Source organism: Lactuca saligna, chromosome 5, assembly GCF_052625555.1.
Source record: "Lactuca saligna cultivar CGN05327 chromosome 5, ASM5262555v1, whole genome shotgun sequence".
NCBI lineage: Eukaryota > Viridiplantae > Streptophyta > Magnoliopsida > Asterales > Asteraceae > Lactuca > Lactuca saligna.
The window spans coordinates 270,523,815-270,595,903 of NC_136421.1; the positions used below are offsets into that span (position 1 = coordinate 270,523,815).

At 33.8% G+C, this 72,089-nt stretch overlaps 4 protein-coding genes, 2 long non-coding RNA genes and 1 pseudogene across 21 annotated transcripts; 4 read left to right on the plus strand and 3 right to left on the minus strand.

The window, feature by feature from the left end:
* Positions 1-2,504: 2,504 nt before the first annotated feature.
* LOC144998946 (umecyanin pseudogene) lies at positions 2,505-3,077 on the minus strand (annotated as a pseudogene).
* An 11,997-nt stretch (positions 3,078-15,074) lies between these two features.
* On the plus strand, positions 15,075-21,203 carry LOC145047796 (uncharacterized). 7 transcript variants are annotated; one of them, XM_078996161.1, is made up of 15 exons: positions 15,077-15,654; positions 15,811-16,020; positions 16,115-16,483; positions 16,574-16,805; positions 16,884-17,734; positions 17,825-17,872; positions 17,997-18,183; positions 18,589-18,683; positions 19,026-19,103; positions 19,192-19,245; positions 19,490-19,571; positions 19,700-19,807; positions 20,178-20,309; positions 20,391-20,448; positions 21,052-21,203. In XM_078996161.1, exons 6-9 carry the CDS (start codon positions 17,867-17,869, stop codon positions 19,038-19,040), a joined length of 303 nt encoding a protein of 100 aa, XP_078852287.1. In that variant the 5' UTR covers positions 15,077-15,654; positions 15,811-16,020; positions 16,115-16,483; positions 16,574-16,805; positions 16,884-17,734; positions 17,825-17,866; the 3' UTR covers positions 19,041-19,103; positions 19,192-19,245; positions 19,490-19,571; positions 19,700-19,807; positions 20,178-20,309; positions 20,391-20,448; positions 21,052-21,203. The 7 variants fall into 7 exon arrangements, with proteins under 7 accessions (XP_078852288.1, XP_078852287.1, XP_078852283.1 ...); XM_078996157.1 differs by lacking the exon at positions 21,052-21,203 and having other exon boundaries at positions 16,884-17,316; positions 17,397-17,734; positions 20,391-20,614; XM_078996159.1 differs by lacking the exon at positions 21,052-21,203 and having other exon boundaries at positions 16,884-17,316; positions 17,413-17,734; positions 20,391-20,614.
* A 5,137-nt stretch (positions 21,204-26,340) lies between these two features.
* Positions 26,341-29,467, plus strand: LOC145047797 (putative ABC1 protein At2g40090). Its single transcript, XM_078996163.1, has 9 exons — positions 26,341-26,711; positions 27,182-27,336; positions 27,452-27,577; positions 27,682-27,915; positions 28,008-28,226; positions 28,319-28,430; positions 28,503-28,594; positions 28,674-28,967; positions 29,057-29,467. Exons 1-9 carry the CDS (start codon positions 26,525-26,527, stop codon positions 29,255-29,257), a joined length of 1,620 nt encoding a protein of 539 aa, XP_078852289.1. The 5' UTR covers positions 26,341-26,524; the 3' UTR covers positions 29,258-29,467.
* Positions 29,468-31,385: 1,918 nt separating this feature from the next.
* On the minus strand, positions 31,386-34,173 carry LOC145047798 (uncharacterized). 4 transcript variants are annotated; one of them, XR_013682439.1, is made up of 7 exons: positions 33,764-34,173; positions 33,489-33,623; positions 32,688-32,763; positions 32,504-32,593; positions 32,339-32,395; positions 31,661-31,795; positions 31,386-31,575 (listed from the first exon to the last, which is right to left on the minus strand). It is a non-coding gene; the product is annotated as an uncharacterized LOC145047798 (long non-coding RNA). The 4 variants fall into 4 exon arrangements; XR_013682440.1 differs by lacking the exon at positions 31,386-31,575 and having other exon boundaries at positions 31,591-31,795; positions 33,489-33,626; positions 33,790-34,173; XR_013682437.1 differs by lacking the exon at positions 31,386-31,575 and having other exon boundaries at positions 31,591-31,795; positions 33,764-34,171.
* Positions 34,174-35,988: 1,815 nt separating this feature from the next.
* LOC145047799 (putative histone H2B.1) lies at positions 35,989-36,684 on the plus strand. The gene has a single exon (XM_078996164.1). The coding sequence runs from the start codon at positions 36,068-36,070 to the stop codon at positions 36,512-36,514; it is 447 nt and encodes a 148-aa protein (XP_078852290.1). The 5' UTR covers positions 35,989-36,067; the 3' UTR covers positions 36,515-36,684.
* A 3,054-nt stretch (positions 36,685-39,738) lies between these two features.
* Positions 39,739-44,449, plus strand: LOC145047801 (uncharacterized). 7 transcript variants are annotated; one of them, XR_013682446.1, is made up of 4 exons: positions 39,752-40,285; positions 42,244-42,346; positions 42,479-42,505; positions 44,172-44,449. It is a non-coding gene; the product is annotated as an uncharacterized LOC145047801 (long non-coding RNA). The 7 variants fall into 7 exon arrangements; XR_013682442.1 differs by having other exon boundaries at positions 39,749-40,285; positions 42,244-42,505; XR_013682444.1 differs by lacking the exon at positions 44,172-44,449 and having other exon boundaries at positions 39,753-40,285; positions 42,462-42,659.
* Positions 44,450-46,710: 2,261 nt separating this feature from the next.
* Positions 46,711-47,725, minus strand: LOC145047802 (protein LURP-one-related 8-like). The gene is made up of 2 exons (XM_078996166.1): positions 47,397-47,725; positions 46,711-47,287 (listed from the first exon to the last, which is right to left on the minus strand). The coding sequence occupies exons 1-2, from the start codon at positions 47,643-47,645 to the stop codon at positions 46,931-46,933; spliced, it is 606 nt and encodes a 201-aa protein (XP_078852292.1). The 5' UTR covers positions 47,646-47,725; the 3' UTR covers positions 46,711-46,930.
* Positions 47,726-72,089: the final 24,364 nt, after the last annotated feature.

Below are 72,089 nucleotides of genomic sequence, written 5' to 3' on the forward strand. Positions count from 1 at the left end.
GATGATGGTTGAGACGAAGAAAGGTTGGAGACGATGCATCAGGTGATGGGAGAAGGTGATCGTAGGGGAAAATAAAGGGGTATTTTTGTCCTTATAATCTTGTACCATCTTGTTCCATCCATTTGGGTGGGATTAAAAATAAGATATATAGTCCCATTTGATCTAGTTCCATAAATGCCAAACACCACTTCAAATGCATATTAGACTATCTCCAACCCACCTCCATTTTTTCCCAAAAAAATAGAGTAAAAAATAAGGTAAATAGTGTTTCATCTTCAACCCTATTCCATTTTTTCTCCCATTTTAACCCCCAAAAAATATATTATTAGTATATTTCATTATTCCAACTTACATTGATTGTTAAACACACCTCTTTACTAATTTAGTTTTAACAAATATATAATCTATATTTTTTTTCATTACATTAATATTAAATACAAACGATTATATTTATAATAAACTTATAACTAAATATTATACATGCATTTATAAAAATATTACACATACGCACTTTTAAATAAATAAATAATAGTATTGTCACTTGTTGGTTTTTATTAGATTATTATTGTAATATATAGATTAACTACAAGTTTAATAGCATATTTTACCGTGTTTGTAATATATATTTTAATTATAAGATTTTATAAAATACATTATCGTTTTTTAAAATTTTAATGTTTATTTAAATTTTTATATGAATTTGATGAACAAAAACCAAACTTTATATTTATAATTGATTAATATAATTTAATATATAATAAAATATTATAATTATTAAATATTATATTTAAATTATAATTAGTAGGTAAAAATGAACTAGAAATGTAAAAATATATAACAGAATGACTAAAACTGACAACACAGTGTTCACCTCTATTTTGAGAGAAATGAATAGTATAACACCATATTTTGTGTAATACTATTCATATCCCCCAAAATAAAGGAATAAAAAAGAGAGAGTTTGAGAAGAATGGGGAAAAAAATGAAAAATGAGAGTGGGCTGTAGATGCTCTTATTAGAAGAGAAATATATATAGAAGGGAAGCAAAAATATTAGAAGGAACCGAAAATTAAAATGAAACTCTTAGAGGGAAGTGAAACTTTTATTAATGCGGTTTCCTGTCTTTTTTGACGTGGTTTTAATTTTTATAAATGTGTTTAATAGTGTGGTTTTGAAAAAGATAATGATTTTTTAATATTTTGACTGCGAATACAAGAAAACTGCACCGATAAATTTTTTAAATGGTACAGTTATTTGGTTTATTAATGTGTAACCGTTTTAATGGTGTGGTTTTAGGCTTCAATCCCACCAAAAAAATAATCACTATTAAATACTTAATATATTATGTACTAGTTAAGGTCTTTATATATAGTAGCCCAAATAGAGTAGATAACGGATCCCAACGGAGGAGTAGCCCAGTCCATTGGACCACCGACCACATGTCCACATGGGTACTCTAAGCCACCGTGCATGGGTATGAAACCGCATGTTACATGTATGCCACCATGAAATAACCACCACTTGATTCAGCTCAAAAGCTGCCATATACGTTTGATCGATCCCTTAAATTGAGAGGAATTTGTATTTATGATGGGAACAAGAAAGAAGTTTTAATCCAAATTTGAATGACAAGAAAAGCAGATGATTTAGTTATTTGTTCTGTAGGTGTTTTAGGATTTCTACCATAGCAAGAGACTTCAGAGACAATATATCAGCCCTTTATTGCATAAAAATTACATCACTCCTCAAGGATCTTTACGTAAAGATGAGCTTGGTTTAGTCTTTCATATAATCACCATATCTTTAAACACAATAAAAAAGTCGAGCACCCCTTTTCTAAAATTTATCAGAATTGTCGCATATTCAATTATAATTAGGGAAAATGACTTAAAAGCCCAACCAAGTTTTCAAACCGTTCAAAAAACCCCAATCATGTTTTGTCTGTTCAAAAAAACCCAACAAACTTAACATTTTGTCTAAAAAGCCCAACGAAGTTACACTTTCCTGAAAGTCAAATAAGAGAAACAGATGACGTGGCTTATTACCGTATCGGAAAAGTGACATGTTAGGCCAACGAAGTTTCCAAAACGTTTAAAAAACTCCAATCATGTTTTGACTGTTTAAAAAAAAACCCAACGAACTAAAACAAAACAAAATTGGGATTTTTTGTACGGTTTGGAACTTTGTTGGATTTTTTAGACAAAAGGTTAAGTTCGTTAGTTTTTTCTGAACAACCAAAACATAATTGTGATTTTTTGAATGATTTGGAAACTTTGTTGGGCTTTTAAGTAATATTGATTCCATAGTGGTGTAGTCCATGTTTCTTTTAAAAAAAAGCCGAGTATAATGGAAATACTCATATAAACAGTATAAAGCAATATCAATCTCTATAAAGCAATATCAATCTCTATAAGTTCATGCAACCAAAAATCAAAAAGAGAAAATTCTAATCAAAACGAATTACGTACACAAATCTCAGCATAATTACTAAACATGCACCGGACCTAATAAAAGAAAGCTAAAGCGATCCCCAATAAACTGATGGGTACCACGGCGGTGAAAGATGAACCAAAACTGGGTGATGGCGGTTGTAGAATGGTGCCATCCGTGGGTGGAGAAAAAAGTGTCGGTGGAGAAAAAAGGGTGGGTGGAACAAGTGTAGGTGGAGAAACAAATGCGGGAGTAGCGGATGATGGTGGTGGTAGATCTGGGGTGGCAGACGTGTCGGAGACGTTGATGGTTAGTTTTTGACCAACTTGGCAATGAGTTCCAACGGTGCGGATGTAATAGTGTGTGCCAGGTGTGTTTAAAGTGACTCTAGCGGGGCCGTTGGCGACGATGGAGATGGGGTTGGCGGTGGTGCATGGGCAGTAAGCCGCCTCGGAAACTTCAGCAACGTTATGGAATCCAGTGATGAAGTTAAAGAGAAGAACATCGCCAACTTTGAATGTGCGAGTTGATGCCCAGGTGTTGTAAGCAGAAGGTCCATTGGGTGGAATATTCCAGCCCAAGGCGTCGCCGACCACATGTGTAGTCTGAGCCACCATGCCGTTAAACTGCATGCATGCAAACACGAGCACCATAATCACCGACAAATTGAACTTTAAACCTGCCATCCTTGTGTTCGATGATTATTTGAAATCTAGAAGGATTTTGAAGGTTAATGCCTTAATGGTGTTTTGAGAAATAGTTGTGTTAGGATTTATATTTATAGGGAATGGTTGTAGGGACGCGTAAACAACCGTGAAAAGGAAAGTCGTATTTAAAATCTAGAAGGATTCTGAAGATTAACATTTAAAAAGTCGCTATTATAATAAAAAGAGTCCATTCATCTTCGTAAACTACCAAATATACATTTCCTTGAAAATCCGTATCAGAATGGTTAATTTCAAATCCCTCAAAATCAGCAACTTAATGGATTAACAGTTTGTCAAATATTTTGGTGATCCTGAATGGAATTCGTATTGAAACCAGCAAGAAATCAGAAATCGGCAAGGAAATCTCAAAAAATGGGGAAGCAAAATAATCTCCAAATTTGAATCGGGCTTAATATGTTCACCTTATATAAAGCCGCTTTCACCTAGCTTCCTCCTTTTTTATTGATCAACTATTAGTTTAAATATTCATGTTGTAGCCTTTGTTCTTAGGGTGTTTTTGATGTTTGCTATTCTGACCAAGAAAGTAAATCCTTTTGTTTACACAATCAAGAGGGTAAAACTTGATTCAACCTCCACCTGTTAGTACGACCTATTATTAGTTTGTATTTTCAGTTGCTTTGCTTGATGTAAAATTTATTTTGTTGTTTGACTTGACGTTCACATATTGTTTTATTTTTGTATTTATTGTTTTTTTTTTTTTTTTTTGTAATGTTAATTGTTGTATTTGAGTGTCTAATGATCATTGTTTTGTTAGTTGAGTGTCTCATCTTAAGTTGCGTTGTCCAGTCCAAAAACATATTGTAACACCCCATTTAATCAATAAACAAATAAATTAATTAATAAATGTAATTCCCAGACTGAATTGTGAAGAAATTTGATAGTGGGAGTTGTTTAGTAAGTTACGGAGTTGTTTTGAGAAGAATTATAGAAGCAAGGGTATGTTTGGTAATTTATGGGACTTGATTTGAAAAGGATTTTCGAGGTCAGGGTTAAATGGGTAAATTATGGACTCATTTTGAGATAACAGAGGGAAGGAGGGGCCGATCCTAGTATTATGGAAAAGAATTAGAGAGGCATCGGGTATATATTCTTACCGGAACCCTAACCCTAAAGAAAAGGTTGCAGCCACCAATCCCTAAGCACTGGTCGCCATTTCCCTTCCCATTCTTCGACTTGCAGTGCCGCCACCACTCTCCTTCTCCATTCTCCGGCGCTGGCACCCCGTCACCGCCGCTCTATTGCCATATCCCGATCGCCATGCACGTTTTTTGGTCAGTTGTGGCCGCCATGTGAGCCCCTGCTGCCTTGCTGCTGTCACCGCTTCCATTTCCGACGTGTAGTGAGGCCGAGAACCGGAGTCGGACGTTGTGTATTTTGTCGTCAACTTAAGTCGCCAAGAAGGCTTATATGCCACCGTGGAGGGTGGCTAAGCTCATGGAACCACAGGGGGGCGTGTCGTATGACTGTGGTTGGAAGGAAATGCCGGCGTGAGTATCTTCTTGTGAGGAGTCGGAACCATCGTTACGGCTACCGGAAGCACCGCAGCTGCCGTCGTTTTGTGGTTGATGTTCGTTTGCTCGGCTGAGGGACAAGAAAGACCACCGCCACCACCATTGGGTGGCAGCTAGCATCGCAACCGACGTTGCTGCTGCTGCTTTTCTAGCGCTGTTGCCGCCTCCCCGGAGGTTTCGTCGCCGCCAACACCACCGGTGGGTGGCTGTGCTTCCATTTCAGGCAAAGATTTCAGTGTATGTGGCTGTGTTATTTTGTTTGACTGTCTTTCCGTCGAAAAAAGATCAAGATCAACGATCGCCACCAGCGTGAGGTGGTGGCTGCCGCCTTGTACCACCGTCGGCCACCACTAGGGTGGTTGTGTGTGTGTTAGTTAGTTAGTTAGTGTGTGTGTGTGTGTATAAAGCATTGTAATTGTAATTTCCAAAAGATTAATGAAAAGAAATGGAAAACCACCACCTTAGGGTGGTGACCGCCGCCGTGAGCCGCCATTGACCACCACTACCCGAGGCGGTAGTGGGTGGTGTCCCGCTAGCAAACCCTAATAGGCTTAGAGATTGGTTTTGGGTCTATTGGGCCATGTTTGGGTGGAAAACCCTAATTATGAGTATTTGGGCCTTGGACTTATTTGGACCCACTTTTGGGTCATTGGGATTAGATTGTGAATTAAGCCCAAACTATTTCATGTCATTTATCTAGTTGAATAAAGGATTTAATGGACTAACTCCTTAATGGGCTAATTGAGAAAATACTAATATCTGAGAAATTATCAGGACACACACGTGAATTATTTAATAAGTGAAATATTAAATAATAATCATTGACATAAATTAATCTAACCAATAATGGACTTAATGGATTAAGTCCTTAGTGGATTAAGTCCTTAGTGGGTTAAGCCCTGAATGGGTTAAGTGAGAAACACTTAACCCTAATTATTATTTTATGAGAAACCCAAATTTCACTTGGGCTTTGAGTTGGGCCATCCAAGAGTAATTAAATGGACTAGAGTAATTAGTTGGGCTCTAGGGTAAGCCCCATGTGAAGGATTGGGCCCAATTTTGAAAATTGGGCCATAGATGGGCCATAGCCTGGGCCTAGATGGTTGTACAATATTGGGCCCTTAGAATGAGACATGTTGGACCGGACTGAGCAATTGGGTCTTAAGGGAAGTCCATGTGGAGGTTTGGGCCCAATTTGGAAAATTCGGCCATATGTTGGGCTTTGATCCCTAGTTGACTTTGGGCCTATGGATTGGACCTTGGGCCTGGATAAGCCAAGCTTGGGGTAATATAGTAATTACCCAAAGAATATATTTATAGTTATGTGTTAGAACACAATTATTAATTGGGTGTTATTTTGGTGTTGACAGTTCGGGAATCTGTCATCCAGCAGCTAAGGTTGAGTCTGCAGGACTTCAGCAATGTGGGATTGTGTCTACGGGACTTCAACAATGTGAGGTGAGTTTCCTTCCAATAGGAATAGGTCTAAGGCCACAATGCAAACCCGATTAATTAGTAGTAGTTTTTGGACCTCGGTCTGATGCAATAGTTAGAATGTTTGATGCCTTCATGGCTCAGGCGGTGTTTATGTGTTATGTGTTCCGGGCTACAACCCGATGTAGTATGCAGTTTATGTGTTCATGCTAGTTGATATGTTTATGCTATGCTATGTTATGCTCGGTTAGTTTCCGAACTTCGGTCTGATGCAGTTAGTTCCGGACTTCGGTCCGATGCAGGGGACAAGGTCCCAGTCAGTTCCGGACTTTGGTCCGATGTAGTTAGTTTCGGACTTCGGTCTGATGCAGGGGACAAGGTCCCAGTCAGTTCCGGACTTCGGTATGTTGCAGTGGGCAAGGCCCAATATGTGTTTATATGTTATTGTATGGTATGTGGTAGTTTGGGGGGGCTCACAAAGCTTCTTGCTTACAGTTTCAGTTTTGGTTTCAGGTACTTAGTTTTCAAAAGAGGAGCTTGGGATGATTTCAGTGCACACACCATTTGTTCAACCTGGGATGTTTATACTCTGATATATTTGACAGTTATTATAATATTTTGAGATACATTGTTTATGATTTCTATGTGAGGTTTATTGACTATGGTTTTATCATTAAATTAAACGAAACTTTCAGACTGTGTTTTTGGGATGTTACAAGTTGGTATCAGAGCCTTGGTTTGAGGGATTCGGGTGCACTCCCGAGTGTGTCTGAACTCAAACTAAGGAAGTGGTAAAAAGTTTTTAAAAAAGAAAAGAGTTTTAGAAAAGCAAAAAGAATTTTTAGAAAGAAAAGAACTTTGGAAAGAGAAAAAGGATATGGTGCATGCAATCAGTTGAGCTCAAGTAAGTACTCCGAAATTACCCATACAAGTTTATGTTATGAATACCAGTTTCAGTTTCAGTAGAACAACATGCTAGAATAGGGATAAGGATCTAGGAAGGATGCCTTATGTGCCTATTATATGTGTATTAGCTTTCTGAGAATTGGATGCTAGTTAGGGCTAAGGATCTAAGGAGGATGTCTTATGTGCCTGTTATATGTGTACCAGCTTATTGAGAGATGCATGCTAGTACAGAGTACCCAGTATGATAGCCAGAGTAGTATATGCTTTAGTATGTGTACTTAACGCCCGAATGTTGCTTGCTTTGTGCTCCTAGGAGTTCTATTTGTCTTTCACTAACTAGTAAACGAATATGATAAGTTACATATTGCAAGGACTAAATAATTTCAAAATAAATAATTTCAGAAGGTTAGGTCTAGCCCTATTTCGTAGCTCTTGTATGAGTCCAACCATTGTAGGGTAGGGTCTCTCATTCGAAGAATTATCTAGTCTAAGTAATATGTAATAGTATTCGCGAGCTAGTTAAGGGAAGAAAGCAGGAACTTCTTATGCAGCTGATGGTGGGAGTGAGTTGGTGGAGTTAGAGATTTACTTATGGAAAGCCTAGGATGAGAGTAGCAGAGATCAGCAGTAGTGGAAGTGACTTGGTGGAGTCGAGGCAGTACTTGAGGAAAGTACGGATAGATGTGGAAGGTAGTATGGGCCCGTACTACTGAAAGCAGAGGATCCGTACTCGAATCATGGAAGGCTAAGATGAATCCACGGAACTTGTAGTGTGTGAGATCCCTCAAGTTTGGATGAGTATTGTGATGTTAGTGATGGCATGTTGTCGAGTATAGTGACGCTACGTGGTAGACCAGATGGTAGTTCGGGTGTCGACAGGGGATCAGGCTCGGACTCTGGATCCGGGCAGATTGATGATCAGATGAGGGAGTTCATTTCATCTAAGAACTTCGTGTAGTATCATTGACCATACTCCTGTGATCCTCAGTGTGATCAAGGAGGGCATTATAGAGATTTGTGATGAGAGGACGAGCGCATTCTGCACTGAGATAGCAGTCATGATAGAGACCCGTACGTTGATGTTTCGAGAATTCAGAGTTTGTGAGGCTTCAGATTGTCATGGGGGTTAGGGACCCCCATTGTTAGCAGTGATGGTTGGCGGATGTCACCAACGCTTTTCGTACCAGACATTGTCTCGAAAGGAGACAAGATCTGACTTACTTCCTATCTCCTTAGGGATAGAACACGAGATTGATAGGAAGAGGTTGGTAGTGAGTTGAGTGTTGACGTGGTTGATGCTATGTCATGGGATGACTTCCATACCAGATTTTGGGCAGAGTGTGCCCAGGCAATTGAGGCACAGTAGTCGGTGCAAGAGTTGTTAGATCTCCACCAGAAGACTGAGACTGTGGTAGAGATCACTGCCAAGTCTCGGGAAAGAGCTTATATGGTACCACAATATACAACAGATAAGGAAATAAAGAAGGTAAGTTATCAGAACATACTGTAGAATGATAACATGGAGATTGTGAGTATCTCGGGGTGCAAGATCCTGAATGATATGACTTCTAGAGCTCGAGGGCGGGATATGGACTTGGAACACATTGGTAAGAGGGAACCAAATCAGTTGCTTATTGTGAGGGGTCTCAGGAGGAGACCGTAGATTTCAGATTAGCTTTCGAAAGACCAGCAGGACCAGATTCGGTGCAGCACTTGCGGGAAACTGCACAAGGGAGCCTTTCGTTCCAGAGGTTTGAGTAAGTGTAACCCTGAGTTATCCTCAGTTTGTGTCTGAATTGTATTTTTAAGATATGTCATATGCCAATTGCATAACGAGAAGCATTAGTGAATAGTGATAGACCAATTCCCCAGATTGCGGGATTGGGATAGTACAACGTCATCTTGATTTATTCCAAGACTGAGGAGCAGAATGAAGATCACCTGTGGGAGATGCTAGAGACTTTGAGGAAGGAGATAATTTTCGCAAGGTTCTCCAATTATGAGTTTTGGTTGCGTAGGGTGTAATTTCTTGGGCACCTTGTCAATCAGAAGGATGTTCTAGTCGATCCGGCCAAGATAGAGACCGTGATGCAGTGGGAGATTCCGAGGTCTCCAACTGAGATTCGAAGCTTCATGGGCTTAGCAGGTTATTACCGGAGATTTATTCGAATTTTTAGAAGTTGTGTGATCTTTTGGATTAGCTGGTGTTGAAAACACTTGCAATGGTAAGTGTGGTTTCTAGCAGATTGGTCATGGGTGGTGAGAAGGATTGGGAATTCTTCCAGTTTTGTATGTTGTAAGGCATTAGCTGAATCAAAGTGGGGGAGAATCGCCCAAGGATTCAGATAGCGGTGAGCATAATAACCGAAAAACCGAACCATAACCAAATTAACCGATATAACTGAACCATAATAACCGAACCGTTTTAAAAACCGTTGGTTCGGTTTCTAATTTTTGTTAACTGATAACAAACAGTTCGGTTATGGTTTTATAGGTTAACTGAATCATTATTAACCGAACCGCTAACTTTATATTTTAATGCATAAAAATTATGGATTATATATACAATAATATAGTCAAACTTATTTAAGACCCATTAAATATTCAAAATATAATTCATTAATCCTCACTTATCAGGAAATGAACATGCAATCAAACCATAAAAGGATGATCATGTAGATTATGCAGACAGACAATTTTCCAATCATGCATTTAGTTACATTATTGATTAATATTGTAATTCCTAATCGGCTAATTCTATAATTTGTAAACATTATTCACAATTAGTTTAATCATCACATTCATAATCCTAATTGAAGGCTTCTCACATCGTTAATCTTAATCGAAGATTGTTTTAACTTTATAGTTCTACTTGAAGAATTTTTTTAATTTATAATCAAAACTTCTAGGTAAGTTAAGTTTTTAGTTTTTCTACACTTTATGATATATTAAGAATGTATTTTTTCTAAAAAAATTACTCTTTTATTTTTTGTTTTTACTTTTTTATTTATTGTTTTTACTTAATCATATTGAATGTATATGAGTGATTGTTTTTTTTATCCATATAACACGTAATATAAATGTTTAGCTATTTTATTTTATACTTTTTGATTTAATCGCATTAAACATGTATGAATGTTTGACTTTATTTTAATGTTAATATCAATTATCAATATACGAAGTTATTAATGTCAATTTTTTTAATTTTTTATACATTTTATTGAATGTTTTTTATTTTGAATGTGATTATGCGTTATCTCACTCTAAGTATCAAATGTACACATTTTATTCTATTACTATAAGCTAGGTTACAAACATTGGTGCCGAGGACTTTTTGTATTCTCTTTTCATTTTTTATGTCACTATACTTTCGCCATTTATATTATTTTGAACATTATGGTTAACCAATATTAACCATCAACCAAAACTGTTAACCGACAAAAACCATTAACCATAACCAATATTAACCATACCCAATGGCTACCAAAATGCATTAACCAATCATAATGATTATGGTTCGGTTTTGACCAATAACCGAACCAACCTGCCCCATACACACCCCTAGATTCAGAAGCGGAAGTAGTTTTGAGACTAGGATAAATTTTACATCCTTGTCTTGTCTGAAAGGAAGACAGCCCATGTGGTTGTATGGTTCGAGGAGAGTGTGATATGGAAGTTCAGAAAAACTTACCAATGATGAGATCGTGTTCTCGAAATGTTTGATAGCAAGCCTTAGGGAATTCGGTTGGGGATTCCATTCAGGACATGAGTTCAACTGAGTGCGGGTCAAGCGCGTGTTCGACCCAATATAGATAGTATTAGAGTGTTGTAAGTCTGCGGGTGTAGCCGTAGCATTCACTAGTAGCCAGATAGAGTTAGAGTGTTGAAAGTCTGCGGGTGTAGCCGTAGCATTCACTAGTAGCCAGATAGAGTTAGAGTGCCGAAAGTCTGCGGGTGTAGCCGTAGCATTCACTAGCAGCCAGATAGTGTTAGAGTGTTGTAAGTCTGCGAGAGTAGTCGTAGCATTCACTAGCAGCAGATAGTGATAAAGTGTTGTAAGTCTACGGTGTAGCCGTAGCATTCACTAGGTTATTAGATAGCGTGAGTGCATCGTTAGGATGCGGGAAGGACAGTAGTACCCACCAGTTTGGGTATAACAGTGAGGATATGGAAATCCACAGATTGGATTTCGGAGTTTCCCAGACGGATTAGACTTGCTTAAGCCAATGATAAGACGGTAGAAGCGCCACTACAGAGAAGAGAGCAAATAAGCAGTGGACTGCTTAAGGTCATTTATGGCATAAGGCTACCTGTGGTCATGTAGCAATCACTTTTAGCCTTGGGTTTGGTGACATCAGGACTCGACGTATGGACTCAATCAGTTAGATCAACAAGTTATTAGAGCCTCAGTGGCATAGTAACTAGTGGCAACTAGTTCTAGAGAAGGAATTTGTTCAGAAGTCGCGTGAGGCGACTAAGTAGGGAGCCCTTTGGCTCTGCAGTCGGGTTGAACCCGATATTTCTGATGATTGGCGAATCAGTTGAGATCAGGAAGGCCTAGATATAGATTTGGGGAAGTAGCCATGTGGCAACATACTGCTTTGGGCAGTTCAGTGTTCGTACAGTTTCAGTGTTTGGGCGGTGTTAGTAATTGTGTTTAGGTTGCAAGTGCGGATAGAATAGCTGGTTAAAATGGATAGTGATAAGTCACTCACAGTGGAAATAGTTGAGCATTGGCCAAGTATAAGTGAATCACAGGGATAATGGAGTGGTGAGTCTGTTTTTCTAGTGGGAGCCTTGAGCTATCAGGATATGGGTAGGCAGCTGAGAGACAAGAGTACCGGATTCGGCAATAATGGCCTAGTATGAGTGGTCTGTCAGGGATTCATAGCATCTCGGTACATCAGGGTCCAGAGAAAGTAGATGTGAACTTGTTGCGAGGGATTAGTCCGCCTGCAGATGTTAGGGCTTTGCGATGTTTGGTCAAAGCTACCCGAAGAAGGCTAGGGTGTACCCAAGATTATGGCCATGTTGCGTGAGTAGTAAGCGTGGAAGGAATTGTAAGGGATGATTTCGAGGACGAAATCTAATTTAAGTGGGGGAGAGTTGTAACACCCTATTTAGTCAATAAACAAGTAAATAAATTAATAAATGTAATTCCCGGACTGAATTGCGAAGAATTTGATACTGGGAGTTGTTTAGTAAGTTACGAAGTTGTTTTGAGAAGAATTATAGAAGCGAGCGTATGTTTGGTAATTTATGGGACTTGATTTGAAAAGGATTTTCGAGGTCAGGGTTAAATGGGTAAATTATGGACTCATTTTGAGATAACAGAGGGAAGGAGGGGCCGATCTTAGTATTATGGAAAAGAATTAGAGAGGCACCGAGTATATATTCTTACGGGAACCCTAACCCTAAAGAAAAGGTTGCAGCCGCCAACACCTAAGCACTGGTTGCCATTCCCCTTCCCATTCTTCGACTTGCAGCGTCGCCACCACTCTCCTTCTCCATTCTCCGGCACTGGCACCCCGTCACTGCCGCCCTATCGCCATATCCCGACCACCATGCACGTTTTCTGGTAAGTTGTGGCCGCCATGTGAGCCCCAGATGCCTTGCTGATGTCACCGCTTCCATTTCTGACGTGTGGTGAGGCCGAGAATCGGAGCCGAACGTCGTGTATTTTGTCGTCAACTTAAGTCGCCAAGAAGGATTATCTGCCACCGTGGAGGGTGGCTGAGCTCATGGAACCACAGGGGGACGCGTCGTATGACTGTGGTTGGAAGGAAATGCCGGTGTGAGTATCTTCTTGTGAGGAGTCGGAACTGCCGTTACGGCTACCGGAAGCACCGCAGTTGCCGCCGTTTTGTGGTTGCTATTCATTTGCTCGGCTGAGGGACAAGAAAGACCACCGCCACCACCATTGGGTGATGGCTAGCATCACAACCGCCGTTGCTGCTGCTTTTCTAGCATTGTTGCCGCCTCCCCGGAGTTTTCGTCGCCGCCAACACCACCGGTGGGTGGCTGTGCTTCCATTCCGGGCAAATATTTCAGTGTATGTGGCTGTGTTATTTTGTTTGAGTGTCTTTCCGCTGGAAAAAGATCAAGATCAACCACTGCCACCACCGTGAGTTGGTGGCTGCCGCCTTGTACCACCACCGGCCACCACTAGGGTCTTTGTGTGTGTGTGTTAGTTAGTTAATGTGTGTGTATAAAGCATTATAATTGTAATTTCCAAAAGATTAATGAAAAGAAATGGAAAACCACCACCTTAGGGTGGTGGCCGCCGCCGTGAGCCACCATTGACCACCACTACCCGAGGCGGTAGTGGGTGGTGTCCCGCTAGCAAACCCTAATGGGCTTAGAGATTGGTTTTGGGCCTATTGGGCCATGTTTGGGTGGAAAATCCTAATCATGAGTATTTGGGCCTTGGACTTATTTGGACCCACTTTTGGGCCTTTGGGATTAGATTGTGAATTAAGCCCAAACTATTTCATGTCATTTATTTAGTAGAATAAAGGACTTAATAGACTAAGTCCTTAATGGGCTAATTGAGAAAATATTAATATTTGAGAAATTATCAGGACACACACACGGGAATTATTTAATAAGTGAAATATTAAATAATAATCATTGGTATAAATTAATCTAAGCAATAATGGGCTTAATGGATTAAGTCCTTGGTGGATTAAGTCCTTAGTGGGTTAAGCCCTTAATGGGTTAAGTGAGAAACACTTAACCCTAATTATTATTTTATGAGAAACCCTAATTTCACTTGGGCTTTGAGTTGGGCCATCCAAGAATAATTAAATGGACTAGAGTAATTATGTGGGCTCTAAGGTAAGGCCCATGTGAAGGATTGGGCCTAATTTTGAAAATTGGGCCATAGGCTGGGCCTAGATGGTTGTACAATATTGGGCCCTTAGAATGAGACATGTTGGACCGGACTGAGCAATTGGGCCTTAAGGGATGTCCATGTGGAGGTTTGGGCCCAATTTGGAAAATTAGGCCATATGTTGGGATTTGATCCCTAGTTGACTTTGGGCCTATGGATTGGACCTTGGGCTTGGATAAGCCAAGCTTGGGGTAATGTAGTAATTACCCAAAGAATGTATTTATAATTATGTGTTAGAACCCAATTATTAATTGGGTGTTATTTTGGTGTTGACAGTTCGAGAATCTATCATCCAGCAGCTAAGGTTGAGTCTGTGGGACTTCAACAATGTGGGATTGTGTCTACAGGATTTCAGCAGTGTGAGGTGAGTTTCCTTCCAGTGGGAATGGGTCTACGACCACAATGCCAACCCGTTTAATTAGTAGTAGTTTCCGGACCTCGGTCCGATGCAGTGGTGAGAATGTTTGATGCCTTCGTGGCTCAGGCGGTGTTTATGTGTTATGTGTTATGGGCCACGACCCGATGCAATATGCAGTTTATGTGTTCATACTAGTTGATATGTTTATGCTATGCTATGTTATGCTCGGTTAGTTTCCGGACTTTGGTTTGATATAGTTAGTTCCGGACTTCGTTCCGATGCATGTGACAAGGTCCCAGTCAGTTTCGGACTTTGGTCTGATGCAGTTAGTTCCGGACTTCAATCCGATGCAAGGGACAAGGTCCCAGTCAGTTTCGGACTTCGGTCCGATTAAGTTTCTGGACTTCGGTCTGATGCAGTGGGCAAGGCCTAATATGTGTTTATATGTTATTGTATGGTATGTGGTAGTTTGGGTGACCTCACTAAGCTTCGTGCACTACAAGAAAAAGACCCTTTTACGACGCGCAAACCACGACACTCGGTGATTTATGTTACGTAAAGGAGAGTGGCATTAAAAGAGTGTCATCTATTCAAAAAATTTAAGGATTTAGGTCACCCATTATTGCGTGCCCTTAAATTAGTGTCTCATGTAAAAAAGTTAAAAACACGGAGGGCACTCGTGCGTCCTCTGTGAATGTCGTTTTATATTTTTTTTTTAAGAAACGCGCATCTCTAAGAGGGAAAATGAAATCCCCAAATTTTTAAAACCCCCGCCTTCTTCTCCTACATTCATTTCCATATGACTCTCATATCTACCCTACATCGTCTCCACCTCTCACCCACATCCACTGCCTCACAAAATTTTCACAAGCTAACGATTCCAGAGCCTGCTAGCGATTCAGGGTTATTTTCACATCTTCTCTACTCCCCATCGTCCATATACTTCTGCCCTAGATCCGATGATTGAAGAGTACAAATATGTCTAGGGTTTTATTTTATTTTAGCTTCCACTTCTCCTGTTTTCTCTCAACCCAGTATGTGCGAGGGTCTTTCGTGGTGATCGACCGGTGGTGAAACGATTCAGGGCCAAAAAAAAGAAGAGGCTCTCCATTCTCTTCTCGATTGAGATTTCTAAGGATTTACATCGGTATCTCAAACGACTTCAACTTTTTTCACAGATTTCTTCCCATCTGATTTTATGATTTCGGATTTCTTATTGGCGACTCATTTCCTCTCCCGTTGAGTTCAAAATTTTCACTCGAGGAAGTAATGGCAGCGGAAGATGATGAAGGGCCTTTAATGGTGCTTTGTTTATTACACTGTGGTAGTGGAGATGACGGTGATGTTGATAGCCCTAAACAATAGTCATCGTAAAAGAAATTATCAAAGAGAAAGGTACGTATCAGTTCTAGAGTTCTTATACAAAATTACGTCATCTGTACCCTTCTTGGGCGCAAAATTGAATCATTTGTAAATCGCAATTGGTACAACAATATTTCTAATGTATCTTCAAAATTTGTGGCGCACCTAATAGTTTATATTCAAAACTAGGTATTAAGTCCAATGATTTGGTCTGGTGGTCGGTTGCAATGGTTTTAACTCCAATTGCTGCCAAAATCAGACTTCCTTTCTTACTTGTCATGTGTACCTTCATGGGAATTGGCAAGGTTGGTATCTGATTCCAGTTCTTGTTTCATTAAAGTCCACCACTGGATCGATTTAATCTTTGGTTACAAACAACGTGGAAAACCAGCAGTCGAGGTTAGAAAAAAACTATTAACATTACTTGAACAATTCATTACATGTTTTTGGTTATTGGTGCGTATTTTAATGATTTATAATAATAATATAACAGGCAGCAAATATCTTCTATTACTTAACATACGAAGGAGCTACTAACTTGGAAACAATGGAAGATTAGTTACAAAGGGCAGCCATTGAAGACCAGATTGCTAATTTCGGTCAAACCCCGATTCAAATCTTCCGGAAGAAACATCCTCGATGGGGCCCACCAATCCCAATTGCACACCCTCTACGATTTGCCCCTTCTTCCATTACTTTATCCTCAATAGTTTCTAGTACAAGTACACATCCTTCAGGCGTGTATGTGGGTATATCAGAGTCACGTGTTGTCCTTGTGAATCAGGGACAAACCATGTTAGTCAAACTATGGTTGACCACCTAATTGGCATCTGGTGGGAGCTTCACCTTTTCTAGCTCACATGTTTGTTTCATTCATTCACTCATTCATGATGATATGATAATTGGTGCATCTTATTTTTTTATTAAATGGTTTTGTATATATTTTCTTCAGGATCCTTAGTTTGCGATTGGTGCTGATGTGGTTTCGCCTCGTAGAATTGGTAGCCCTTTGGCTGAAAATATTGAACTTGGAGCATAATGTTTTACAACAATGCAGATGCCATCCGGCAATTTTCTTGTTTCATGTGGCAATTGGGAAAACAACTTTCAGCTCCTTTCCCTTAATGATGGAAGATTGGTGCAGAGTGTCCGACAACATTAAGATGTTGTTAGCTGTGTTTACGGTATGAAATATTGCAACCTACTTTCATTTCTTTTTCCTTATTTAAAAAAAACTCATTATATTAAAAACATTCCTACAGTTACATCGGATGGCAGTGTAGTTGCAACAACCATGGGAATGCACAGTGTAGTTGCAACACCCATGGGAATGAAATATGGCCAAAAACGTAGCAACCTAAACCCGAATCATAATCAAAAAACCGAAAACATTACAATCAAGAAGCAAGACATCCATCATAACTCGAGCCTTTCCCTTAGAAAACTACCTTCATCTTGATCATTCAAAAGCAATTATTACAGCTGGAGGAACACGGCATTTGATTGAATTGGTGTATTTTGGTGAACAAATGGTTCAAATTCCTGCATTAGTGCTTCTTTGTTCCATTGCTTTTCATGTTCCTGATAGTGAAGATTTAGCACAGGCTGAAGTGCTTATTGTTCTTGAATGGGCATCTAAAAAGTCTCAATTGATTCAAATTGAAAGGGTGGAGAGATTTTTACAGGAATCTAAAGGTAGTTTGGAGCTCTTTACATCAGTTCTGTTAAAGTTGATATCCATGTCCGGTTCCGGAAAGATAACCAAATGTTATTAGTGATGCTGATGTTCAGCTTGATGGTGATGATACATTTATGCTGAATGGTGAAGAGAGTACTTAAAATTTTGCTATTTCTGTTGCCATTCCGGTGAGAAAAGGTGTGTGGGGTAGAGCAATTCCAAAATTTTGCTATTTTTGTTGCCAATGACGGTCCTAATTCCTAATTCCTTATTATTTTGACCTTTTTAGCCTTGTTTCTTTGTTTGTTTTTGACTTCTCACTGCTTTCTTTAAACTTTTTGGTCATCATTAAATATTACACATCCCACCCCGGATCTTACGGGTTACATTACTGAGGGACAGATATACATTGACCGACAGCTCCATAACAGACAGGTCAGATTCTAAACTTAACTTTCTGTTCCTGCACTTGCTTTTTAAGATTAAAATTTACTTGTTTGTAACTTGTATGATGAAAATCTATAGATTTACCCACCTATCAACGTGCTTCCATCCCTGTCTCGATTGATGAAGGTAAGGTCAAATTTTTTCTTCATATATGATGTTATGTTCTTAATTAAGAATTTAATTTATAGTATAAAAGAGGATTCTATTAAATTAAGTTCATTATTTCCAACGAGCTCCTGCCCTTAACCAGCTTAACCCCAATCTGCAAAATCCCGGTCAGCAATTCGGGCAGTGTTCTGCTAGTGGGTCCTTTGAATCTTCCCCACCACCTAAAGAATCTGCAGAAATGGAATCTCCTACAAAATCTAATGATAATTCTAAAACAGCATTGGTTGGAAATGGAAATGGAAAAGGAAAAGGCAGTCTTCAGACAACGGGTATGAGCTCATTTTCATTATGCGTTATTTGATTTGAAAAAAAATAATAAGAAATTGTGTATTAGATATTATACTGCATCAATAACCCTTTTGCACTTGGTCAAAAAGTAAATCATCTAAAAAAATCTCGACTTTTATTTTAGAAACTCAATCCCTCTGTGATATAAATTCTTAATTATATGTATTTAAATACTTCGCTCTATAAGTGAGTTTATACCGCTCTTCAAAGTTCAATCTCATACACGATATGATAGATATATAATGAAATATGTGTAATTGAGTTTTCTTGAGTCTATTAGATATTCTCCTGACTTGTTTGATTACTTTATTTGCTAGTCTTTTTCCTGACTTGTTGTATTACTTTATTCTTTTGCTATTAATTACATTAATTTGATTGATTTTCAGGGGCAATTAAGTCAAAAGCCACCTCGACAGATACTAAATCTGAGATATCATCAAATGGGCAGTATGGTCAACTTGGACATGGAACTGACAATGAGGTATATTCAGTAACATAATTGCTAAATTTCCTTCTTTCTTTTCCCAAAATATAAGCAAGATCCTTTTGGATATTATTCCACTCGAGTTTAGAAAAAAAGCACTTTTGAGTTTTTGCAAAAATAGAGCCTTTTTAGTTATGCGTTGACCCATAACATCTAATATTAAATTACCTTTTTGGATTCCCTAAAATTAATAATGGTCCTATTTGATTTCATTTTGTTCTTATTTGTAGTAACATCTAATATTAAATCATCTTTTTCTTCCTTTGAATAAATTTTAATTGTTTTGTTGCTAAAACATAATAACTTATCTTTTTCATCATTGGAAATATTTGTGTTCAGGTGGAGGGCAGATAACACATGCATAAGCTAGGGCCATGCTCAGTCTGGTGAACTTGGATACGGGCCTAACCAACAGAAGTATGTCATTGTTACTCTTACTAATCTTCTACTTTTTTACCTTTTTACAGTGGTCTTCTTCTAATGGTTGCATTGTTATGAGTTGCAGATCTTCTTCAATCCTTAAAAAGGTAGAGTCCATTGAAGGCATTCATGTTATCAGGTTGGTTTTTTAATTTTGTGTGCACCTAATTAATGTTTTATTATGTTACTTGTTTCTAAACTTTTCTTAATGTTGTTACAATCTAGTGGACAAAAGTTGCAGTTTTTGTCCCACACAAAAGACATAAATGCCCTCATCCTTATTATTGGAAAATGGAAATAACCTGCCTGATAATTTTGTTTATTATTTAAAATCTTTGGTACTAAGTAAACATATAATTTTTCCTAATTTCAACTTGTGTTAGTCCTGCTGATATAAATGTTGAGGAGACTCTAAACACTTTAAAGTATGCAAACAAGACTCAAAATATACAGAATAAGCCTGTGGTAAGTTTGAGTTATATGCTAGAAGTAGCAACATGCTTTCATTAATTTGCTTATTATAGAAAAAAAAATATTAAAGTGAGATGCTATAATACACAAATATATCATTACTTTTTTAAACAATGTAATAGGTGAATAGGGATCCAGTGTCTAGTGAAATGTTAAAGATGCGCCGACAACTACAATGCTTGCAAGCAGAACTTTGTGCTCGTGGTGGAGGTTCTACTGTTGAATTACAGGTATAATTTATAATATGAATATCATATTTATTTTATATAATAAACATTTATTCTTTAATTTCTTATAAATTTGTTGTATCGCATAAACTTTAATTTAATAGGTGATTGCACATCGCTTTCGATTTTTCAATTTGGGATTCATATCCCTCTGTCGTTGTTGTTCATGTATAAGCTACATTTCCTTCTATATAACTTTTTAAACAATTTTTTATAAGGCACAAATATACAATCTTATAACTTTCTACTTTATATAATGTATAATCATTTGTTTTTTTTAGTCAACTGTTAACTTATAAGTAATTGGAGGTAAGGAAAAATTATAACCACAGATGATTTGTAAATTATCAAATTTTGATTTATTAATACACAGGTAAATTAGGTGAAAGGAGAGGATTTTGTTTGTTTGATAAAGAATTATGCTACTCTATCTGGTTTGTTATTCACCTTGCATGTATCCCAAATATGTATTGAGCTGCCAACTCTCACTGATAAAGATAAGGAGGTGAAGTTTCTCTTTTGTGATTCCATTAGATGTTTCTTATCCTATACTCATTTAAGTTGTAAGTTTTATGGAAAATTGTAGGTTAATTAGCACGTGGGGAGTGCGTAACAAGATTTTTGCAAAGATAGAAAATTTTGAGGTCGGATGCCCACATTTTTCAAGTTGTATGTCATCAAATTGTCTCTTATGTCACATTGGGGAGATTACTTTAATGTCACATTGAAATTTCATCGAATAGTATAGCGATAAATAAAAGAAATAGCAATGTACTTTCATCTATTATTTTTATGACATTAAATTTTATGCAATGGATTTTATTTTTTTGTATATGGTATTTTGTTTTTTATTACTAGACATTAAATACAAATTTAATTTGAAATTATGATACACAAAAATGTGTCATCTTCATTTATGACATGGTCTTTCTTGGCAGGGGTTTTCTTGATACACATTGCGTGTCATTAACACACGCGTCATAAGGTTAAGACACGCGAATGCATGTCGTCTTCCTTTATGACAGAGCCTTTCTTGATACGCATTGTGTGTCGTAAACGCGTGTCGTAATTGTGTGTCGTAAACGCGTGTCGTAATTGCGCGTCGTAAATGCGCGTTGTCTCTCTTTATGACAGGGCCTTCTTTGACGCGCATTTGCGCGTCGTCTGAGCCTTTTACGACGCACAATGAGCGTCGTAAAAGGCAGTTTTTCTAGTAGTGGTGCTTACAGTTTCAGTTTTGGTTTCAGGTACTTAGTTTTCAAAAGAGGAGCTCGGGATGATTTCAGTGCACACACCATTTGTTCAGCCTGGGATGTTTATACTTTGATATATTTGACATTTGTTATAATATTTTGAGATACATTGCTTATGATTTCTATATGAGGTTTATTGACTATGGTTTTATCATTAAATTAAACGAAATTTTCAGACTGTGTTTTTGGGATGTTACACATATACTAACGTTGTGTTACATAGTCCTAAAAACTGAATATCTTAAAAGTTTGGTTTCAGAATATTGAGAACATGGGGTTGGTGAACCTGGTAATTCATGTAAGGTTTGCTATTTGGAACATTGTTAGGATACTTTAATTGATTTCCAAAAGCTGAAACTGCTTATAAGCTGGGAAAAACATATGAAATAACACAAGTAGGAAACTATGAGGAGCTTATGCATGTTAATAAAGATCTCATCACAAGTTCAAAACTTTCATTTCTAGAAAACTAAAATGAAATCCTAGAAACTGAAATATGGATTTGAAAATTGCTAATAAATGTCACCTCTTTTAAGGAAACAATGAGAGGCAAAAATCGTAATTTTCCCTCAATTCTAGCAGCAAAATATTTTCTGAACTGTAACTTATTTCATTTTAAGTCAACATAAAAAGTATATGTTTTTTAATTCGTTCACATTTAAATCAATCATTTTGTCCTTTACTTTTTGTTTATTGCAAATATAAATAAGTAGGTATGTCTACAGTTTATTAGATATAAATGAGATAACCCTTAAACATAAATGAAAGTATGTGAAAGGAAGAAATAACGGTGTAATATTATTAAAAAAAGAAAAAACATCATAAATGGTCCCTGTGGTTACCTAAAATCTGAAGTTTAGTCCCCGTGGTTTAAAAACCTCATAGATGGTCCCTGTGTTTTCAAAACTTTTGATGATTGATCCTTTTTGTTAAGTTTGTTCGTTAACTGAAGGGTATTTTCGTAATTTCACAACCACAGGGACCATTTATGATGTTTTCTCGTATTTAAAAAAAAATAAACATAATTAAATATATAAAAGGTCTCTCTCTCTCTCTTTCTCTCTCTCTCTCTCACACACACACTCTCTCTTTCTCTCTCTCTCGCACGCAAATAGTAGAAACACTATAGCAAAATCAACATATTCATCTTCTCCACTCACCCCTCCTAAAAACCTTAAAATCGATAAAGAAATAAGGCATTAGAAAGCTGAAACCAGTTTCCCTTTAATCTTCTCTTCTAACAATCAAAAACAAGAAACTACATCCAACCTTAAACACCCAAATCCTAAATCAGAGACGATGATGAAGAATTCGTGCCTATTCTTTAGGATAATCTTTAGGAACGAATGAACGAAGAATAGCCGATTCTTAGGGTAGATCCTTAAGAGTAAAGAATATAATGAGTATGGGTAAGTGGGTTGATTATTCGATGTTTAAACATAATAATTATATTATTATGGGTTGAAAACCCTATGTACTCATCAAGTTTCCCAACCTGCACCACTCAGTTTATTTGTATCACAAGTGTCGATATGAAGTTACAACACATTGAGAGATTAAAGAGATGTAAATCACTAGTGATAATAAATGTAAGATCTGTTTATGCTTATGTTTATGTATTGACGATGACATCCCAATGTTTTAAAATGAATAAAATACATTTCTTCGGAAATGGTTTGATAAAGTATTTATCATGTTTTTCTGGTAACAAATTTTGCAACATATTTCTTTAAAAGATACTCTGGTTTTCAAAGGAAAGCATAAACAAATCGGTCGTGAAAATGGGGATGTCACAGTTAGTATCAGAGCATTAGTTTAAGCGAACTAGGAATAAATATTTATCTATATACTTAAACTTAGAATGCTAATCTATGATCGTGAGGAGTGTGTCTAATATATTTTAGGAAATACGTCTGAATAGACACAAACACTAGCTTAATTAGGGAAGACACCTAAGATGCTTTTATGTGCTAAATAATTTGTGATGCTTTATGCTATCGTTTGAACGGATCTATGATTTGTTGCCGACCGGATCTGGAAGCTTTATGTGTTCAGATTTCTAACCGTTTAATTACAATATTAGAACTGGCATGTAATTTTTCGAAGTAATAAGGAGGAATATGCGTCTAAACCTTCCTATATCTATATTCTCGTCTCGATACACCAAATGACTGATTTGGTGTGCAGAACATCATGGTGAAGACTCGTAGTGAATTGATTAAATGGAGGAAATGAGAAGGGTTACGATACTGAATGGTACATATCGGAAGATATCATAAGAGTGATATATTACCTTTAGAATGCATCCAATAAATAATACGTCTAGTATGGGAGAACTACACTTTCGATTAGCATAAAGAAAGATTTTTGGTATAATCCATGAAGTTATCCCATCGTCTGAGATTTTCATCACCAACCGAGTTGAAGCAGAATTGATGATTAAAGATACGCATGGAAGAAGTCCTAGTAGAGTCTAGGGAAGATTATATGATTGTTTGGACACATTTGTATGTGTTAAAATTGTTTATGTGATAATGACTTGGAGAACTGCGAGACAATACTTGGGACGAGTATGAGTAGGTGTGAAAGGTAGTAGAGGCCTATACTACCGGAAGCACATGACTCACACTTGGATCAGGGAAAGTCACAAGGTTACTTTCATCTTACACATAGATATTAAGTATTTTATAGAAACTACGTGCTATGTGTGCTTATTATCTGTTTATTTGAGATCTATGTTGGATGAACAATTTTATACATGTTTTAAGTGATTTAAATTGTATATGTATTTTATATCTACGAATATGTTGGATAAAACATGGGTAGATGAAAGAGTATATAAGTAAACATTAGCGTCTATGGACTTAGTGCTAATTGTATAAACCATGTCGACTATGGACTTAGTGCCTAAACCCTGGTGACTATGGACTTAGTGCTTACTGTATAAACTCTGGCGACTATGGACTTAGTGTCTGTTGCATAAACCTTGGCGAAGATGGACTTCGTGCCTATTCTTTAGGATAATCTTTAGGAACGAATGAACGAGGAATAGCCGATTCTTAGGGTAGATCCTTAAGAGTAAAGAATATAACGAGGATGGGTAATTGGGTTGATTGTTCGATGTTTAAACATAATAATTATATTATAGTGGGTTGAAAACCCTATGCACTCACTAGGTTTCTCAACCTGATCCACTCAGTTTATTTGTATCACAAGTGTCGATATGAAGTTTCATTACACTGTGAGATTAATGAGATATAAATCACTAGTGATAGCAAATGTAAGGTCAATTTATGCTTATGTTTATGTATTGATGATGACATCCCAATGTTTTAAAATGAATAAAATACATTTCTTCGGAAATGCTTTGACAACGTATTTATCATGTTTTTCTGGGAACAAATTCCGCAACATATTTATTTAAAAGATACTCTGATTTTCAAAAGAAAGCATAAACAAATCGGTATTTTCTGGCCGTGAAAATGGGGATGTCACAATGACCATTTTTGTTGACAAAACTATTGTTCATCCGTTAGTGTAAGGGTATTTTGGTCTTTTCAAGTAGTAAGGACTGAGTTTGTGACTATGGGTGAATCATAGGGACCATTGATGTAATTTTTTCTACTTATGTTTATGAGTTTGTGACTTTTTCACCCATTTACTTTTTAAAATATCACTTTGAACTTTGAAAAATGTTACTTTGACCCCTCTGTTTTCTAAATTTTCATGTTTAACCTCGTATTATATATAATTTGATTTTTATTAATAACTTTTGTTCGTTCGTCTAAAAAATTATTTTTATATATTTGTTGGTATAATTTAAGATGATCAATGTTTTGACTTTAATTTAGAACTTTCGTTCGTTATTATTATTATTTTTAAAGTTACATGGTTTTTATAAATTGTCGGCTTAAATTCGATTTTGTCTATGTTTCGATGTAGTTTTTTTTAATGTTTTCATGCTTAATTTTATGTACGTTTCATACATATGATTCGGGTCACATATTATACGTTTTTGATTATTTAAACTTTCGTTCGTTAACTTTAAAAAAAATTCTTAATTACTTATTTTTATGCACATGTCGATATAATTTTGATTTTTTTTCTTTATTTTTTTATGTTTCGATTTAATTATTTTTGTACGTTTTGGTGCTTATTTTATATATGTTCCTACGTATGAGTTTGTTCACATATATTAGATAAAAACGTAATTATAAACATTGGATTTTGTAAGTTGAATTTTGACGATTGTATTGATAAAAATTACATTTCGACGTAAAAAGACACGAACGAAAAAAGCACGTACATAAAATATAAGCACGAAACATTAAAAAAAAAAAAGATTACGTTGAAATGTAGATGAACTCCAATCTATACTGATACGTAAAAAAATATGAAAAAAAAATTACGTCGAAACGTAGACATGCTCGAATATAATGCATTTTTTAAGCTAACGAATGAAAATTATTATATGTAACTCGAATGATACATAGGAGTGTATATAAAATTAAGCAAAAAAATGTACAAAAAAATACATCGAAACGTAGACAAACTCAAATATAATACATTTTTTTTAAATTAACAAACGAAAGTTATTATATGTGACCCATCTCATAAGTATGAAATGCACATAAAATTAAATACAAAAAAATTACGTCGAAAAGTAAACTCGAATTTAAACCGTAAAGTTTATAAAAAAAACCATGTAATTAAAAAATAAATTAACAAAAAAAGTTTTAAATTAAAGTCGAAATATTGATCGCCTTAAACTATACCGATTAGTATATAAAAATAAAGACATAAAAATAGTTTTTTAAATTAACAAATGAAAATTATTAATAAAAATCAAATTATATATAATACGGAATTAAACATGGAAATTTAGAAAAATGGAAGGGTTCAAATAACATTTTTCAAAGTTCGAAAGTTCGAAAGGAATGGTTCAAAGTGATATTTTGAAAAATAAAGGGATGGAAAAGTCACAAAATCATAAAAATAAAATATAAAAAAAATACAAAAACGGTCCCTATGGTTTATGCAAAATCACAAACCCAATCTCTATTATTTGAAATGACCAAAATACCATTAGATGAACAATAAGTAAAAAAGATGATTCATACAGTTTTGGAAATCATAGGACCATATTCATAAAAAAATTTATAGGAATGATTTTGTGACTTTTGGCAAAACAACCAAACCATGAGGACCATTTTTGTAATTTTGTCTTTTGCACCACTGTCTCCGTCGATTGCCTGTTTCCGTCGCTTGCCCGTCTATGCCTCTATGGTTTCACTTTTACCCGTTGCGAGTTGTGTTTGTGGAGCCAAATCACACACGAAAGCGTCTACTTCTCTACAAAAGGGGACGGGCGGCCCACCACCTACTGCCACCGCCCACCTTAAGTTTGCCTTGCGTCATTCTCTAAAAACATTCTGCGGGGAAACCATTAGCCATTAGGTGAACAAACATGGTGGTGGCACGATCTATTTTAGGCTTTAAATCCAAGTTCGCAATTGTTGCCACTGCCTTGGGCGCCGGTGCTGGTGCTGCGGCCATCGCTAAATCAGATGATCCTGCCACTTCCCTCAAGCTCTGCACCACTGTCCCTGTCCGCCTCTTTCGCCTCTCCCTCACCGCTGCTACTATTGCCTTCGGTAAGTTCCCTTTATAATCTCAGTTTCTTTAGATTCTACAAACGCGGGAGTAAATCGTGAAAATATAATCGTATGTTGTTATCTCATTTTTTTATATTTTTACGTGCACGTTGACTTTTGTCAAACGTTGCTTTCCCTATGGATCTCTGAATCACGTTTGAAAGTGTGTTTCTCCGACTTAAGTGTTAATGCAATTAGGAAAGAGCAACGCTTCAACTTTCGAAATATGATGAATCGACCTTCAACTGCTATTTCGAAATTTGTAACAAGATTTCGCTACCTATATTAGGTTTCGATGCATCTGGGGGATTTTAAAACCAGTTTCTCTTTCTAAACAGAGATAACAAACCTTCTATCATCGACTATAATACTTTAATCTTTCTTTTAAATTGATGTTCTTTCTGGAGTATATCTACTATACAGTTTTAATTGATTGTAATATAGAGAAAGAAACATCTGTATGCTTTCAGATTATGAGTATTCACTATGGGGACTCCCAGAAGATGTCAATGAGAGGACAAGAGTTAAACATGAAGTCCACACCAGAAGTGCACGTAGGCTTAAAGAACTTTGCCTCAACAATGGTGGAATATACATCAAGCTTGGTCAACATATAAGCCAACTGGTAGGACGACAATCTATCATCTATCCCTCACCTTCTTATTTGAAGATTCAATTTGTATTATATGATCATAATACACAAACCACATACCTAAGCCAAATTGAAACCTCTCATTTAGGAATATTTGGTACCTCAAGAGTACATTAACACATTGAGGGAGTCAATGTTGAACAGGTGTCCTACTTCTTCCTATGATCAAGTATGCCAAGTTGTCAAGAGAGAGCTCGGTGGCCCACCTGAAGAAGTATGTATCTACAATGCTCACATTTCTAATCCCATTATATCCTTTTACTTATTTTGAGTTATAAAAATAAGTCAAGTAACAAGTGTTTGTTTTCTTACACACAGATATTTGACGAATTTGACCCTGTCCCAATTGCAAGTGCTTCTCTTGCTCAAGTTCATGTTGCTCGGACTCATGAAGGAGACAGAGTTGCTGTGAAAGTACAACATATGCACATGACAGATACTGCTGCTGCTGATTATGCAACAGTTGAATTAATTGTCAACACTTTGCATCGGATCTTTCCTTCATTTAATTACAGGTGGTTGGTAGATGAAGTACGCGACAGTCTACCCAAGGTTAGATTTGTAATTTTGACCTTAATTCTCACAAACTGTTGTGATATCAATATCAATATCCTTAAGATGTTATGATGTCATATGGTTATCAGGAACTAGATTTCTTAAATGAAGCCAAGAACAGCATAAAATGTATGGATAACTTTCGAAGGTTATCTCCTGATATTGCAGAGTATGTTTATGCCCCTTTGGTATATTGGAATTTAAGCACCACAAAAGTGTTGACCATGGAGTTTGTGGAAGGTGCAGAAGTCAATGATTTGAAGAGCATTAAAAAACTTGGAGTTTCACCACATGACATTGCCAGACTAGTAAGTTCATTACAAATTGCAAATTTCTTTTTTAGATAAAACATGTGGCATGATTTATGTTAAGTGATTTTTCTTTTTAATACACAACACAGGTGAGTAGAACATTTGCTGAAATGATGTTCAAACATGGATTTGTGCACTGTGATCCACATGCTGCTAACTTGATAATTCGCACAATGCCTTCTCAAAGAAGTGGCATTTTTGGTAAATATCTTAATCTAATAAAACTTGAATCATATCTTTATATAACAAAACTGTATGGTTTTTGTGTTTAAGGGAGAAAAAAACCACAATTAGTACTTTTGGACCATGGTCTGTACAAAGAGCTTGATGTTTCCACCAGGACAAACTATGCTGCACTCTGGAAGGTGAACTTTTGCAATTTGTTGAATTTGAAAGGGCTTTTTATGTAACTTTTTTTTTTTAATGTTTTTGGTTACATTACAGGGTTTAGTGCTAGCTGATGTAAAAGCAATAAAGGAAAATTGCATAAAACTGGGAGCTGGGGAAGATCTGTATGCATTGTTTGCAGGGATTCTGACAATGAGGCCATGGGATAGAGTTATTGATCCAGCTGTTGATCATCTTGCTATTCAAGGAAATCCCAGTGATCAATCAGAGCTTCAGATGTATGCTTCCCTGTATTTTCCTCAAATTACAGAGCTTCTGCATAAGCTGCCACGTGTCATCCTTTTGATGCTGAAAACAAATGACTGTTTGCGTGCAGTTAATAACGCGTTGGTATGTGTCTCTGTCATAGTTTTGAATTTTGATGATGATAAATTTGTTGTTTGTGGTGTTAATAAGTAAAGTTGTTGAGTGACATACAGATAGAAAGACCTTCAGTGGAGTCTTTTATTATCATTGGAAGAGTTTCATCAGAGGCACTGATTGAGGAGAAGTTGTTGAATGCCAATTCTGTTTTTAGGTTGGTGAGTGTTTGGATGGAGGAGATTTCATTAGAAGCTCGGTTTTTCATAATGCAGATGGCCTTGTGGATGCTTCAGTTTCGTAGAGCTTTGGTGTTCTAATCATGCGGTTTTCAACTAATTCACTTATAAAATTCATTCTATATAGTGTATTCTTTGGCTATGGGCCCTTGTTATCTACATAGTACACTAAAAATTCAATAGATAAATTGAAGTTGGACTTTTTGTGACATTGTAAAATTATACAATGCTTCATGAGTGTTGTTTACAGTCGAAAACGAAACATAAATGGAAATTGAGGATTAGTAATTAGTTAGCACCTGACTCATTTCTTGTTTATCTTTTATGTATTTGTAATTTTGGCATTTTTGTAGTGTAAACAACATGTTCTTTTTGGTTTGGAAGTGCACCTTGGATAAACTTTATGTTTAAATGATTTTTTCAAGAGTATGGTTTTATGTCGAAATATATTTAAGTATAGTGCTTCTTGGGGCTATGTGCCCAAATAAATGATGGTGATATAAAACCGTACCCGGGAAAAATAACTTAATGAAACTTCATTCATGTGGTGTATTAATGATACAAATTTGAGTTGGATTGATTTACGAATTTGTTTTTGTCAAATGTGTATTGAAGGCTGGTTTGCTATTTCATTGGCAGATGTTTGTCCTGTTATTGTAGGTTGAAAACCTTTTAGAGGTAGATTCGTCATGTCGTGCGACAAGAACGAAAAAAGACGGGTCAAAATCTCGAAGCAATGTTATCAGAATATGTGCTTTTTAATATATGATGCATGTTGGGGTGTTCGTTTGAATAGAACATTTCAATCCGATCCGATGACGTATAAATCTCGTTATCACTCCAAAAAGTTACATGTCGATTTTAATATCGTAATTAAATGTTTAGAATCTTATACACATAAAATTTTCAGATCCGGTTGGCAACAAACCATAGATCCAATCAAATAATAATATATAAAGCATCTTTATAGCTATAACATAAATCATTTAGCACATAATACCAATCAAATAATAGTATATAAAACATCTTTATGATTTTCCATATACCAAGTTAATTTACTTTAAATATTGTGTGGTTGTTTTATTTTTATTATCAGTTTAACATTTCATTATACGATATCGTTATTTTTTTTTTCCATTAATTCATAAATACAAATTGTCTCATATATCATGAAAAATAAATTCACATATTTATTTGAATGAACAATTATAATTCAATTACATAAACAAAATAAAATATAATTCTTTTAATTAATAATTTATTGAAATTGAAAGATTAATAATTATGAGTTTTTACTAATGTTCTAAATGACGTGAAGCGTGGCGGCAATGCCAAGTCTCAAGCTTAACGAGTCATAATGTTTTTAAAGGCGTGATGTAAGGTGACGATTTTGTATTAATTTATAATTATATTACCACATAAATATAAATTTATGTTAAATAAAACTACTTTTTATAAGTGTTATATTGATAACTAATAACAAAAAGTTAACAAAAAAACACAATAGTTGTATCCCCGATTAAAAAAGAGATAACAAAAAGCAAAAAAAACACGTCTCAAACGGAAAAACACAAGTTATAACGCGCCATGGCACGTCATATCACACATTGTCACGCGTCACGCCTAACGACAACGTTATGATGTTTTCCAGTATCGACGGAGCCACGCTTCACACCATGACACGCGTTTAAAACACTGATTTTTTACTATAAAAATTTATTTATTTTTTAAACAACCACGTACTATAACCTAATACCAACCTAATACCATGATGCATGACACATAGAATACAATATCTAGACAATAGAATAGTATTTTTTACTAAATAGAAAAAGTTTAAAAAAAAACGTAGTAAATTAAACTAAACTAGTAGGTGAACCCATGCTATGCACGGGACAAAGTTGCTAGATGGCGTTTGTTTTATTTCGTATATAGTTTTTCTTTTTTGTTATCTAAACTTATAGGGTCAATTCTTTTTAGAAGATACATATATTTCGTTTTAGTCCGAATAAGTTTTGTGTTGCCACTTGAGTTCTTTTGAAGTTTCCTAACACTTTTGGTCCTAATGACTACATAACCGGTAACCGACACCTCGAACACATTCGTTTTATTTGTAATCGGGTTCAAAAGTTTTTTAATAATCTTTAAAACAATGAGTAAAATTGCAACGCAACTCTTTTTGAAACCAAAACCACAAAATTCAATTGAATTGAAGGATCAACCTATCAAAAATAGATAAAATTTCCCAACTTGTGTTTCCTATAAAATTAAATTCATGTTAATTTTTTTTTTTTATGCTAATAAAAGGTTCTATAAATTAAATATTGCTTTTGTTGAAGCAAAAGCTTATTAGTTGTTGGCTTCTCAACCTCACCAACTGTCCAAGACGCTTGATTATCCTGTAAAAAATAAAATTTAAAAACAAAAAAATTATTTCTTTAAAAGCAATTATTCATGTATAACTGGGTAGAAGTAAGAATCTACTCTGTAACAATTCCATTAACAGTTCATGCAAGAATTGCATGTGACTTAATATCCCTTTCAGATTGTGGAGTTTATTTAGGCTCAACTCGATAGTCTCTTCTATTCTTCTGTAGCCAAATACCACTGATAAGCATTCTGCATGAAATCACACATTTTCATAGTGAAATAACATTAACAAATTGCATTCAAGTGTCAAAAAAACATTATTATAAACAAAATTCATGCCGGTAATATAACACAAAAATTAAAGTTGGTGTCGATGTTTGAGATCCAAGGCGTTTCCAAAAGGATGGGTTATTAAAACTAAATCCAGATTTTTAATTTTTTTTCTTATTAAAGCATTGTGCTTTGATTTTACAATGCTATAATTAGGTGTGTGTTCGCATGTGGATCAAACTACAATGCTTTAATTGAAATATTTAGTTTTTAAAGTTTAGCTTTTTCACATGTGCAACAAAAATTCCACAAGCTAAGTTTTGCAATATTTGACTTTTTCAATTTAATTAATTTAAACTCCCAACTTATAAGCATCATACTTTAGAGTTATTGACAACCAAATCATACAGATCTACGCATGTAGAAGTAGTACAAAAGGTTTTACATCCAACAAGGTTGCACGTGTTAAACATTTACCATCAAAAGGTTCCATATAATCAAGATTACTGTTAAAAAACATACATGAAGTTTTAACAGATTTCACCAGAGCTGTTAAGGATACAACAAGGGTTGTGGCAGCTACAAAGTCATAAAAAAAATGTAAAAAACTCATTAGCTCTATGTATAATTATAAATGGATTCTTTAACAAACTAATTACAATGTTAATGCATGTTATAGTTCATTACCTTCACCAATATGTCTAATTCTCCATCGCTCTTAGCCAAGTGGTTGCATTGGAACCATCCAATAATTCACTTTTCCAGTTGTTGTTACCACTAAATAATGGGCAAAGCAAAATATTATAATGGTAATAGAAAGGAGAAAAAACAATATAAACAAGTTTATGAAAAATAATGGTTAAAGACTAACATTACAATAAAGCTTTCGTTTACCCATTGAATGTAAAAAATCATGATTATTCAGACAACTTCAATCCTCATGATACCTAAAAAAAGAAAGATGAATCAATTAATTGTATTATTGGAGCACATTAACTTTAAACCTTATTATTTAGGTTTATATAATCAAACGATTGAATAGTTTTTTTTAGATGACTTAAAAATTACTTGGAAAAGTTGACGATTAAAGTTCCCTTTCTGGTTTTCCTCTCTCTCTCTCTCTCTCTCTCTCTCTCTATATATATATATATATATATATATATATATATATATATATATATATATATATATATATATATCCAGGCGTGATTTGCAATATAAGTTGAATCTATCCAATCTTTAATCAAATATTGATGGCAAAAACATGAGTTTTTGTATATTGAACAACTATACATAAAAAGTTATAACTTTCCTCTACCAACATACTCATTAAAAAATAAACTTTAAGCTAATTTTTACTCTACTGTCCCACCCTGCCCTTAACATGCTGCAAGATTCATTCATACATATAGGATTTCTATCATGATCATCCTTCATCTCCTTTCTTAAATGGGTTGTACAATTCTTCTTTGGTACTTGTACGGCTAAAATATGTTTGACCATTGTTGATGTGGGGATTTTATAAAAGAACGAAGATGATAGGGATGAGACGGATGAGATTGACACATACCTTCTCCCTTAATTGAGGTATAAGGAAATAAGGCCTACAAAAAACGATAAAAGGATACAAACGACATTTACACCTAAAAACCAACATAATTTGAAAGTTTACCTGCATCTTGGAGTTGGATTATCATTGAGGTAGGTCTTCAAATTCTAAAAGTCATGATCCACCAAACAATTTCACCCTTGATTGTTCAGATTTATTCTTTCATTTACGGTTTATTCACTCCTTTGAGTTTCGTTCCTGCTTTCGTTCATAATCAAATGAAATTAAAAAACTTCTTTATAAAGTCATCTACCATACTACCATCTAATCAGTTGTATTTGTGAACAAAAGAATTAAACAAATGTGGATAGAATTAGGATAAATTAATCGACATAAACCTGAAGGGGCTAGAAAAGTCACATACGATTCAAGACAGATGAACGGAAAATGAGATAATAGAAAGTTTCGATTGTGCTTCTGCGATGTAGTTGAATAATTGGGAAACAAAAAATCGAGGGATATATAAGCCAAAAAAACTACATTTGTCGACGCTGCGCTACATGAAATTGGAAGCCGATAAGGGTTTTCAATTGACGCACTGGATATGGGTCGACGACAGCGCGGAGAGAGTGACGATCGATGATGGCGGTGGTGAGAAGGTGTTTAGTTGCAACATCTTGGTAATGCGAAGGAAAGGAGTTCAAAATTTTTGGGGAAAACATATGAAAACCGTTGGCGGTGGGAAAATACGATTGGGGAAGACGGATGTTGGAAATCTAGATTCTAGAATGACGAAAAGAGTCAGTGGGTACATATTAACGTGGTTAAAATCTGAAACGGGTAAAATAGGCACGATGGTTTTTAGTATATGTATATAATATAGACAAAATTGTAAAAATGTGCATGTGGTATGTATTTTTTTTAAGGTTTTAATCCAAACCACGATTTTTTCGGATTGGGGGTCCTTTTGACCTAGTTTTGTTGCGTTTTTGGCCCCCCAGTAAACTGAAAAGACTATTATACCCTTCTGATATATCTTTTTTTATGGTTTTCTATTTTATTTAAATGAAAAATAAAAAAAATAACTGATTTGGGGCCCACATCTCTCTCTCTCTCTCTCTCTCTCTCTCTCTCTCTCTCTCTCTCTCTCTCCGTGTAAACCTACCGCCGATCCAAACCTCATTAATAATTCATTTGAACATCAATTTCCAACATCATAGACTCCATTTTTTTCTTGCAAACAATCGATTTCTCCGATTCCTCAATTCTCAAACAATTGGTTCTCACTTTTTTTCCTGCAACTTAGATTTACCCACAAATCACTATGAACACACACACAAGATCAAAGTATATATTCGACATCGATTCAGCAGTAGAGTGAAAGGTCCGATGATAGTGGGCTTAGGTCCACTGATTTCCTACGGATGTTGAGAAGACTCAGTTTAGTGGCTATCAAAATCGATGATGAAAAGAAACATTAGTGATGTTAGAGGAGCTGATAAACAATAATCAATTCGACTGCTCATGGTTATACCCATGATATCACCTGATTTAAACGACAATTAATCCAAAAACGTCGTCTACATACAGGTTATACACAAACACATATTTCATTGGTAATACACATAAATGAGAGACAGAGGAATCACAAGAGAAGGAAAAAAAAAGAGGGTAAGTCGATAAAGGGGAGAAATCGAGAGGGCTATTATAGGGAGTTGCTCCGGTGGGCGGTAAAGGGGAAGAAATCGATGTGTAAGATACGAGGGGAGGAAGGAGTAAGGGTCGGGGTGTTTGTGTCTCCTGTACTCGACAAAATAAACATGGTCGTAGTGGGTTTTTACCATGGCAGCTGGGAGTGGCGGAGGGAGCTGCTCAGATGGGGTATTCCGACGAAGATTGGAGATGAGGTGTTGGGGTCGAGTTCAGGTGGGATAAATTTCATCGGAGCTTCTTTGGTGGGGACCTCCATTACCGCTGCAAACTTGATAGTGGTGAAACGGATGGTGGGTTTGGATGGTTTGACGTTGTTGAAGGAGATGGGTTGCGATTGTTTCCATGGGGAGGTTTGATTGGGGATTACGAGTGCAAAGAGGGAAGCTTGAGTAGCCATTCCATCAGTGTTGGTGGATGTTGGAATCAAGAAGATGAAGAAATGGGGAAATATTTTTCATACAATAGAACACATACAGAGAGAGAGAGAGAAAGAGAGAGAGAGGTGAGTCCCTTCTTATTGTTTTAATTATTAAAATAGTATTAGATTTAAAAAGAAATGAAATAAAAATGAAAAATAAATACCCCAAAGGTATTATAGTCATTTCACTATTTGGAGGGACAAAAAATGCAACGAACCCAGGTCAAAATGACCACCAATCCAAAAAAGATATGATTTGGACTAAAACCCCAAAAAAATACATACCATAGGGATTATTTTTGTAATTTTATCTATAATATATAATATAAAAAAAGGAAACCCGCTTTAACCACCGCCGTAGATTAACTTTCGTCATCCGTTAACCTCATCTAACGTGCATAACATCCGCCACGTCATGCATCCGTGTGACAACCAAGCTAACCAATAAGAATCCAACCACCGATCTTATTTAAACACTCTCCGAAACTTTATTCTGTCAACATACAATCCATCGTATTTCCCCCCATTTTGAAAACCTAGAATCCCGATCTTCACATTTTTCCCAAATTCAATGGCACCGAAAGCAGAGAAAAAGCCCGCCGAGAAGAAGCCAGCGGAGGAGAAGAAAACCCCCGCCCCTGAGAAAGGCCCCGCGGAGAAGAAGCCAAAGGCCGGAAAGAAATTGCCCAAGGAGGCCGGTGCTGCTGCCGGAGACAAGAAGAAGAAGAGAAACAAGAAGAGCGTTGAGACGTACAAGATCTATATCTTCAAGGTGTTGAAGCAGGTTCATCCCGACATCGGTATCTCCAGCAAAGCGATGGGAATCATGAACAGTTTCATAAACGATATTTTCGAGAAATTGGCTCAGGAGAGCTCAAGGCTCGCAAGGTACAACAAGAAGCCAACGATCACATCCAGGGAGATCCAAACCGCCGTGCGACTTGTACTTCCTGGTGAATTGGCCAAGCATGCGGTGTCCGAGGGCACTAAGGCCGTGACCAAATTTACCAGCTCTTGAGTACTTGGTTTTGACATTTTAATCTTTTGTTACGAAGTGTTGTTATATACTAGGGCTAGATCATCATATCTTGTGATGTATTTGTAGAATCTATCTTTATGTATCGATTCTATTTAACTTCGGTTATGGTTTGATAATGATGTTATGTATTTGGATCAAGTTTCTTGGAATTATGAATTCGAACCTCCTCCGCACCTTTGGTTATCATCAATGGGATCGATGGCGTCGACTTTGACGTGATTTTAAAGAAAGATCACCATCTGAAAAGCCACATCAATTAATGTTGCTGTTCTCTTTTAATTTTAAATTTGATTAAAATTTCTTGATTATTGATTGTTCACTGCATGTTGGTTCCTCAAACGAGGGGTTATGTTCAATCTATCAAGCAGATCGTGACCGAATTGTGAATCTTATATTTTTAAATCAGTGATTCTTGATTTGGTTACGGGTATCATCATTTTGAGGTAGATAAATTGCCGTGACATTAGGATTTGATTCATGAAATTTATGGTTCTTTAAAAGGAAAAAGATTTTGTTTGAAACCGAATATAGACAGATGAAGGCTGAGCTTAGAACCCCGTTTTATGTAATACTGAAGACCATTTTTGTATTTTGTTTCTTCTGGTGAGATACTAAGTTCTTCCTTCACGTTTGAGTTTTTAAGAGCAAAATAGTTATTTAAAAGCATACGGTGTGGGTTGTGTTGTTTCTTGTTGTGGTTGAGTTGGCAAACCATAATGCCGTTATAATATCAAAAACACCACCCTCTCTTCTTGTTGCATCTTGTTGTGGTGCTTCTTGTTGTCTCCATGACAAGAAGAAACGTAATCACCTATTGGCTGCCAAATTATCTCTCCTCTTAACATGGTGTTATAACACCATGAACACCACCCTCATCTTATTGCTTCTTGTTATAACACCACTTCAAGTTACTCATACCATATGCTCTGAGAGGTAACTAAAATGGTTGTTAAAGTTAACAAAACATAAACCTAAGTTATATTGAACCTTGAAATAAGGATCAATATTCAAAATGTTTCAGTTTTGGACTAATAACGTGAAAACCATAATTTTTTTTTTTTTTTTTTCAATTTTTTTTAATTTTATATTTTAGATTTTGACTGTTGACAGCTTTACACTTTTTTTGCCTCAAAATCAACGAAGGTGTTGCAATATTTGATATATTTGTTTGGATGCATAGATGGTTAGGTAGAAGGGGAAAGAATTAAGTTCTACTAGCAAATAAAAAGGTGACTGCATGTTACAATTGCAATTGGAGAAAGTATTTTTTTTCAAACTGTAAGCAAAACTTTGAGTTTGAGTTCATCCACCTTTGATACCTGATGTTATTTTCCTTTGTTATCACTTACATTTTTTGTAGTATATAAATTGTACATTGATTAATTTTATAATTTGCAAGACTTATATATATATATATATATATATATATATATATATATATATATATATATATATATATATATATATATATATATATATATATATATATATATATATATATATATATATATATATATATATATATATATATATATATATATATATATATATATATATATATAGTAAATGATTATATTTGCGTTTGTCTAGTAAATGGCATGACTCCATTTATATTAATCTAAAAATGACCGACCCGTTTATTTTTAGTTAACATAGAAGTTCTGTAATCTCGTTCTATGTAATTTTCTTAAGTTTTTATTTAATTCACCTAATTACGGAAGAGGATTTGATTGCGTTGGATTCAATGAATGTCTTTTATTCCGGTAATTACTTTTGGTTTGCTTTGTGTTACTGAAGTAATTATGGGATAGTATTTGGTATTTTCTTTAAAATCCAATCTTTAATGAGTTCTTTGTAGAATTTATTATAGGGTATTTTGGGTTAATTAATAATTATTTTCATGTGATTTAAAGGTCAGGAAGATTATAGCAAATTAAGGCCACTGAGGTACATATTTGTATAAATAAGTTTTTAGAAATTTATAACTGGTTCATAAAATATTATTTCTTATAGCATCAGTTATTCTTGCTATTAATTACACTTTGTAATTTGTTATATTTCAACAACTTAATTTTCCGGTTTTCTTATATCATTTTTAATTTAATTCACTTATCGTGGTTGTTTTATTTTTCATAACTAATTTAACGTTTCATTATATACAAAATCATTTTAATTGTAATTCATTTAGGACAAGAAAACAAATCTCATCTGAATAGGAAAACCATATTGGTTTTACAGCAAAAAAATTGGAAACTCAGCATTACAATCAATGATTCACTTTTAAGTTTTACGGTAGTACCCATTTTTATTTATAAATTTTTTACCGACATGAATCTGATAAATTTTCTTGCTATTTTCTAGTAGTTTTCTACAAATAACTAGAAAATAGAATTCCACTATGATAATTATTGAGTTTTAGTGAATTAACATCTGGTGGTTTGGTTGAACTTTGCAGGATAAACGACAAAGAAGCAAATTTACAAAGGAGTTGTGTTTGTATATGATGATACTCTACAGAAAAATTATGCTTACTTTTGCGCAAACAAATTTCATCACCAATTCCTTTGAAGGGGTTATCTCTCATTTTCATACATAATGGCATTTAACTTATAGATTGTTACCCATATTAACATTCTACTTACATTTTGATATCAGTAATATTAATTAGTGATAGATAACTTACAATGTACCTAATAGCATTTTGATTTTTTTCCAGGACTCTGAAGATGGTAAACAAAATAGAGAATCCAATGACCCACAAAGTACATTGCCCTTTGTTAGAATCTTGGATTTTGATTGAATGAGTTATTTTACGAATGAATGAGAATGACTAATGCTCTTCGAAGAGGTTGCACTTTTTGGTTAAAGATAATGTAATGCTCATGATTTTACAGTTGAATGTACCTTAATAAAATATTTCCGTTTTGTCAATTTCTTTGTCGCATCCAACCTCGTAAACCGGGGTTCTTTATTAGTTATATATTAAAGAAGTTAAACCTTATGAACAATAAATTTGGTGGGATTTTGACACCTTTAGTCCACATGTTTACCTATTTTCATATTTTATCCTTCTATTTTTAGGGTTTTCATATAACTCTTTCTCATTTTTTTTTCTTCGTTTTCTATCCTCAGTATTGGGTTTTGGGATTTATTATATTTGTTTTGTCGGTGGAATGTCCCATGTGTTTCCACGTGTTCATGTTCATCCTTTCTTAGGGGTTTTACCTGGGTTACTCTACCATGGTCACCGCCTCAACTATCTTTTCTTCTATTTCATTCCATCACATCAGATTCTTCTTCTTAGTTAAACATGAAAATGGTCTCACCACTACCGCCCTACAGGCGATCGCTCACAACGAACTCTGCCAACATTTTGGTTTTGTAAATTAGAGCCTCATTTCTTTTTTTCCTAGTCGATTTGTTTCTTTATATCACTGCGATTTCATCTTCAAATTAGTGTTATAAGTTAATGTGATGTCTAATTGTCATACATATTAGTGTAATGTGTTTTTGCGTATCGGTTGTAGCAGAAGGTGTGTTCTTCGCTAAGTTGAACGAGGGCCTCACCAGGGAACACGTAAAGATGGTTACTCGGATACGATCCTATCGTTGGAACATAGCTTGTGGGTGCGTCGACTTGTGGAGATGTTATGAAGCTACAAATTAAGGTTGATGAAGATATCGGGATGCTTAAAAATGCTTGCTTCAACATGTTTGGTTGTGGCTCTGCCATCGCATCTTCTTCTGTTGGTTAGCTTTCTTTTGCAAAACCCTATCCCTATTTATTAATAAGATGATTTCTATATACATTCCTGATGTTATAACATGCCCTAAGATTATATTGTTTTGATGTTCATAATATTACAATTCATACATTGATTTAGAATACTTGTTTAGTCAAATATGGAAATGGCTTTCTAGAATATGGGAGAAGTCATGTATGAAGTATGATCATTTTGGGTGAATTGTTGTTCATGTTTGTTGAATTGGTTAAATCTGTGGTTTGGCCACTAGGAAATTAGATCACACATTAGCCTACCAAGTACCGGTTCCATTCACATGTAGGTTATAACATTGTAAGTACTAATTTTGTGTTTTCAGCTATTGAATGGGTGGAAGGAAAACAAATGGAAGAAGTTTTGACCATCAAGAACAACTAAATTCATACCCTTCTCTAAATTTATCACATGCATCTTCTAACTAAAATCCATGATAACGGTTGTGGTTGTTGCAGAGAGATAGCAAATCATCTGTCTTTTCCTTCTATGAAACTATCATTTTTTTTTAAATTTCATCTTACATTAGATGATTACTATGTGATGTGAACCCTTTCGTATGAAATTAATTTCATTCTATTTCATAGTTACAGAGCATATGATCATGCATCAATTAGGTTTCACAGACTCGATGCAACAAGTTTCACATTAGGAAATTAGGTATCTTACTTTTGCTTAATAAAAAGTTGCAGTTGATTACATTGTGTCTAAATTACCATTTTTGTCATGATTGGTTTTCATTTTATAATTAGGGAGCAACAATAGAGAAAGGTATGGAATGTCTAACAAAAAATTGGGCATAACAGTTTCAAGGTCCTCATCTCTTTGCTGCAGCATCATCATCTAGCCCACTTAAAAGAAAATAAAAAATCTTAAAAAAATTGGACTCGTGGTTCACCACAGGGTCACCACCTACACAACCAAAATAGTCAATATGCTGAAGGAAGAAAGCATGTTTGCTTCAAATGAAGGGCCAAATTCAGCTGTTATAGTTTTTTTTTTTTTTTTTTTTTAATTATTTTTAAAGTTAAGTATTAAGCCCCTGATGTCTTTTTGGCTAGGTGTTATATGTTGGAATTGAGATGAATCTGCTTAACGACAACTACAACTGTTGTTGGACTTAGAATCGTGCTAAATGACTATCAAGTCAAACTCAACTATAAATTTAAATTTTTAGTAACATTCAAAGAATTAGTTTCTTTTCCAACATGTATAATACACGTTTGATGTGATAATTTTTTAGTTTGGATGTATAGACATCAATTAAAATTCTCATGAGAATATCGATAAAAATGAAATTTTCGTCTTTATGTGTTATAAGATGAAATTAGTGCATCTCTATGCGATAAAAGATGAATTTTTAATGGTTATGTGATGAAAGATGATTTTAACTATAATGACATAGAATTGCATCATCAACTTTTTAATCTACCTTAAAATAGCATTGTACTTTGATTTTAGTTAAACTACAATGATATATCATAATGTGCAAACATATAAAAGTGCAATTGTTAACTACATTCAACACTTTGGGCAATATTATGCATTTTTATGGTCTGTTTCATCGCCAAATTTGAGCTGAGATGTTTTGTTTTCAGTTACCATGATATATATACTGTTGATGTAGATTTACTATTTATCGTGTTTAGTATGATTATGTTAAATTTGATCCTATGTTAAAGTACTGATTTGTTAAGATTTATATTATTAAAATTAAATCTTTTGTTTGTGGAATTATAATAGGTGAGAGAAATTCAGTGTTGGATGTTGATGTACTATTTTACCCTTGCCCAAGAAATGCCCTGACTTTTCCTATTTTGGGATTTGATTCCATCCATTAATGTTTAAACCCTAATTTTCATATGCTTTTTTTTTTCTCATTCAATTTGATTACTCCCGACACTGATTCTATTTCAAATCTTCGTTTTTCAGTGATTTTACCCTTCGTGGCAGAAAGAGGAGCACTTTAATGCATCTGATGCTGATGGAAATGGTTTGTTAAATATAACTGACTTCAATGAGTAAGTTATTAAAGGTATAAAAATTTATATATGGTTTTCTTTTTACACTTCCATCTTCTTCTTCTCCTAAAATTTGAGGCTTATTATTATTATTATTATTATTATTATTATTATTATTTTGATATTTAGCTTTCAGCACCCTGCAGAGACTCATAATCCAAGACTGCTTCAAAGTAAGTTCAAGGAGTTATTCCATGGACTATTTAACCTTGTAAGAAAATATGATGAAGATAGTCAAAATTATTCACATGAATCTACTGATTCATTGGAATCCCATACAAAGAACTTTTTTGATTTATAATTTTTTAATGATTTGGTAGTTGCTAATTGATGGGTTTGGAGCATTACAAATAATCCCTATGTGTGCATGCAACATTAATTCTTGGATACACAAAAGGAAAAACCCTAGGAGACATATAGCAATTTTGAAATTCACAACAAGAGATAGTAAACTAAACTTTGAATGTTATGTAGTAATAACAAACAATTCCTTCTTGTTGTATAAGCTTGATAACTAGTATCACAAGTGTAACACCTCTAATGGCTTACGAACACACTTAGAAAGAGGATGTTATATGAGAGAGGAGGAGGACGCTTTAAATTTCGGCTATTCTTATTAGGGTTGGAGTGGCCGAAATTAAGAGGGGGTTTAGCTCCTTATATAGCTGAGGTAGCTTAGAGCCAAAGCTGGCGTTTGCTAGAGGAAACCCTAATTACTTAGCTTAAGGCCTAAATAGCTCATGGATTCCCCATCCAAGGCCTTGGATGAAAATTCTAGGGCCTCCCAAGAAGTTTTCGTCCAACCCTTCTAAGGTGGTCCAAGAGCCCTAATCCACAACTATCAATAAATTGCTAAATAGCCTCTATAATTTTTTTTATTAATTCATTTAATCCCAAAATAAATATTAAAAATTAATTTCTGACTAAATATTAATTAAAATATATTATTTCTAATTAATATATTATTTCCATAATATATTAATAAATCATTTATTACAATTTATTAATCAAATAATAAATTCTTCCTCTTTCTCAATAGGTTATCCTGTCTAGTTACTAGTGTGAAGACAATCTAAAAAGACTGTGCTATTATCAATTCAAGTACATACCAATTATAGTTATGAGATTAGACACCCAATCCAACACTAATATCTTATGGATTGACTTCTCATACAACTGGTTTTAAATTTTTTAATGAGGGTGAGTTTTGATATTGTAGATACTTGTCTAATGTGGAACTGCTATCTGTCATTGGGAAGCTTCACTATGTGTGTGATATATATATATATATATATATATATATATATATATATATATATATATATATATATATATATATATATATATATATATATATATATATAGAGAGAGAGAGAGAGAGAGAGAGAGAGAGAGAGAGAGAGAGATGAGTTTTGTTCAACACACAAATACACTAATTCAACGATTCACGACAAAAACAAATCATGTATGAATAGAAAGGAGGTGATAGGTATGCAAAATCAGAAGCCAAATAAGTAATCAATCAGATTACAAATCAATCCACAAAAGAATCTCATAATTGTCAGCCCCACTTCATCTCCTTTGTCTCACACTCTCCCCCATAATTCACCATCGTAACCCACTTCCTCCGGTAAACCAAATCCACCAAACCAACCCCAATGCTTTATCTCCTTCATCTCACCCTCTCTACAAACATTCAGTTGTGGGGTTTATTGAACAAACATTCAATTATGGGGTTTATTGAAGAGATTTAGGGCTTGATTCATTATTTGCGTTTAGATTAGCGACTGAGTTTTGTTGATAGTTATCATTGATGAACGATTTTGGTTTCTTGCACAGGTTGTGTGTTTGTTTCACTAGAGGGATCATAGATTTGGGTTTCCTGAAGAGTTTGTGTGTTTTATCCGAGGGAAACCAAATCCTTGAACGGAAGGAATATCAACAAGAGGAGATGCTGATTGAGGTGATAGAGAGAGAAAAAAAATATTTATTTGTATATTAAATAATTAAGGAGAAACATGTGAAATGAAAAATATGTCCTCACATGAGTGGCATATGAGTAACTTAACTGAAAAAAGATAATGACCATTAAGCCGAGTGACTAATTCTACACGATAGTTTCTATTTTGGACCATCCGTACGTGTAAAAAAATAGCCCGAAACTGCACTTTTTGGTAACCACAAGGACAAATTTTCAATTTACTCTTTTTATTATATTATACAAACTAAATATATTTTTTTTCAATTTATAGCCAGTTTTCTATTATTATTTTTTTAAGATTATATAGAAAATATATTTTTTTTAAAATATATCAATATTGGTCATAATTTATAGACAAAATTATTTTATGTATTTGTTTAATAAAAATAAAATAAATTAAATTACAAAATAATGTTTATTATGCAAAGTAGTTATAACAAATAAATAAAAGAAAAATAATAAAAGGTCAACTAAGGTTTGGTGGAGCTAACCTAGGGATGGCAAAAAATTCGAATTCGAAGGGAAAACCTGAACCTGAAGATTTTGGGGGTGGGTCACTCTTATCTGGTATTGGGTTGGGTAATAGGTCGTTATCGGGTATTTTGCTCGGGTTTGGAGAAAAAAGTGGGATATCTCTGCCCCGACCCGCCCCATCGTGAATATATATATATATATATATATATATATATATATATATATATATATATATATATATATATATCACACACACACACACACACAAACAAACACACACACACACACGTTTCTAAGGTTTTGCCCTCAATGATTCTAACCCTAAAATCACGTATCCTTCTCAAACTCCTGTAGCCGACAATCGACATAACAATTTCAAACATTCCTCCATGGTTTCCTCCATTTTTCGTTCGTTTTCTTCTACAACCCTTCGTTAATTGTGATTGACGCATACCACCAACCAGTTTGCAGCAAACTCATGACGGGTTTGCTAAAAACCCGTTGTGGTTTTTAATGACATTTTTTTAAAATCAAATGTGGCAACCAACGAAGCTTTTGGTTGCCAATAAAGTAAGTCTACGATGATGTTTGAGACTGCTTTTTAAACTTTAAAAGGACCTTGACTAAATGATTTATTGACTTATAATTTTTAAAAATGTATATATAAAAACGTTTGGATTAGTTTTTGTTGTTGAAAAAGCTAATAAGTTAAAAATGTTTCGATAACTTTTATATATAAAATGACCTAAAAATGAGTTATTGACCAATGACTTTTCCAAATAATAAAATGAACTAAAAATGAGTTATTGACCAATGACTTTTCCAAATACTCAAGGTTTATATGAGTTCTTAAAACATTCATTTTCTCTAGTGTTAAAAATAATTTTAAAAGTGTTTTTCTAGAAATCAAACACCTTTTTAGATCAATAAGTTAATAAGTCATTTTAAAAGTGTTTTAAACACCTTTTTAATTTATTAAAAAATCAATAAATTAATTAGTCAATTTAAGAAGCAATCTCAAACAACCAAATATGATCTGGATAGGAAGATAGGGTTTGCCCAAGGAGAAGTTTCAGGGGTTGCGAGAAGAAAAAAAAGAAAAAAATAAATAGAGGGAAAGAATGTTATGGTGTCCCGATTCAAGAAGTAAACAAAGGAGAAAATAGAGGCAAAAGGAAGTGATGCTGGAAAGGGGGATATGCAGGAACATCATTCCCCTATTTTTCTAGTTTTAATATTTTTTGTTTTAAAAATAAAACGGTTCAATTATTCACTTACATTTTTCATTTAAAATGTCTTTTATATGTTTGGGCTACATTTTCTATGTTGTTTAAAATGTTTCATTTTTTCACTTTTTGGTTGTTTTCGATCTAAAAAGAACTGCTCGTATTTATACAATTGTTCGGTTTTCAGTTAAATTTATCTTCAATTAATTATATGTGTTTTCTCCATTAACGACATGCCAAACTGTGATGATGCCTTTTATCTACAATTCTCTATGTTAACTTTTATTTATGCAATAAATTCAATATATTTATTTTTGAGGTTTAATAGGCAAAGCTATATGTGATTAAAAAAGGCTTTCTAACTTATGGTATGGTGTCACCTTCTTTATGAGATCGAAAGTTCAAATCTCACTATCTTTATGAGATCGAAAGTTCAAATCTCACTAGAACAGAAATAGATCAGATTTGCCATGATTTAATTAATTATATTTGATAAAAATATACTCAATAATATAAAGATACAATTAACTAAATTTCAATTGAACAAGAACATGCCTGGATGCATCAGTTCAAGTGTGTATTAGATTGGATATAGACATAACGACGAAGATGTTTTAAACATGAAGAATCAATTTTTGTATTAAAAACTTTTAATTTTAAATATTTTGTGTTTTTATTTTTTCGAGTTACTAACATATAAACCAGAATATCAAACTTGATTAGATATATCATATATATAGATGATGGGTGATACAAAGATATGCACATCAGAGCTTGATCTTTTATATAAAACGAAAAAACCAAGCCCTCAATCGAGCCTAATTTTCAAAAAAAAGTTTGACTTTAATTCCTACCAATTAGGGGAATTGGATCCATCTTTGCTGGATGCGTTCAAACTTTCGTGTTAAATCCTCTTTCTACATGAACATCTGATCCAGGACGACAACGAGTGCCATCGCAACCGTTTGATCAATCTCCGGCTGCTGTACAATTAGACGGAATACATCTCCGCCAAAACCCACACCTCCCACAGCTTCCTTGGCCCTAATCTCAGCCACGCGCCGCCGCTTCTCATCATAAACACCGCAGCACCTCTGCGAATACGATCCTTCAATCTCGTACATCATCTTCTTTGTCCTCGATCCTGGAGCAGGGGCACTCACGTGCGCCAAGGATTTCGTGCCGAGGAAGTTAACGTGTTTCGTCACCGTGAACCGAGGATTCGCCGTCGTTTCTCCGTCGAACACTACCCAATTGTCCAATAGACTTAGCCGCTGTCGGATTAACAAACCATGTTAATCACTCATAATTTTTGATAGATTCATACACAGCCGGAGAATAAATCAAAAACAAAATTAACATTCATGATGACGAAATATATACCTTACGGCGGATGGTGAAAATAGAGCGGCCGGATGCGTCCATAAGGACGATCTCAGCATTGCCTCCGGCGGTGTAGTTGTCGACTCGAAATACGAGATTGCCATTGGAATCGAAGACTGTAAAGCCATAACAGTTGAAGAGCAGAGACTTCTTCCAAACGGTGAGGACAATCGGAGTATCCGCGGCGACGGACGGCGGTTCCTTGGTCTCGAGAACAATGGCATTAGGGTAAACCTTAGTCATGACCATGTACTAATTTGGTGTCTGGTACTCGGAGAGAGAGAGAGAGAGAGAGAGAGAGAGAGAGAGAGAGAGAGAGAGAAAAGAAGGATCTTATCTAAGGATTGAGAAGATGAAGGGGGTTTTATATTCCAACCATTCCCAACAATACGTTTATTTTATATAAACTTTTTATCAGTAGATACTTGATGAAAGACTGAAGTACCCTCAAATCTCAATTCAAGGAAAGTGACATCCGAGAAAAGGTGGTGACGAAAAGTCGATTCTCTTTTCAGTCGGTTGACCCTTGCAATATTGCGTCTTTAAAACTTAAAGACTCATTATTTTCATAATTATGTTTACGCCAAATTATTGGGCCCTATTATAACCAAATATAAGTGTTTTTAGTATTCATTAACTTATTATTTATTTATTAAATATTTATAGAAATAAGGTGACGTTTGGGCCTTATCTTTATCTATCGGGGTTGGGATTGGTATTGCTAATTTGAATTACTTATTGAATTATCAAGCTTGACACTAATTAAATATTTAAAATTTTGTATTAGAAATATATCAAAAATATTTAGTTATTTAAATAAATAGTTTTGAATAATACTGTTTTTTTTTTTTTTATTTATAATTTATCCACTTAAATAGTTAAACTTTAATAAACTACCTTCTCATTAGCATATTTTGTCAAACACTAAAGTGTGGGATAAAATAATTCAAAACAATTTTAATAAAACTACATTTTGATGATAAGTTAAAGACAACTTCACAAAAAAAATACATATGTTGAAGGTTGTGTATATCCACATGCTTGAAACAATGAAAGATAAGACCTTAAAACAAACTAGGAAATTGTAATAAGTGGGAAAATGATCACTGAAATTATAGAGAATATATTTTAAATGGTGTGTCAGATTCCTTATTGATATCTACCAACATATTGTAGGTTAGAAGGAAATTATGGACTTCACTTGAATCAAATTATATAAGTGAAGATGCTTCTAGCAATAACTTCTTAGTTTGTGATTCTTAACAACTATAAAATGATTGATTCAAGGTCTATCATGGAATTATAAAATGAACTCATTCGTTTTTGGGTTAAATTGCATTAGGCACGAAGAATATGGATGAATCCATTATTGTTTCAAGTGTGATTGATATATATATATATATATATATATATATATATATATATATATATATATATATATATATAAAATACATTGACCTCATTTTGAAAAGATTTCAAACATACATTGAACCATCAAAATGTAGATATGTCATTGATTCAACTTGGTAGTTATATATACCTCAAAAAATATCTTCGAGTGTAAGAAAATGAAAATGAAATGGTAAATTTGAATATAGACCTCTACAATTCATATGGTTAAGGAAAAATAGACCAATTCAAACAAAAAAAAGGGAAGGGCAAGAAACATAAAATTTTCAGTCAAGACAAATCAAACAAGGATGAAATTTTGTGTGTTGAATATGTCAAAAACTGGGTCATTATATAAGAATGTTTGAGTAGTCAAGTTGAACAATGGTGTTGGAACATATAGTAGTGCACAAGGGTCTAAGGACTGAGCTCCACCTGAATTTTAGATTTAATTAATCTTCATAATTTTGTTAAGAATTATGTTGCACTTATTATTTAGTCATTTTGTGTGTATGAGGATGGTTATTCTTAATGGATTAACTCAGGGGATACAATCCATATTCTCAAAAATAATAGTTGGTTCGAAAAATTGTCATCAGTTGAACATGGGGTTGTGCTAAATAAGAGAAACTAGTCGAGTGTATCGATTTGTGGAATTAGATATATTTGTTTGCAGTTTATTTCTAAAAAATATATTAAGCTATTTGATGTTTTAGATATACCAAGGATTCAAAATAACCTTATATTTGATCTCTTATTTGTACCAAGTATTTCAAAAGAACATTGTGTTCGAATGGTTGTTTAAACAATTTAGGCTAAAGAAAAATTAATGAATTTTGAAGGTATATCCTATCTTATTGTGACATGTTTATTGGATTTCGTTATTTATATTATTGTTAATAAATTGTCTTTTATAGATAACTTTGTTTACATATCATTATCTTCTTCATCCTCATATAAATATTATGATTACATGCATTGGCATGCTATATTCGGTAATGTATATCTTAAAAAATCTATAAAATATCAAAAGATAACTTTTGGAATCATTGCTCAAAATATAAAAGTTGTATGCTTTCAAAGGTTATAAAACAACATACTGCAAAATTTGAAAAAATAAAATATAAATAGATGTTCTAAATTTAGTAGAATGATTTGTGTGATTTCCAGCTAACGGCAAAGGAGGTGCGTGCAGCTCTCGATGTGGTGATGAGTATGTATCTTCTCCTTATCTCTTTATTTTTTTATTGTATTGTTGCTTATGTTTATGTGTTTTATTTTAGGACCGTTCCTGGTGAACGATATCTCTGCTTTAGTATTATTTGATTCGGGGGCTACTCGATTATTTGTATCTCTTGCACTTAGCAATAGATTTGATGGAGCTCCGGGGGAGCTAGATTGTCCTCTAGATGTTGAGATTGCTGATGATAGGTCTATTCGGGTTACGAGGGTTCATAGAGGTTGTACTCTTCAGTTGTCCAACGAGCAATAGTGGATTTGATTTCCATTCCTTTGAGTGGAAACAAGGTTATCGTGGGCAAGGATTGGTCGAGTCGAGCATGTCCAAGTCTCATTTCTCGATTTCCAACATACAACTCTTGACCAAAAATAGATCTAAGCTCCTTCAATTGTTCTAGCACGTAAAGTTACAAACTTTACGTGCATGCATGGGACTTTGAGCTCAAAAGGACATAAGATAAGCCCTCATGATGCATGAGACCTTACATGGGTGCAAAAGCAGCCCATAACTGCCTTGTAACTCCCTTAATGACTTGATTCTGAAGCCGCAACCCCCAACCATGCTTGCAATCATGGTTGGTCATCAAAAATGGCTTATAAAAGCCCTAAATCCCCCTAAAAAGGGATCTATCAAATGAAAGAGCAAGATAACATCTTTATACCTCCAATGAACTGTGGATGATGCACAAACTTAGGTTCCCCTGGTCTCCACTTGTTTCCGCAAGTCTTTCACCTTCCTCTTTATGGTCACAACTAGCAAAATCCACCAAAAATTTCTTAGTTCTTCTAAAAAACAGGTAGGGTTTACTATGGGGAGTTCTGGAAGCATTGGGGATGAAAGGGAGGCTGAATAAGTGGTTTAAATAGGTTGCAAACCCTCAAACTAAGGTTTTATCTAGACAACGCCTACTCGCCGCGTCCGGACGCCGACTCGTCGAGTAGGTCACTAAACTTCTGTGTCCAAGACGCTCCGACTCGACGAGTTGGACCTCAACTCGTTGAGTCCAAGGCTAAAATGCAAGGTACTTGAATGAAATACATACCAGGAACCAGGTGCTACAAGTCTCTCCCGCTTATTTTAGACTTCGTCCTCGAAGTCTGTTGTTCGATCTTGAAAGAGTCACGTCCATTCCAAGCCCTTCCGATAGAGGAGAGTGAAATGACTGGAGAATACATACCTGATTAGGGTTCATGTTCATCATGAGGGCATAACGGAAACCCTAAATCAACTATCTAATGTGGCATAAATCCGATTTGATATGCCCTAAATTCGGTGTTCCAATAGTGTTGGTGCATAGGAAAATCGTTGGTGCTATGTTGGTCTCGTGAGGAGGAGAGAAAGAGAGATGGAGAGCCGGCTTGGATAAGTGACGGTGAGTTCGTGAGGATGAAAAGGTGCCGATTTGATTTCACCAAAAAAAAAAAAGAGCGGACCATCTTCTACCATGGAGGGAATACGGAGCGGGACACTAAAATTAGAATTTTCAGTAGATACAATGGCACTTAAATATATGTGCCACAAAAAAATATATTATTGTGGCACAAAAAAATTTATGTCACTAAATCTTTGTGCCACTACATGTATTTTTATTTGTAGTGGCTGAAGCTGATCAGTGATTCTGAAGGTTTGATCTGATACATTCCTTATATACCAGATCTGCATTTATCATTGAAGATCAATCCCATCAAATCAGAGATTTGATATAACTGAAGATCTGATGAATATGCAGAAAGTTTATCTTCTAGATCTAGACTAGTATTTATACTAGCATCTCTCATTAATTGAGAGTTGATGATTTGTATTGTATTATGAGAGTTAGAGTTTCTGTAGAGATAGATATGAGAGTTCTTGGTGAGTTCTTAGATTGTATGCGTTGTCTTTGTGTCAACTGCTTTGTGTACCCATTCTTTTTATGAGAACCTTTCTTAGTGAAAGACATCTTTGTGAAATACTTGTGTTATTATTCTGTGTTTCTATTAGATTCATACACAAGTGTTAGGGTTTAAGACCTCACAGAATCCCCTAAACGAATGAGGGTTCGGGGGCAGCGCTTATGGTAGCGAGGTATAAGGGGCGTAACTCATGGCGGAGCTCAAGGGGTAGAGCCCTGGCTGGGGTCGAAATCCGGATTTTTGGAAAATGGATCCAATTTTGACCATTGTCCAAATACCTGTTTTTATGACAGTTTTTGGTTGTTTGTGATAGTTTGAAACTGTCTTGTGATAGTTTGAAATTGTCTTGTGTCAGTTTTCAGACATAGATCTAAAACCAGTTTTTGGTCATAATTATGGTACACAAGAAAATTATAACAATCTCATTATTTATTCTTGCACATCTTCTGAGTTTTATTCAATTGTTGATTCCAAGGATATCAACGAAATACTTTTAATTTGGAAGTGCTTCATGATTCTCAGAATTCCAAACAATCTCTTAGGTGTTATTTGTTTTTTGGAAAAAAAACTCTTCAAACATCTTATTGTTGCACGACGCAACACACACGCATCACTTACCATCTCGCAACTGTTTGTTTTTCAGAAGTCTTCAGATTAAAAAACCTCCGCGCGTATTCTTTTTGGCGCAACACTTATTTTGTTTCTTCCTACCCCTTCCAACCTCTTTTTCTTCTTTTTTTTTTCTTGCTAAAATATTGACTATATATTGCTGAAATCTTATTTCACATTTTTTTTTTCTTTTTGTTTATTCTTGTCGATTTTTTTTCTTTTTTTTTTTTATATTGAAGAATAATAATTTCTTGATAAAATATCATTATTTTATGCTAAAATATCTTTATTTTTTTGTTAAAATATCATCATTTTTTGTTGAAATATCATAAATTATTGCTAATATCATACATTATTAAATTTTCGGTATTAAAAAACTATTTTCAGATTATAAAATCAGTTTATTGTAACTTTATAATATCTGCAGCAACATGCATATGGTAAAAAAACAAACCTACTTCTTATTACAGTCTGCAGCCGTTTGATCAATCTCTTCTATTGCAGAGGGTTGCAAGATGATCTGCAGACTTTATGAATTTTTACTTGAAAAAAACAAACAAAACCTTAGTCCTCAGATTTCTAACATTTTGCAGGTAAGCATACGAATGCTATCGATCGACATTTGTTTTGGATTATATCCTTTTTATATAAATATATATATATATTTTTATACAAGTTAGGTTATATTTAACCGTACATTCGAACTTCACAATTCAACATAATTTTGCTAAAAGCCAGAAGAAAACAAAACTTGAACGGCAATAATCTTTAACTTGTACGTCAATAACAACACTACCATCATAATAATTATAGATACACGTTCAAAAAAGGGTGATGATATACGTATAATATTAAATGGAAGAATAATGGAAAATGCCATTTTCATTGACAATATTTAACACAAGGAAAAGGAACGGGTGGCTGAGGGAGATTTTGCGGTGGTGGTGGGGACACGGGAATTTGTTGGTAGATAAGAATAAGAAGACAGCACGTGAAAATATCGGGGGCCGTTGACGATGGCCGGTGCCGTATCATACCGGAGGAGGAGAACATTCTTTTTTCTTTCCTAACCCTAATCAATTATACTAAAATTACCAACTATTTTTAATTTATATTGATTTTTGTGCAATTTTAGCATTTGAAAAAGATCCTAACAAGGCATAAATCCAATACTATTGATTTTTGTGCATACAATTTTTATTTATTTTTGGATTCTTAAACTTATTCACGATTAAAATCTTATACAACGAAGCGTGACAATGTCTACTCTCGAACTTTAGCACCGATGGTGTGACCATAACGTTTTTAAATCAATAATTTTGTATTAAATATATAATTATACATATACAAATATTTTTCTTCTATTATTTGATTTTTTATAAATCGTGTTTTCATGGCACAGCGAAATCAAGACAAGCTTTTTAAAACCAGCCAAATTATTTAGTTTTAATCTTTAAGACATAGCAAGTTTTGCAAATCTTTATAAAAAAAGGAAACAATAGTTGAAACCTAACACTTAAGATATGATAAAGAAAGAGTGACGTTTATGTTAGGTCTAAAAATGTTTAAAATAGTTTTGGCAAAATCATAGATTTTTATGAAAAATGAAAACAAAAAGGGAAGAGCTAGAAGTGGAGTGGAGTGGTCGTCCCCTCCATGTCTCCAATGGCCAATAATAATAGCTAATGGATGCACCCTCCCATCATCATCATCGTGATGTATTCATGTACTTATTAAAATAAGATGATAGATAACATTTGTAGACATAAAGTGATAAAACCATGTAACTTATATTAAATTAAGATGCCGGTTGATAATTATATTCTTATTGTCACAAAAAGTCTACAATATATGACGTTGCAAGCTTATAACAAGTCTATATATAGTATATTGTGTTTATAAATAGGATACAATCATTCATGCTTACTACAATTGTCGTATACAATTATTCATGCTTACTAAAATTGTCGATATTTATTTTAAATTCAAATTAAAAACTAAAAAAAAAAAAATACTATTTCATCTTCATAATAATATACTGATATGTTTTTAGGCATGCTTCGTGGGCCTTTATAGTTTATACCTTGTTGTATGTTTGGATTTCCACCATTCAGAATTCACGACCAAAGCTTTGTTATTTTAATAATATTGTTTTGTGAGAGATTATTTAAATGTACGAATTCAGAAGATACATTGCATAATGCATATCATTATGAACATACAAACAACCATACAAAACAGTGACACATTTTTGCTCGATCCCCTTTAAATAAATAACACAAGGTAGTAAGTAATGTTATTTAAAATTGTTGATGGACCCATTTTTAAATACCAAATAAGTTAGAGACAAATTTAAAATCAATGTTTATATTGTGGATTAAATTCATGTTTAATTTAAATTTTATCTAAATCTCATAAATATCTTACATTCAATTATATCTCTGTCTATATAAACTAGATGAAACTTGAAAGACATAAATACAAAATTGCAGACACAATTCCTCATTGTGCAACGGAATATTAGATAGATTTTTGAGATCAAGTAAAAAATTAGTCCTGCTAAAATCCCAAAATCTTAACAAAAGCATGTAATAATTTTTTTTCTTGTTTAGCTTCTTACAACTCAAATATACGATCTATATATAGTTTATGTTTCCATATTTCAAGTTCTTTTATTAAAATAACTAACAACCAAGTGAATCTAGAATGAACATGAGAAATAAGTAAGAACTCTAGTCTAATTTAGTGATTTGACACAAACTACGGAAAATATTTTGGTCTTTTCTAGAGCGAGTGAGTAGCAATTTGACAGAATTGATCAATCTTCTTCATTCTTGATCGATTATGATACTTGGATTAGATAACAGTTTTTTCATTACATATATTAACTTCTTTCTGATTCCCTTACAATGTATAGAATTCATATCATAAAAAGGTAGGGTTTATAATAAACTCAAAAGAGTGGTTATTGTCTTAAAAATGCTCTAAACATTTTGGAAAATTTTAAAATTGATTTGATTTTTAACTTGAAAGTACAAGGATAAAAAGAAGATTTCTACACTCCTAACATTTATAAGTGTTTCGAAACATAGTTATTGACACTTGCAGGACCAGGCTAAAGATCGGTGTAGTAAGGGGAACCAGCCATGGCCCAACAATTTAATGGGGCTGTAAATATTTTCTTAAGCTTTATATATATATATATATATATATATATATATATATATATATATATATATATATATATATATATATATATATATATATATATATATATATATATATATATATATATATATATTGATATGTAATTCGTGAACACCTAAAAAATGAAATAAAATATAAAAAACTTGAGGGGACAATTTTTTTTTCATCGTATAGTTGATTAGTGATGTAGTGATATAAAATGATAATGTGATCTTTTTGCATATACTGAAACTACTATACGTTGTGGGCTCTTTATTGTTGTTACTGTGAATCCAAAATATATTTGAAGACCATGTATACATGTTTAATTTTCACTAGTCACATGTCATAAATTTGTGGCTAACATTCTAACAACTTCCACATTGACTAGTACACAAGCCACTAAAGTATGTTAGGTACACCCATGGGGCGTGAACATGTGTATCTCGTTTTTTTAGAAAAGAAAAAGAGACATTGTTACAAATATTTTTGACATTTTTCTAGTTAATTGAAGCTTAAATTTGTACAACTAAATTTCTTAAAGGCGTTTAGAAAAATATTTGTTACGCAATTTAGGCATTTTACAACTCAACTTAAAGCAACAAAACTTAAACTTTCAATGATTAAGAATTAGAAAAATTCAAGAAGTTTTAGATTTGTTGAACCAAATTCTCTAATGATTTAGAATATGATATGTTTTCTCAAATTTGATGCATTATTCGAAAAATAAATATCTTGATAAACGATATTACTTCAATATGGTCTTCGAAAAAATAAAAATAACATGAATGATGATAAAGAACCAAATAACTTATTGCAACAACACGTAGTTATTGATATGTGTTATGTAGTAAAACAATGAGAGAGACCAAATGATTACTTATCAATAAGGCAACAATAAATGTGATGGAATGATTCCCCCAATGATCTAAGATCAAGTTACAAACTTCTTTAATGTTGAAGTCAGATTTGTACACAACCTATGTATTTTTCCAAAGGATTATATGAATAGTAGGTGATGTCACACATAATTATGTCAAAGCAACTACCTATTTTGCTAAATCCGGTTTTAACACCTTAAATATCATTCTTAATGTCATTTGATTATTAAGCTACACTCAAAACTCAGTCAATCATGATTTAACATTCTGATAACATTATTAACATCATCAAATCATGGATAAAAATGATCACGTCAATAACTCCATTTTTATGCTGTGGAACTTGGAAATTATCACTTGTTTGATTTTTTTTTATCCATGATTTGCATAAAGATGATACAAATCAACTCCTAAACTTATTATATCCTTAAAAGAATAATTACACATGGTATTTGATTTACATGTCATGATTTAATGATTTAAAAACTCTAAAAACTTGTTTGCGAACATTAAATGTTACTTAAAATTCAAAATGAATTAAAATCTTCAAGTGATACTTAAGTCATCATAACACATGAATCACATGGATCTTGTAAGTTAGATTTATGCCATTTCTATGAAGCTCTAACAATTCCAATGTTCGGGCAAGTCATAGAACAACCTACCACAGTACCACTCCATTAAAGTTCTCAACCAAGTTGAAAACTCTCAAACTAACTATATAGATGTGTCTTCAAATGTTAATTTTATCATATCAAACTGAGTCTAGGAACTCATTATAAAGATAATTCAAGTACAAATTTCATATGTAATTTTCCAATTTCGAATTTCACCGTTGTTAAGCTTTGAAGCTCCAAACTCAACACGAAGCTTTGTACGTGTGGAATTAAGATGTAGAGATGATCTAACGAGTATAACTAATTAGGATTAGACCATAAATGCTATCAAGGAAATTCAAAGTGGATTAAACTATCAAAACCAATGTTTTCAATTAAAGAATTAATATGAAGTGAATTTGATACCTAACATCCATTCTCTTAAGGATTTCAAATTCCAATCTTTAATAATTATCCTTCCAGTAAGCTCCAATTTAGCAAAGGATCTTAATATTAAGATCTCCAACTCACTCCAATTTCAAAATCACGAAAATGAACGAGAAAGAAAGAGTATTAGTGGTTTAAAGCTATATTTGCGCCAATATGACAAACCTAGTAAAGTTTATTTTCCTTTTTCAAATATGCCAACTATTTTTTGGTGGGATGTCAAGTAGAGGTGTGTATGGGGTGGTTTGGTTCGGTTATTGGTTAAAATCGAATCATAACCATTATGATTGGTTAATTCATTTTGGTAACCATTGGGTATGGTTAATATTGGTTATGGTTAATGGTTTTTATCGGTTAACGGTTTTGGTTACTGGTTAATATTGGTTAACCATAATGTTCAAAATGATATAAATGGCGAAAGTATATTGGCATAAAAAATGAAAATAGAGTACCAAAAAGTCCTCGACGCCAATGTTTGTAACCTAACTTATAGTAATAGAATAAAATGTGTACCTTTAATACTTAGAGTGAAATAACACATAGTTACATTCAAAATCAAAAACATTCAATACAAATATAAAACATTAAAAAAGATTGACATTAGTATTAAAATAAAATTAAACAATCATACACGTTCAATGCGATTAAATCAAAAATTATCAAGTAAAAGAGCCAAACATTCATATTATGTGTTATCTAGATAAGAGAAAACCAAGCACTCATACATTCAATGTGATTAAGTTAAAAATAATAAATAAAGAAAGCCAAAAAAAAAAAAAAACATTCTTAATATCAGAGATTCAAGAAGAACCAAGAAATTAACTTACATAGAATTCTTGATTATTAAGTCAAAAAAATCCTTCGAATATGACTATAAAGTCAAAACAATCTTTGATTATGATTAACGGTGTGAGAAGCATTCGATTAGGATTATAAGTGTTAAGATTAAACTAATTTTAAATAATATTTACAAATTGTAGAATTTGCCAATTAGGAATTACATCAACAATCTAACTCGATCAATGCATGACTGGAAGATTGTGTGTGTCTGTGCGATCAACCTTTGATGGTATGATTACTTATTCGTCTCCTGATAAGTGAGGATTACTGAATTATATTTTGAAAATTTAATGGGTTTTAAATAAGTCTGACTATATTATTTTATATATAATCTACAATTTTTATATATTAAGATATAAAGTTATCGGTTCGGTTAATAATGGTTCAGTTAAACTATAAAGTCATAACCGAACCGTTAGTTATCGGTTAACAAAAATTAGAAACCGAACCAACGGTTTTTAAAATGGTTTGGTTATTATGGCTCGGTTATATCGGTTAATTTGGTTTTGGTTCGGTTTTTTGGTTATTATGCCCTAATGTCAAGCCACTAAACAAATTTCTCAATTTTGCTTGGAATTAAACTGTAATATAGTGGTAAAAAGGGGACCGATCCATATGAAAATGATTATATTCAATTACCCATGTAATCCAAATGAACAAGTGAAATAAAAACAATCAACTAAAATTAAACTAGGGGGTTATTGTGGTTTGTTTGAAAATTAAAAGATTTGAAAACACTAAAATATTTGCATTTAAGCAAGATGGTGAGGTGCTCAAATATGTGAGATAATTTATCAACTAAGGCAATTCACCATTATGGATACTTGTTTGTTTATCATTAGAATTCAATATATAGTTTTATCATTCAACCTAAATTGGTTCTAGCAGTCATGAAGCGTGATATGCTTAAATTCCTCAAAGGTAATATTGAGGTTGGGAAAACCCACAACACTTCTTCTTAATCAAAATCAAGAATTCAATTAAATCAATTGAACCCAAGAAAAATAATTAGCCTTAAGAATAAATGAATTCCCGATTCATGGAGGATGCCAATGTTACACATCCCTAAACGAGCCATAATCCATATTCTAAAGATGATTCCTACCATCATAAAGATCTTGCTCTAAGCAAATTCAATGATTCATTACTATATCAAAGAAAAATACTAACAATTGCTCATCAAATACCAAGCTCATGATCAAAGTATTAAATAATCATAAGAATTAAGAAATAAAAATCATGAACATGACATAAATGATAACCAAACATGAATCCTTCAAAACTCACAAATATCCAAGGGTTATAGCCCAAGTCAACCAAAATAAAGTAACTAGCCACTTTTGACAACAAGACAATGATCATAAAAGTCTTTTAACATTAAGGATTTAGCAAATACTAGAAGAATGAGATAACGAATGCTTCAAGCTCTCCAACCCCCCCCCCCCCCCCCCCCCCCCCAAGCTGCTTCAATAGTGTCCAAAATCGATCTAGGGGTTGCGAGACCTATCCCCCAAGGTAAATGGTAGGCTAAATGACCAAAATATCCTCAGGAAGGTAGTTACGCAGGTGGGCGTAGAGTTATGTGGGTGGAGACCTCACCTACGCACAATATGTTAATTTCTCATTGGTTGATTCCTCTACTACTCTACTCTACTACTTGAGATTTCTGTTGTACTCTTCACACCTCACATCATTCAAGTATGGACCAATCATCTTCTAGTATCGAAATAGATAGTCCAAACCCATCTTCAAGTATCCATGACCCATTCCAAGTCTTCAACACATCAAGCCTAAAACTTCTAATATGGATCCAGTAAAGCCCAATAGCATCCTCAAAAGTCCACAAAGCCCAACAACTCAACCACAAGATAATCTACATTTACAAAGAGTCTTCAAAAAACTATAAAACACCTTATGCAAAAGAAAAAACACATACGATCCAAAATAAAAAAAGGATAATATATGTAATGCAAAAAACCACAAAAATGCTAAAAATAAAATAAACTATATAAAAGAAATAAATAAAACAAACTATCATTTGTCTAGTGCAAACATTACCACATATAAACCTAATATGTTATATATTTCACAATTTGGACCCATACCTATTTGTGTCAAAAATAAACTTCAATTTTAGTCCTTCAAACTTAAATTCCCCCAAAAGAATATCCACCCACATTTCTAATTTAGAAACTACGATTTAACCTTCTGACTATAAATTCTTAAAAAGTTTATTCTTCAAGGCATAGTTTATCAAGCAAATTACAAGTTATGTCCAAGTTTTCCAAACTTGGCACATATAGTCTCTTGTCATTAAAATATTGATGTAACATTATTTAAACTTTCTAATAACATTAATACTTTAAATTTAACACAAAATTATTAAATTATTATATATTTTATTTTATTTTATTTGTAGGTAATTCAATTATTAAGTATATTTAAAACTTAATTTACTCAAAAGTCCAAAAGTTATCTCCCCAAAATAAGGATGCAACAATATACCTTCAAACCTTTATAAAGATGGAAATAGAGGACCTCGCGACTCTTGACTCTTTGGCGAAGAAAACATTATAATAAATATGTTTTGCGAATAATAAGGTAAACCCGTAAAAATTTATCACCGGCAGGGGCGGATCCAAGGGGATCCCGGGATACCCCTCAAAATTTTTTCGGTAGTGTAATTTTTGTTTACGTATCCCTCAAAAAAAATTCGGTATAATGTATATATACGCATCCATCCACTTATAAATATAAACAAACAGTTAGTTTGCTGGTTAAGGCTTTGGCTTATTCAAGCAAAGGTCTTGAGGTCTATTCTTGCTTCTTACATATTCTTTGTTTATTTTTGTTTTATTTTCCCAACTATTCTATCCCACATCGCTAAACACATGTAAACTCAACCATTTTTTTCTATTATATAAACCTGTTATGCTCATGCTTTATTTGATATCTACTTTGAGTCCCATATCGATTCAAGTATCAAAATATACTTCAACTTCATGTTTATATAACAAGACTTGAAGTTAACTAAAGATTTGATTAGGATTTGGGTTTAAAACCGAACCCGAACCCGGGAAACCCAAGTACCCCAGGAAAAAAAATTAGGTTACTCTAAAAAAAAATTAGGATACCCCTTTACTTTGATCCTGGCTCCGCCACTGATCAACGGACCAAGCATTTCCATGATTTTGAATTTTTATATCGACAGTTATTGTGAGTATTTCATTAAGTTGCAGAAATATTTGGTCATCTAGTTAGGCAAATTGGACAAGGCCTACTAGTCCAAAAAATACAAGGTCAACTCATTTGGGCCAAATAAATCATCATTAACAAATTAGAATCTCTTCCGAATTAAACATTTGAAATTTCGAACTACTATTTTATTTTGCACAGCATGAAACATACACAAAAGTTGCATCATAGCTACACAAGTTCTGTAATAATTGTATGTTTATTTTATTCCTAAATATTTTAGTAATCGTCTTAGCTTATACTTTTGTCCAATATAAGTCATGAAAAGTTGTTCATTTATTTACAAAATCATGTGCGCATTATTCTGCTTCGTATGCTTAACGATAACTTTAAAGGTGAAACTTTTGTGCATATTTCACTAAGGTTGGGGAGTGGTGTGAGCTCATAGAGCTCCACCTCAGACTGCAAGGAATGGAGAAAACTTTTCCCATGGTTAGGGATTAGCGAAGAAGAAAGAGAGAGTGACTAGTGGGATAAGAGATTATTTCTCTCTTATCTTCAAGCAATTGTGATACGAACACCTCTGATGGAATAAGCAACACGTTTTTAGGATTGAAGCATCATATGTTTGTTACATGCATGTTTAAGTAGAAAGACTTGGTCTTTTATGCTTTAGTCAATAAAGGAGCTACTGCCGCTGTTAGTAGTCCCACGATTTAATATTACTGCATGTAGAGTCCTTATTTTTTGCGTAGAGTAACTTCTAGTCATCCTAGAAATTGTAATCTTTTATTGTTAGTAAGATATGCAGAAAATTATCTCACTTCGTCTTTTTCAGTTTACTTTTTTTTTTTTTTTGGAGATTTGTCATCTCTAATAAGGCTGTATCATTTGGTGCTTTGATCTCCCTTACCATGCCTCCCAAACAAGAGAACAAACCCGATGAACCTCTTTCCATTCAAGACCAACTTCAAGCTCTCATCCACCTTACCACCGCCACCAACACTCGACTCGACAAACTCACCACAGACATGCCTACTCTTGTCAATCTCCTTACCAACTGTAACGCCCGTAGATTCGGGCTAGTCAATTTAGAGACAATGAGCGTCAAAAATGACTTTTTGATGGAAGATTGTTTAGAATGAATAATCTTAACCAAGTTATAGTATATGTTACAAGGGTTCCGTACATATAAAGCATGATGAAATCTGAGTTATAACAAAGAAGTTATGACCTGTTGAAGTTTTACGGTTAAACCCGCACGGCACCGCGTAACGTAAAAAGTGAATTTTTGATAAACTACTTTTTAGCCTTATAGATCTAAATGAAAGTTGTAGTATACATTAAACTGAGAGCGTGCATAAAAATAACGTCCAAATCTGACTTCGTATGAGGAAGTTGTGATTTTTCTAAGATTTCGCATAGCAATATACAACCAGAAATTCAAATTTCCGGTCAAGCGATTTTTTGCCGAAACAACCTAAATGATAATCGAATATCTCATTAATAGAAGCTCAACGATAAAAAGACAAACGGAAACGGAGTTTGTATGTAGGAGTTATGCATTTTACACGATCGTTAAACAATGTAACCTTCTCATACTGTTAAATTTAAAATCGGTCAAGAATTAGCCGATGGATTCAAAAGTAAAGTTGTAGATATTGTCAATACCTACGCATGGATATAAAAAATGTCAATAACGGATCTCGTATGCAAAAGTTACGGGGTTTAGAAGTCAGCATAGTGCTGCTGCGAAGGGAGTGACGTGGCTGAATCTGGGTCTTTGCTTTCTCCCCAAGCATTGCCACCAGATGGTGACATGTGTCACCAATTTGACGAGTTGAGTTGTGTTTCAACCTATAAATACCTTGCGAGATCACCTTCCTTTCTCACACCAAAACCCACTTCCCTATCACTCTAACTTCTCCTAAACCTCCTAAAACCCCTTTAAATCCCTAGTAACCTCAAGGTGCTATAGGAAAACCCCAGAGCACCCGAATGCTCCGAGAAAAAGTGCTTTTTGGCTCAGAAGCTCTGCTCCAGCAGAACCCGATTTTTTAGCAAAACCCGTTGTAAGTGAGATACGCCTACCCTACTTTATATATAACTTATATTTAAATATAATATCGTTATTATGAACCTATAGATGAGATTTATTAGTGATTCAAAGTCATTATACTGATTGAAATACTTACGGGAGAGGTGTCTAGAATGGTCACGTTGGGTTTGGTTGTTGGATTTCAGAAAAGCTATATATCGAAATGGTCTTGCCTCCTAACTGTCATGGATGGCTGATCCTTACTTGATAGATCATGAAGTAGACTCTGAGTTAATGATGAATCTAGACTAACAATTAGTCGCAATGAATATTAGACTAAATTCTAGTTGTAATGATACTAGGTTCGTCGAAGGAAAATAAATTAAGCGAAGCGCTGTCTGAGTTCGAAATCACCACCCTAATAGGTTAATGCATAGTTACTTTCATCTTACACATAAATATGAAGTATTTTATATAAATTACGTGTTATGTGTGCATATTATTTGTTTACCTAAGATCTATGCTAGATGAAAGATCTAAATTTCTTACTTTTTTAGATTTAAATCTTTTTATTCAGATCTGAATTGTATATGTATTTTATATATAAAAATATGTTGGATAAAACATAGGTAGATGAAATAGTTGGTGTGTGACGAAAGATGAGTTGGATGATGAAATGAAAGGTGATATAGATCCTGAGATGAGGGTGAGAGGTGAAAAATGAGAGAAACCTTTACCCAAGCGTTGGCCCCATCATCCAACAGAGTATGGATGACAACCACAGATTATTCTAGACGGTCCGGTGGAATACTAGCAGGCTCGCAACCTGTAGGTGTTGTGAACGATATGTTCACCTGGTGTACTTTAAAAACCCATTAACATGTATTGCGGGTGGACTCCCGAAAATAATACTATCGATAAATGAGATAAACCGTGCCAACTATGGACTTAGCGCCTGTTGGATGAACCCTAAAAACTATGGACTTAGTGCCTGTTATATAAACCTTGACAATGATGGACTTCGTGCCTATTCCATAGGAGAATCCTTAGGAATAAATAATGAGGGATAGATGATTGATAGAGGATATACTTAAGAATAAAGAAGATAATGGGTATGGGTAAATGGGTTAATTGTTTGATGATGAAACATAATAACTATATTATAGTGGGTTGAAAACCCTATGTACTCATCAGGTTTCCCAACATGACCCACTTAGTTTATTTGTATCACAGGTGTTGATATAAAGCTACACCACATCGATAGATTAAAGAGATGTAGATCACTAGTGTAAATGAATGTAAGTTCTGTTTATGCTTATGTTTTTTGTATTGATGATAACATCTCAAAGTTTTAAAATGAATAAAATACATTTCTTCGGAAATGCTTTGATAACATATTTATCATGTTTTTCTAGGAACAAATTCTGCAACATTTTTTTTAAAGGTTACTCTGATTTTCAAACAAAGCATAAACAAATTGGTCTTTTCTGGCCGTGAAAATGGGGATGTCGCAGTTGATACCAGAGCAATAGTTTAAGCGAACTAGGAATAATGATTTATTTCTAGACTTAAACTTATAATGCTAAGCGATAATCGTGAGGAGTGTGCCTAACTTATTTTAGGTAGTACACCCGAATAGATATAAACAGTAGCTTATTTAGGGAAGATGCCTAAAATGTTTTTATTTAAATGATTGTTTCCTTTTATTTCTCTTATTTTATCTTCTTACTTTCTTTCTTATTCTTTTCTTTTCTTTACAAAAATTCAGGAACGAGGCAAATAGATGGAAATGAGAAGAAAATAAAAATAAATTGGTATTCATGAGTTTCATTAAAAGAAAAAAGTGGAAATAAATATAATGAATACTTTCCATCCTTACTTTCCTTCAAATTTGGAAGGATGTGGAGAGAATGATCGAAATTTTTATTTTTTCTTATATTTTTCTCTAATTCGGGAACTAAAAGTACAATTCTATCGCACTTTCTTTTTTCTTCTTTTCTATATTTACCTTTACCTTTTTTTTTTATTTGCTAAAACCCGGGAACTAGACATAAGAGTATCTTTTTATGATTTCAAGAAAGATGAAATTTTCTAAACCTGATGTTGTTTGAATTAATAAGTTCAGTAAAAAAACTTTACATCTGTTGTTTGTTTCCTTATTCTACCGTTGACCCTTTTGCAGTTAGACACTCAAGTTCAAAACATCTAGTTAATAAGTTCAGTAAAAAACTTTATGATGATTTTTACTCCTTTGTATGTAGTATTCTTCTTGTTTTGGACTTAAGTGTCAGTTTAGTATTTCTCCCAACATGAATACTTGTCTTAGTGGAAAGGAGGGAATAAGTCAATAAGCCACAAGTATGATTATAGGTTCAAGCCTGAAAATCACTCTTTGCTTGGGTGACATCTGTGAATAGTGTTTACTTTTTTTTAGTTTTGCATAAACTTGTTGTATTGCTTTTAAAAATTCCAAAGACGCAACAACTATCTTTTTGGAGACAGTAATACAAGACATCACATCCAATCTAGTGGTATGAGCAGGTGCATTTTAATAAGATTTGGTGCAGACGGTTAGTTATTAAACGAAAAAAAGAAAGCAAACTGACTAAGTTTTGGACTTTTGGTATGATAAGCATCAACAACAAGTATATTTACACAAAATACAAAAAGCCATTTTGTAATTATACCTATTATTTTTCATACATTGAGCCCTAGGATTGGTTGTAAATAACTAGATCTAAGGAGACTTGAACTTGTGATCATTTTTATCAAAAAGTTGGTATCATGATGATATAAAGTTAAAAATGTGTATTGATTGATGAAATATGTTGGAGTCTGTTGTTCTTGACTTAGCTGGAGATGATAATGGTGGATTACAAAAGCAAAAATCATCGTTTCATTGGAATACGGTTTGACTTTTTTTATTTTTAATTATATATATATATATATATATATTATTTATTTATTATTCCACTTTTTTACTTATATTTAATCTATTTATATATGATGACAGAGGAGTAAAAAGCATGTCAAGTTGAACAACGGTGACTCTGTGTAAGCTAGTGGGAAGATATTTTCAAATATAATTTTTTTTTAATTATTTATTAGTTTTTGGTTCTAAAAATATGTTTGTACTATTTAATTTACTTGTGTGTATATACAGATAATAATAGAGAGTGGTAAAAACGGGAAGACGAATAAAACAGGAATATATAAAAGATGGAAAGAAAAGTCGCACGGTAAGATATATCATATATGCATACAGTTGAAAATCATGTTAGAATGAAATAGTTTTGGTCTAAATTAAATGATGTCAATGTTTTCTGGTTATTTATTTTGAACTGGTGAATTACGGGGGCAATTTGGTCACAAACGATTAAAATCACTCATTTTCAACCAAAAAACAATTATATACAAGGGCAGTTAGGTCACAAACTGGTAAAGTCACTCATTTTTAACCAACAAAGTTAAAAATAAACATTTTACACCATTTTAGGTTGTTTGTTTTAGATAAATCATGATTCATTATGTGTTCTGTTTATGATTAATTGATTATCTATCATTCAATCTCAACGTAACGTTTATCTGTAGCTTGGAGCTAGAATATCACTATCTAGTTTAATTGCTGCAAAATAAAGTGCACATGTCATTCTTACTGGTGACTCAAACAAACTAAAGGCATAAACAAGGCTTGTATAATGTACATTACTTGTAATCAATATGAATTTATTTCTTACAAGTTTATAATAATAAATTTTTAGGTTTTGGACAACATGAGAAGAGTATGTGAGCTTAATAATGTCTAGTGATGATAGTGAGTCTGTCACCACTCAGAGTTGGTTGTTATTTGAGTACATAGAATAGAATCAGCCTTGGGGCAGAGAACCTTTGACTGATAAGGTTAGCTTTTCTCCTGCTTGAACTGGCATAACAGGAAGAGCTCCAAATTGCAAATGGCCAATGTGTATAAAAAAAAAATAACATACAATCTTAAACTTATTACCTGACCAGATGCCAACGGGAACATATTTTGGAACATTCCAGGAATTGTGGGGGTGGTCGTAGGTATCTGACCTGTAAAATCCAACAAAATTAAAGCTCTAGAAAAAGTTGACAACTTTAAAAACTTCTTTATCTCCATCATAAAGATAATAAGCAACACTCACCACTCAACTAGATTAAAAAAAATAGGATAGTTTTAAGTCTTGCATTCACCAAGAAATGAAAAAAGATTTTATTTTTATGCAAAATTTTTATAAAAATTACCAAAACAAGCAATTCCCAATTAAAGACGAACAAAACCCATCATACCATTTTGCATTGATTCTTCCTTGCATGTCACCATGTTTCTTTATACAGGTATGGGTTGTATTGAACTGCTGCAATGGCAATTGGTAAAAGGTATTTTACTGTTTCACTCTTTCATAGTAACTTTTATAATCTACATGTGTATTAAATTTTAATATTTTATACAAGTATAGGTTGTATTGGACCCTTTATTCTTGGAAAAATGTATTTTACTACATGTGTATTAAATTTTAATATTTTATAACATAGATTGAAGATGCTAGAAGTCATTCTATATACTAATATGTTGATGATGAAAATAGGTATCATATGGACACAAAAGCAGAAAAATAAGAAGTAGAAACAAGAAGGTGTTCCTTAATAGCAATGTAGTATTAGGTTATATAGTTAGGGAAAACCTCTTAATAAAAATGTACAATCGGATCCCCTTAATACCAATGCATTACAATTTTTTGACATGATGTTATGGATGAAATTGATTGTTTTGGTATATATTTGTTTCAATATTTTTGTATTATGTGTAAATGAGTATCGTAAAGACGCGTCGTAAATGTATATCGTAAATGGTTGCTGAAGTTTATGACGCGCAAATGCGTGTCATCTTCATTTATGACATGGGCTTTAATGATACGCAATGTGTGTCCTAAATGTGCGTCGTAAGGTTACGACACGCAAATGTGTGTCGTCTTCCTTTATGACAAGGCCTTCCTTGATACGCATTACCTGTCATAAATGTGTGTCGTAAATGCGTGTCATAAATGTGCGTCATCTATAGACGACGCGCAAAAACGTGTCGTCTCTCATTATGACAGGGCCTTCCTTGACACACATTTGCGTGTCGTCTGAGCATTTTACGACGCGCATTGCGCGTCGTAAAAGGCTGTTTTTTCTAGTAGTGTATAAGCACTACTTGTTGCAAAGAATGCGATGATAGTAAATAAAATTTATGATTAAGTAGAATTATTTAGGGATAGTTAATATGTTCCTATCCTTATTATGTGAGATTTTTTTGTGTTATGAACTTCTCATGAAGAAATGTTAGTCGATTGTGAGGCTCGGGGAAAGGTGTAAAAAATCGAAAGGAAGTTTAAAATGAGATGTACAAATTTGATGGTAATTGATAGCTTATAACCATTTTTTATTGATAATGGTTATCATTGTTGATAAAGATATATGTGTATTTGTAGTGTAAATGTATGGGGCATTTATGTGTAGAAAATAATAGTAAATTGTGATAGTATAATGTACAACCATGCATTTTTAACCAATCATAGTGGATGATGTGACTCAATAGTTCTTCTTGGAAGGACTATACGTTAATGGAATTCTTGATTATAGTACGAGACCCCTGGAGATTTCGGGGATGGAATCTTATGAAGGGGGGAAGACTCGTGACATCCGGTTTTTTATAACAGGTGTTATTTTATGAAATATAGATATTATGAAAGGGACAGGTGAGATAAAACCTAGAAAGGGTTAATTTTTAGAAATGTTAATTATTAAAATATTACTGAATAATGTTGTAGGTCGTGAGATGAGGATTACATGGATATAAAGTTTGCTAAAAATGGGCTCCGTATGAAAAAGTTATGGCTAATTGAAGTTGAGGTAAAAGTAGAAGGCTATTATGAGAAAGTCAACGGAAAATCAAGTAAAAGTTCAACCTTTGACCATCACAACGTGCAATTATGTTTATTACAACATGAAAATAAGTGTGTCATGACGTGAAATGTGATGAGTAACGAGACATATGGCTGGATAGTGCGACATGTGGCGAAACCGGGATTTAACAGGTTGTCATGATGTGGCATCTTATATGGTCACAACGTGACGAATACATATTACAAATATGTGCATTTTTGTGTCATTTGGAGGATTTTTGACACATTTGAGAGGAGATGATGCCCGAGAGTTGTTTACGTGATATTATACCGACAGAGTTATAACGATATACGGGTGATACGAGGCTTGCCGATGTATAATTTACCTTGTTATTATGTAATTTTTTTATACATCATTGTTCTTTGGATTTGATAGATTTAAGTATATGTTATATACTCGTATCCGTGATATGGTGTTGTTATGAACCTGTTGGTGAGATTTGTAAGTAAATCTCACGGTAATATAGTTAGTTGGGACTGTCAGGGTTATAAACCTAATTTACCGAAATGTCCCAATATAGTAGATTTGATTATTGTCTGATGGGGTTAAGCCTAGTATTGTTATTATTGTATTTAATGAACTTGGTGACAAATAGTCACAGGGTGTAGTGAAGGGTAAATTATAACAGGTTCTAAGAAACTTGGAAATTGTTGGTTATGTACCAGTATGTGATAGACGAGAAGGTTGTATAGATCAAGGGACGAAGTAGTGTGTCAACCAAGTGATCGGGTGAGTAACACAACTCTAACATCTATTGTTGTTGTTCTTACTTGGATATTTTGGTATGTGTATTAGGGATTTTTATGACATTATATGGTACCTCAGGATGGTATAACTATTTGAAGATGTTGTCTCAGATTGGATATATAGTATTTGATTAGCTAAATGGGCTATAAATGAAATATTGATATATATATATATATATATATATATATATATATATATATACATATATATATATATATACATATATATATATATATTGGTTTATATTTATCTCGGATTGGAGATAGTATCATTTGACAGGTTTAGGCTTAGTGCTTTACTAAGCATGGGATTATTATGCAAAAAGGTTTCAGTTAGATCTCTTAGGAGTTATTGTGAATAAACTTGCCTAATGGGTTATTTGTTATTTGGATTATGTGTTTATATTATTGTAGTTGTTATTCACTAAGTCGTGAGGCTTACGGTGTTTGTTTGTGAATGTTTTGCAGGTTAAAGATCGTAGTGCCCGGTTCGATCCTATGCTTGCTGCCAGCACAATCCTTGTGATAGCTTTTTGGGGTATACCTGTAAAATATATGGGCGTTACATTCTCTATTCCACGTCCTGCAACATAAGTCTCTAGATTTTGTTTGTGGTTGTGAATGGTGATCGTGGTAGTGGCAGGTGAGTTAGAAGAAAAGATGAATGGTGGGGAATGTGGTTCCCAAATGAATAAAGGTAAACCGATGTGGATTAACACGTCTCCTAAAAAATAAAGACAAACTAATAATTAATTCCATATCGGCACTATTACCGGGAAACTTGTAAAATTCGAGCAAAATGGTTTAATTAATAGGTTATTAAGGAGTTTGATGGCCTATTGCACAAGAAAACAACTTTACTGACCAAATCAGACAAATAACAAAAGTTTATTTTGCTACACTGGTATTTTCCCTTTACATTGGAGTTACTGTAAATTTAATGATCATTTGATATTTAAGAAACAATCATTTTATGAAATATAGCCTAGAAATACGACCACCTTTGAGTTATTCTCATAACTTTATGTATTAAAAATAATATTAAATTCTACAAATATTAAATTAACCAATAAATATATACATATCAACATAATCGAATAAAAACTGACAACATGATTTGACGTCAGTGTTGAGATGTTCTTAGCATTAGGGGTGACCATTTAGATCTCTGGACCGTACCTGACCGGTTTATTGGACCTCCGAGCCGGTTTTCGGTTCTAGGATTTAAGCAAAACTACCCTAATTTTTTTACCTGGTCTCACTTATTTTTTTAAAAAAAATTATATTATGTGAAATTCTTTAAATAAACATATTTCATTCGTTTTAAGTCGTATTGACATACATTTTTTTTCCAACGTGTAATTTAGAGTTTATAGATAACTTTAGACTATAATTTTCTTGTTTTTTATGTTATATTCGATGAGTTAAAATCCTTAAAAGATGAGATATCAAAGATGCAATATTTCAGCTTTTCAGTAAGAAATTTAAACTTTTATTTCTGTGAAATTATTTAAATAAACACATTTCATTCGTCTTAAGTCGGATTGACATGTAGTTTTTTCCAACATGTAATTTAGAGTTTGTAGATAATTTTAGATTATAATTTTGTTGTTTTTGGTGTTATATTCAATGAATTACAATCATCAAAAATAAGATATTCAGCT

What these genes read in the sequence shown, in the direction of transcription:
- LOC145047796 (XM_078996161.1), top strand. An exon ending in AGGCAGTCTTCAGACAACGG is followed by an intron (nt 18,184 to 18,588) that starts GTATGAGCTCAT and finishes ATTGATTTTCAG; the next exon opens with GGGCAATTAAGTCAAAAGCC.
- LOC145047799 (XM_078996164.1), top strand. Translation starts at nt 36,068, where the DNA reads ATGGCACCGAAAGCAGAGAAAAAGCCCGCCGAGAAGAAGCCAGCGGAG.
- LOC145047802 (XM_078996166.1), bottom strand. Translation starts at nt 47,645, where the DNA reads ATGGTCATGACTAAGGTTTACCCTAATGCCATTGTTCTCGAGACCAAG. An exon ending in TTTTCACCATCCGCCGTAAG is followed by an intron (nt 47,288 to 47,396) that starts GTATATATTTCG and finishes TTAATCCGACAG; the next exon opens with CGGCTAAGTCTATTGGACAA.
- LOC145047797 (XM_078996163.1), top strand. Translation starts at nt 26,525, where the DNA reads ATGGTGGTGGCACGATCTATTTTAGGCTTTAAATCCAAGTTCGCAATT. An exon ending in GTCAACATATAAGCCAACTG is followed by an intron (nt 27,337 to 27,451) that starts GTAGGACGACAA and finishes CCTCTCATTTAG; the next exon opens with GAATATTTGGTACCTCAAGA. An exon ending in CACATGACATTGCCAGACTA is followed by an intron (nt 28,227 to 28,318) that starts GTAAGTTCATTA and finishes TACACAACACAG; the next exon opens with GTGAGTAGAACATTTGCTGA.